Source organism: Notamacropus eugenii, chromosome 2, assembly GCF_028372415.1.
Source record: "Notamacropus eugenii isolate mMacEug1 chromosome 2, mMacEug1.pri_v2, whole genome shotgun sequence".
NCBI classification, from domain to species: domain Eukaryota; kingdom Metazoa; phylum Chordata; class Mammalia; order Diprotodontia; family Macropodidae; genus Notamacropus; species Notamacropus eugenii.
In genome coordinates, this window is record NC_092873.1 from 41,371,343 (window position 1) to 41,434,718 (window position 63,376).

The window sequence follows — 63,376 nt, forward strand, 5'->3', positions numbered from 1 at the left end:
CAGGAGTGGGCAAGATTGTCATGACAGCTGCAGCCAAGCACCTGACCCCAGTGACCCTGGAATTGGGAGGGAAGAGTCCTTGTTACATTGACAAAGACTGTGACCTTGACATTGCCTGCAGGTGAGACTGGATGTCAGAGAATCCCAGACCACTAGAGACTGTGGGAGCTGGAAGAGGCCCAAGGAGCTCCTTGAATCATCATATCACTGAATGAATGAATGAATGAATGAATGAAGAAGTAGTAGATAGTCAATGTCAAGCACCATGCTTTGTACTGGGGATACAATAACAAAAGTGAAGCCAATCCTTGTGCTCAATGAGCTTATGTTCTAATAGGAAGAGACAACACAAAAGGAAGGTGTAGCCAGGGAGGAGTATTTATCTAATGGTGGTGTGCAGAGTCATAGATTGAGACAACTGCAGTGTGGTAGAAAATGTTGAGTTTGAAGTCAAGAAGGACTGGCATTGCTCCTTATAATGTATGTGACCTTGGGCAAGTCACTTCATCCCCTCTGAACCTCGTTTTCTCTTTTGTGCAGTGATGGAACTGTCCCTTCTGGTCCTCAGTCCTAGAAGTCTGTGATATCCATACATGGCACCACATGGGACACTTTGTTTTTGATTCAGTTGCATGACCAGGGTGCAGATGACCCCAATTATCCTATATATGTGAGAGAGCAGTGGGCAGATTCCACAAGTTCTGCGTGTGTGTTAGCATCATTATTTAATTATTAAACCAACTGTTTATTATTACTATTATTAAACCAATGTTATTAACCCAACTGTCAAGTTCTACCATTTCTGTTGAGGCAAATGGTGCAACTAGTGCCATGATCATTGAATAACTGGCCTCCTGAATATTGCTCTTTTTTACCAGTTGTCTTGATGTGGGTGAGACACAAACTGCATATTCCATGCAAATTCAGTCCTCTCCCATGATCCTCTTGCTTTGGGTTCCAATCTTACCCCATCTGGAAGATGCCACTAGGACTTCTGTTCCAGTTGCCATCCTCATGAACTGGGGGAGGGAGAGGTGCTGTGTGCTATATCCTACAGGTGCTGATGGGGCAAAGGGCCCCTACCCTGGGAATAGAAAACCAAGCAGGACATGGAAGATTATTTTTCAGTAACCAGGGCTAGATTGTGTTCTCAAGAAGTGAGAGTTGTATTTCTTCCAACATTCCCAGCAAATGAAAGACACACAGCATCCCTGTTCATTATTCATGGTGGAAATGTTCTTGATTTTTTTGGAATTTATTTTCCTCCAGACGTATCACCTGGGGCAAGTTCTTGAACAGTGGCCAGACTTGTGTGGCTCCAGACTACATCCTCTGTGATCCTTCTCTGCAAGGCCAAGTGGTGGAGAAGATTAAAAAAGTCCTGAAGGTGAGTCGGGGGATCATGATGTCACTTGTGCCCGCCTCCCAGACCCTCAGAATGGTGGGAGTACAGAAAAGGCATGACTATGGGTGTGTGCTCTCAGAAGGGATGGATGTCCTCTATATCCCCTGCCTACCACCTCCTTGGTGCTAGGCCCTGTGCCAAATGTTGGGGAGAGGAAGAAAGGTAAAAAACCATCTGTTGTCCTTAACATTCTAACAGAGTAGAACATGGAAAGAAAGAAGTACATACAAGACACAAAATGAATGGGAGCTTTTAAAAAAAACATTCTTTTTAAAAATTTTGAGTTCTAAAGTCTTATCTCTCCCTCCAGTCCTTCCCCCACCCATTGAGAAGGCCAGCAATACGGTAGCCATTATACATGTAAAATTTGGCACAACATAGTGGAAGCATTTATTAAACAACTATTATGTGTCAGGCACCTTACAAATGATGTGAGGAAGGTGCTGTATTATCTCAATTTTACAGTTGAGGAAAGTTAAGTGACTTGCCCAAGGTCATTCAACTATTAGATGTCTAAGTATGGATTTCAGTCCAAAGTCAGGTCTTCGTGAATCTCGGCCCAGTACTCTTTCCAGCAAGCTGCCTCCAAAAAGAAGGTAACTTTAGTGGGGAAGGCATTAGCAGCCAGAGGGTGCCAGAAGGAGATGGTGTAGGAACTAGATCCAGAGGGAAGCCAGGAGTTCTGACCCCAGGAATTAGGGATATCCTTGTCAGGGAAGGAGGATCATCCATCTTCTCAAATCTCCTCCAAGAGAAAAGCCAAGTCTGGTCATTATAATTACATCTGTTACAACAGCTCTGAGATACAGATACTATTATGACCTTCATTTTACAGATGAGGAAGCTAAGGCAAACAGGGTTAAGTGACTTGCCCCAGGGTCACACTACACTGGTAATGTCTGAGTCCAGATTTGAGCTCATGTCTTCCTAACTCGAGGGTTGGTGCTCCATCTACTGTGCCACTTAGCTGCCCCTGTTCTTGTCTGTTGTACTGTCATAATCACTGTTTGTTATTTCCTGGTTTTCCTTAGCACTCACTCTGCATCAGTTCACATAAGTTTTTGTATGCTTCTCTGAATTCTTCACAGTTGTAATTTCTCATAATCAACCAAACAGCAGGCATTTATTAAGTACCTACTCTGTATCAGACACAGTGCTGGGTGTTGTGGCTACAAAGGCAATATGATGGGGGAGGGAAAGACGTCATCATTCCTCTCCCTCTCTCTTTCCCTATCCTCTCCTTTCCAAAGAAAAGTAAATTTTGATGGCAGAAGTCTGCCTAGTTCACTTGAAGTTCGCTAGTGAGATTCCTTTCTCAAAGATCAAACTTTGAAGTCAATTACCTCTGGAGTTCATAGATTGGACAATAGGTCCCTGCCTAAGCATCACTGAATGGCAATTTTTTTGGGCCCTCCTGGCTCAGAGTGAATGTAAATAGTAATTGTTTTTCTTTTGGCAGCAGCCCTGAAGGTCTTTGTCTCTCTGTTTGTTTTTTTTAATTAAGGGGGCCATCCCTGAATTCACTTCTTTAAGAATCCTGTGTGGGTCAGAGACCATCAACTCAAAAATCAGAGACTTCTCAAGGTATAAGCAAAGCAGTAAGATTTTCTTATGATCTCACAAGAAAGGACATCTCCTCTCTGATAAGTAATCAGGAGAGTGAGGCAATTACACAAGGCAAATATAGAGATTATATAGCCCTAACACAGATCCCACCCTGCTGGCCTTTTACTCCCATTGGCTAGGAGGCAGACTCACAATCTAAACTTGGCTGTCTACTCTGTAAATAGGGGGCAAAGTAGCAATGGAATAACCAATAGGCATTATGTTGATGTAGATGTTGACGTGGTAACCCAAGGAGGGGTTGTGTTATGGCAACCCAAGGAGGAGGGGGTTTAAGTTTCGTATTCCCAAAAGGCATATAATTTCTGGGAAATAGAAACTTAGGCCTAACCATCTACTAAAGGCCTTTTGTTAACCACTGAGAAGTCTTCACTAACTTCATTCCATTCAAGCCTGTAAAATTCTTTTCAGCTCTAAATCCTTCAAATCACTTATTCTTTTTAGCTGCAGACATCCTCTGAAATTGGGTCCATAGCCACGTAACTATTCCATGAATGAAAAAATGAATGAATGAGATAGAAAGTATTCACTAAGTGCCTACAATGTGCCAAATAGTGTGCTAAACACTGGGGAAACAAATAGAAAACCTCTGACAGTCAGTTCCTGCTTTCAAGGAACTCACATCCTGTGAATAGGGATGGTGCCTGGATCTGTGATTTCATTGGGTAGAAGAATACTCCAGGTGAGTGAACACTCTCTATCAATGCAAGTCAGGGCCCCCTCTACAACTTAGAGTTTTAGGAAATGGTTTTTGTGCCTGAAATATTTAAAAAATGATTTTCTGTGCCTTTTGTCATAAACTCTTTTAACAGTGTGTGTCTTTTCCAAAGGAATTCTATGGAGATGATGCCAAAAGTTCTCGTGACTATGGAAGAATGGTCAACAGCCGCCACTTCAAAAGAGTGATGAGCTTAATTGAGGGACAGAAGGTGGCATATGGAGGGAATGGAGATGAGGCCTCTTGCTATATAGGTGAGTTGCCACCGTCTGTCCCTTTCCCTTTAGTGTGAAGGAGGAGAGTTTGTGTTTATCAACTAGTAGCATTTAGGTAGGTATTTAACAAATGTCTTTTGACTGACTGTGTTGAGTGGAGCTGAGATGGGGCAGCCTGATCCTCCTCCCAGTGTGGTCCTTGGTGTTATTACCCCCAGGCCTGTCCTATTCTACCCCTCACCCAGTGAATGTGGCTTTGGGCAGGATGGGAGGGAGGGAGCTGAAAGAGTAAACATTTAGTTGAGTCCTTAGAGAATCAACAGGGTTTTGTTTTTGTTATTTTATTTTCCTTCAGTCTTGGAATCTCCTTTTTCTTAAGGCCAAGGCAGGTTTTCAGGAGGGGCCAGGACAAGTTGATACAAAGGATGACTTTGGCACCAAAGTTCAGTGCAAATGGATTAGATTAGATTTCTGTGCCCCTTCAGATGGCCTGGAAACTGGGTGTGGTGTTACTTAATTGTCTGATAAGGGACCTAAGTATTGCAAAGACATGGGCAGGGCTGATATAAGACATCCAGAAAAGTGCTCTCTCTCTCTCTCTCTCTCTCTCTCTCTCTCTCTCTCTCTCTCTCTGCCATCTATCTCAATGCTTGACTAACTCAATCAGTGTTCCCCTATTCCAACTCAACATTTCAATTCATCAGGCAATCATTTATTTACCTACTTCCAGCATCAAGGTGTTATGGAGGGAGAGTTGCCCTTGCAACCAGGAAGACCTGAATATTGTTGGTGCGCCCTGGGGCAACTCAATTAACCTCTTATTTTTCTCAGTGATTTTCTAAGACTATAATTACCCAGAGGGTAGGAGAGGGAATTTCCTCCCCTGGGAGGAATTCCCCAAACCAAGGAAATCACAAGTCTGTTCCTTGTTTCTGTGCCCATGTGGCAAGCATAGAAACCAATCTGATTTCTGCCTTCAAGAAGCTTACATTCTATGAGGAGACATGTCTCTTTGTTAGTTCTTTCTTATGAGGGCATTCTTTTTCTCTTTCTTTTTTTTTCTGAGGCAATGACATCATGCAGCCGAAGGTCATGCAGCTGGTAAGCATCCTAGGCCAAATTTGAACTCAGGTCCTCTTGACTCCAGGGCTAGTTCTCTATCCACTGTGCCACCTAGCTCCCCTGGGAGCATTTTTAATATTGAATTTTTTCCTTTTTGACTCTCATTTTGTGCATTGCTTCCCCCAAGGTGGGGTTTAGGGGTGAGAAGTAGACAGGAGGAAAAGGAAGGAAGGCTGGGTTGCATAAACACATGCCTTCAGGTCTCTCCAGTTTCCTCAAGAAGCAGTGCCTTCGTGCCCCCAACCCACCACCATGGCAGGAATGAGACAGAAGGAACAAAAACCTGTTTGGGAATCTGGAGGCTGATCACACTGAGGGCATGGACAGGGAGTGCAGAGCTATCCCTTGAACCTCCCTGCCCAGTAGAGCCAATTCCCTCTGGCTCAGGTCTCACCCCTCTTGGTCTTTTTCAAGAGGAGGAACCACATAGGATTAGTGATTCTGAATCCAGGGCTTGAAATTTCCAACATGCTTCCCTGTCTTCCCAGCCCTCTCAATTTACAGAGAAGGAAACTGAGGCCCAGAGAGAGGGAATGTATTGTCTAAGGTCACAGAGGGGACAGATTTTAGAGCCAGGCCACTCCACTTCCTTTGACTTGAAGTACTTTGTCCTTCTGCTTTGCACCCTGATGCCCTTTCCCCCTCTTCCTATCCCAGATGGACCCTTAGTATTGGCATGTGTACCCCCAGCGTGAGACCCTTAACCAGAGTTGTTGGCTGCCTATGCTTTGCACTTGATTTCTTTAATTCATTCAGGACTGGAGAGGAGGGTAGGTGGAGATGTTTCCCCTAGACTTTGCTTCTCTCTCTGTGGGCAAAAGGGTGGGCCCAAGGTGCCTCAGCTCTGATACTCAACTCAGGCCACAAGAAATCCATGGAACAACCTCTTTTATGGGTCACTTTTTTTGTTTGTTTTCAAAGTTGTCCCCATTGACTTGAGGTCTCCAGAGCATTCCCTGTGGGTTCCCCCAGTCAGATTTGTTTGATGCTGTTGCTGCCAGGGAGATGGAAAAAAATGAAGGATCCCCCAGTGCCCAGTTGGCCACCTGCCTTGTTATCAGGGTCATCTCAGAATCCACCAACAGATGGACAGATGTTGGGGAATGCTGGAAGGCTGTCTGGGACACCATCTGGGATTGTTCACAGCTCTCTCTGTGGCATCAGTTTGGAGAGGGCCTGGCACAGCATACCCTGGCAGGCTTCTTACACCTTCCTCTTTCTTTGTCCTCCTCCATTCAGGGCCACTCCCTTCCTTACAGTCATGATACCCACTTCTGACCTCTGAGCATTTTCCCTGGCTGCCTGGAATGCTCTTCCTCCTCTTCTCCACCTCTGGGATTCCTTGAAGTCTCAGCTAAAATCCCACCTTCTGCAAGAGCACTTCCCTAGTCTTCCTTCATCTTAGTACCTTCCCTCTGAGATTTCCTCCAATTTATTCTGTTTAGATATTGTTCCCATGAAGTTCAAATATAACACAATAACAATTTATAAAGCCCCTACTATGTGCCAGGCATCATACTAAGTGCACAAAACGGGGCAAAAGAGAGTTCCTGCCTTCCAGGAGGCATGGTCATTTGTCTGGGTCTCCCCCCTGGATTGTGAGCTCCTGTAGGGCATGACTTGGGTTTTTTCCCCTTTCTTTGTACCCCCAGTACAAAGCTCAGTGCCTGGCACATACTTAATAATAGCTAGTTGATTGAGTGACTAAGTCACTGAGAAGTTCAGTGACTTGCTCAGGGTCACCAAACCAGCAGCATGTGGCAGAGGGAGCAGTCTTTCTGATTAGACAATCTTTCTGATTGTCTATCCATTCTGCCACACTCTTCAATTGATTATTGGTTGAGAAGGTGCTTTCAAAGGCTAGCTGGCTGGGTGTGTATGGGTGGGCTGTGCATGAGTTAAGAATGAGCCACCCTCAGATTTCTTACTTTATCACCTACTTTGTTTCTTGGTCTTTGCAGCCCCAACCATTCTCACTGATGTTGACCCAAGGTCTCAGGTGATGCAGGAAGAAATCTTTGGGCCTGTTCTTCCTATCGTCTGTGTGAAGAGCCTGGATGAAGCTATCCAACTCATCAACGAACGACCAAAGCCCCTTGCTCTCTATGTGTTTTCTAATAATGACCAGGTAATCAGTACTAGGGAACCTGACCCTGACCTCTCTGTGCTGCTCATCTCCCCCCCAATACACTCACTCAGGCTGCCAAGGTTCCCTTTCCACAAACCAAAGTCAAATGCTCTGTCTAGAGCACCTGGGACCTAAGAGTTATCTAAAGAATTAAGTACTATTCCAGTCTTGTGGGGCATTGAAGACAGAGCTGTGTAATAAAGGGAATACTGGATTCTTATAAGCCTTGGACAGCTAGGTGGTGCAGTGGATAGGGCATGGGAGCTGGAGTAAGGAAGACCTGAGTTTGAATCAGACCTACCTGTGTGACCCTGGGTAAGTCATTTACCTCTGTCACCAAGTAGGGAAAATAATAGTACCACCCTCACAGGGTTGTTGTGAGTATTTAATGAGATAAAATCTGTAAATTGTTTAGCACAGTATTTGGCAGAGCTGGGATTCCAACTCATGCCCCTTCACTTGTAAATCCAGTAGCCTTTCCATTGGCTGATGGTAGACTTGGACCCCTTTCCTCTGACTCCAAACAATGTATTCCCCGTTACTTTACTTGGGCTCTTAGTCCTAGCTTTAACTTCTAATTCTTAGAATTAGAACCCCCCCAGAATCTGAACTCCTGGGTAGGTCACCAGCTTCCCTCACCTGGAATCACAGGATCTTAAGACTAGAGCTCAAAGAGGTCTTCCAATCCAATATCTCATTTTATGTTTTGGGAAACTGAGTGTCAGAGATAGTACCAAGGTACTAAGTAGAGGTCCCTAAATTTGAACTCAGGTCTTCTGTCTCCAAATTCAGCATACTTTCCAATCTGCCATGCTGTTTGTGAACCTGTCCTCCTTTTGGAGGGGCAGCCTCTGCCATCCAGGAGAGAGTGTGACTCTGGACAAAAGACAAACTGGCTTGGCTAACCCTTCTCTTCTTTCTGGTAGGGAATTGTTCTCTCTTGTCCTTAGAAGCTCTGAGTTAGTCTGTCCTCAAACATCCTAAGCCAGTGTGGGTTGTCTGGGAGCTCATCAGATATGGAAGGTCATAGCTACAAAGAATCTTACAAGGGTGAGTCAGAGAGGGGAGGGGACTTGTCCAAGGTCACAGAGCTAATTTGAAACAGTAAGAATTTGAAACCCAGGTTGTCAGACTCCAAATCTAGTGGTCTTCCCATTGGACCACACTCTCTCACTGTTCCAAACCTACAGCCATGGCCCCTTTGCTGGCCAGACTAGGTCCTAGAACTAGAAGTAGAAAGAGCCTTTGAGGCTCTCTGGTTAATTTTTTTGGTATTTATTTATTTATTTTTATATTTCAACATTCATTTCCATAAAATTTTGAGTTCCAATTTTTCTCCCCATCTCTCCCCTCCCCTACCCCATAATACCTTGCATTCTGATACCTTCCCTCAAAGTAGCCTCCCTTCTATCACACCCTACCCTTTCCTTGCCTTCATCTTCTCTCTTTGCTTGTAGGACAAGATAAATTTCTATACCCATTACCTGTGTTTCTTATTTCCCAGTTATATGCAATAATAATTCTCAACATTCCTTTCTAATATTTTGAATTCCAACTTTTCTCCCTCCCTCCCTCCCTCCCTCCCTATTCATTGCCACTGAGAATGCAAGCAATTCAATACAGACCATATATGTGTCATTTTGCAAAAGACTTCCATAATAATCATGTTATGTATTACTAGCTATATTGTCCTCTATCCTACCATCTCTTTTTTATTCCCTCATTTGACCTTATCCCTTCCCTTATTTCTAGTTACTCCCTTCTCTCCTTTGCCATCCTTTCTATCATCCCCCTCACCCCACTTGTCCCCTCCTTCCCTACTTTCCTATAGTGTAAGATGGATTTTCATACCAAATTTAGTGAGCATGTTATTCCCTCCTTAAGCCATATGTGAAGAGGGTAAGCTTCACTTTTCCCCTCTCACCTTTTCCCTTTTCTCCTCCAGTGAACAAGATTTTTCTTATCTCTTTTATGAGTTATAGCCTACCCCATTCCATTTCTCCCTTTCTCCTCCCAATATTTTCCTCCCTCACCCCTTAATTTTTCTTTTCTTTTTTTTAAGGATATCATCTCTTCTGATTCAACTCACCCCTTACTCTCCTTCTATATGTGTGTGTGTGTGTGTGTGTGTGTGTGTGTGTGTGTGTGTATAATCCTTCCATCTACCCAAACACTGAGAAAAGTCTCAAGAGTTGCAAATATTATCTTTCCAAGTAGGAATGTAAACAATCCAGCTTTAGAAAGTCTTTTATGATTTCTCTTTCCTGCTTACCTTTTCAAGCTTCTCTTGATTCTTATGTTTGAAAGTCAAATTTTCTATTCAGTTCTGGTCTTTTCATCATGATTGCTTGAAAGTCCTCTATATCACTGAATGACCATTTATTCCCTTGAAGTATAATACATAGTTTTGTGGGATAGGTGATTCTTGGTTTTAATCCCAGTTCCTTTGACTTCTGGAATATCCTATTCCATGCCCTTTGATCCCTTAATGTTGAAGCTTCAAGATCCTATGTTATCCTGTTTGTATTTCCATAATACTCAAATTGTTTTTTTCTAGCTGCTTGCATTATTTTCTCTTTGATCTGGGAACTCTGAAATTTAGCCACAATATTCCTAGTAGTTTGTCTTTTCGGGTCTCTTTCAGGAGGTGATCGGTGGATTCTTTCAATATTTATTTTGCCCTCTGGTTCTAGAATATCAGGATAGTTTTCCTTGATAATGTCATGGAAGATAATGTCTAGGCTCTTTTTTTGATCATGGCTTTCAGATAATCCCATAATTTTTAAATTGTCCCTTCTGGATCTATTTTCCAGGTCAGTTGTTTTTCCAGTGAGATGTTTCATATTTCCTTCTATTTTTTTAAACTTTTGGTTTTGTTTTCTAACTTCTTGGTTTATCTTGTAGTCTTTCGCTTCCCTGAACTTGATTCTTTCTTTTAAAGAGCTATTTTGTTTAGTGAGTTTTTAAACCTTCTTTTCCATTTGGCTAATTCTGCTTTTAAAAGCCTCTTTCTCCTCATTGGCTTTTTGGACCTCTTTTTCCAGTTGAGGTAGCCTCTTTTTAAAAGTGTTATTTTTCTCAGCATTCTTTTTTGGTTCTCCTTTAGCAGGCTGCGGATACATTTATCAAGCTCTTCTATGGCCTGAGCCCATTTAATATTCATTTTGGAGGTTCTGGAGGCAGAGGCCTTGCCTTCCTCTGACAGTATGCCTTGTTCTTCCTCATCTGAAAGGATGGAAGGAGACACCTGTTCACCAAGAAAGTAATCTTCTGTGGTCTTATTTTTTTCCCTTTTTTTGGGCATTTTCCCAGACAGTTAATTGACTTCTGAATCCTTTGTCAAGAGAAGGGTCCTAGTGCTCCTCCTCTCCTCAGTATTGTGCTCAAGGCTGAGATTCAGATCAGCTGCTCAACTCCTCCAGGGCCTTTGGTTGAAGGCGAGGATGCTACTGAGGGCTGAGGTGCAGATCAGGTGCTCTCTTCCCCCAGGCGCTTTGGGTGGGGGTGGGGCTGCCACTGAGGGCTGAGGTTCAGATCAGCTGCTCAATTCCCCCACAGGCTTTAAGCTGAGCTGCCTGGACAATGGACCCATGCTACTTCTGTGTACTAACCTGCCACCTGCTGCTGCCACTGCCTGGGGCCAGTGCTGGGGGAACCCCATTCCCCTCTCTCCCAGCTGGGAAAGCCCTCCCATAGTGACCTTTAGAGCTTTTTTTGTTGCTTTGTGGGTTGAGGGATCTGGGACCTTCCCTGCTGGGAAATCTGCCCCCAAGGCCTGTTCAAGTCCTGTTCTTCCCAGTGCCACTCTGCTCAGAGATAGACCTTTCCTGTGGGCCTTTTAGGTTACCTTTGGCTGGAAACCTCTTTCACTCTGTTGTTCTGTGGCTCCTGCTGCTCTAGAATTTGTTGAGAGTAATTTTTTACAGCTATTTTGTGGGCTGTGGAGGAAGTGCTAAAGTGTATGCATCTTTCTACTCTGCCTTCTTGGCTCTGCTCCTCTGGTCCATTTTATAAATGAATCTTGGTGCTGTCTTCTAGGTCATCAAGAAGATGATTGCAGAGACTTCCAGTGGAGGTGTGACTGCCAATGATGTGCTGGCCCACGTTGGTGTCCACACTCTACCCTTTGGTGGTGTAGGTGAGTCCCAGACCTCTCTAACTCCTGCCCATTCATTGTTCTTCTTCCTGACCCAAGGGAATATGACATATCTGGCCCAGACATAGGACCCGCAACAAAAATAGATAAGAAGCCACATTCCCATTTAGGGTGATGGCACCACCTCCCTGGCTTATGGCGCAAATCAAATCAAATGAGGTCACCTGTGTAAAAGCCATTACAGACCTCAAAGGGAGTTATAGAAGTGATTGTTATCATTATCATTATCATTATTTCACTTGGCCACTCCCCAATGAGGGGGCAGAAAAGGAATAGAGCCTCCACTGAGATATAGCAGGAAAAGGAGAAGACAGGGTAGATGTGGAAGAAGATGGGAAGATAATGGAGAAGAGAGGGAGGGGCAGAAAAGGAGATGTGTGCAATGCAGAGACAGAGTGAGCTGCCTGTCCAAGCCTTACAAACACACATGAATTTTCTGGCTCTCTTGTAGGTGACAGTGGCATGGGCTCTTATCATGGTAAGAAGAGTTTTGAGACCTTCTCCCACCGCCGGTCCTGCTTGATCAAGCGTCTGAAGAAGGAGGACTCTGACAAATTCCGGTTTCCACCTTTTCCTGTTGAGGTGAGAGAACCCTGGAATGTCAAAGCTGAGAGAGACCTTCTTAGTTGTCAGATCATGGATTTAGAAGTGGAAAGTTTGTGAGAGGCTATGTAGCTTAAACTCTTTATTTTCAGAGGAAGAAACTGAGGCACAGAGAAAATGAAATGATACATCCAAAGTCACACCTTCAGTTAGTTAGATTCTAGTGAAAGTTAGAACACACATCTTCTGAGTATCAGGGAGAGGAAAGGTGAGAAGGAGGGATTTCTTATCCTTGTGACATTTGCCAAACAGCCAGGAGAAACATGGAGTCTGGACACTGTTCTGGGGCTGGAGAGTAAATTTCAAAGAGGAAATTGTTAAAAATAGAAGAGAAATAAAACAAACAAACAAAAGACCACAGAATTGGCCAAGAGAACTAAATTCTGTTTCTCCTCCAAAGATTTTGGTTCCGTCTCTTAGGACCACATGTACATAGACCATGTACCAGGGCATTAAGAATTAATAAATCAATGTTAAAAAAAACCAAACAAACCAGAAATATGAAGTATCTCTTGGACAGTTCATAGTACAAAATACAGAGAACAAAAGAAAAATGACTTAATATTGTTGTTCTGAATAATGTGTATGTCAAGAATAAATCCAGGTAATACTTAATAATATTGTGAGAAAGAACAAGTTTTGAAAAAAATATGCTTAGGTTTTTTAGTATATTGATTAGTTTTGTTGAACTTTTTATTCTCTCTCTCTCTCTCTCTCTCTCTCTCTCTCTCTCTCTCTCTCTCTCTCTCTCTCTCTCCCTCTCCCTCTCTCTCTCACTCATATTATAAGGGATGATTCTCTGGGAAAGGGAGAGAGAGAGATACCCTGGGAAATGTTGGTGATACATAAGCAAAATATACCAATAAATTTTTGTATTTGGAAAAAGAAAATGATGATGATGACACAATATACCAAAAATTTCTGGGATGCAGCTAAAACAATCTTTTGAGGAAAAAATATCTCTCTACAAAGTTTCATGAACAAAATAGGCAAAGGAGCTAAATCTGGAATTTTAAAAATTAGGTGAACAAATAAATCCAAAATAAGTAAAACTGAACTGGCACAGTGGATAAAAAACAAGTCTATAGTCCAGAAGACCTAGTTCAAATTGGGCCTGAGATACTTACTAGCTGTGTGACCCTGGGCAAATCATTGAACCCTGTTTGCCTCAGTTTCCTCATCTGTCAAATGAGCTGGTGTGACTAGCACACTTCTTCAGTCTCTTTGCGAAGAAAACCTCAAACAGGGTCAGATGTGACTGATGACTGAACAACAACAAAGTAAAAAAGGAAACTCTGAAAATTAGAGGAGAAATAGATAAAACAGAAAATAAAGTCTATTTTAAAAAACCAGAAAAAATTTAACAAAATCAATGAATCTTTTGTTAATATTGATCAGAAAGATTTAGAAGGAAAGTGTGATCTCCAAAGGTGATGCTTCTCTCTGTGGAAGCCACAGAGAAGGACTGAAATCAAAGAAGAGTTGGAAGGGACCTTGGAGAGATTATCTAGTTAAATCATTTCATTTTAAGGAGCAGGAAATGGAGGCTTTGGCAGGCTAAGAGACTTGAATGGGATTACCATGACTTCATGGAAGAGCTGCCTCTGACAGGGACAGTACCATCATGGCATCTTACCCAGACCAAAGAAAAGATGGTCCTAGTCTGAGAGGAAGAGGAGGTCAGAAATTGGGTGGAACTCAGAGAGGATTAGGGTTTAGACTGGATGGCTTCTGTCTCTTCCAGCACTTACCCTATGAGCCTGTGACTTTCCTTGACAGAAGTGGGAAGCCATGGAGGGACTCAGATCCCCTCTCTATTCAACTCTATCCTTCTCCCTTCTTCACAGGCATCACTGAAGTGAGGAGGTGGCTGTGTTCCATTGCCCAGTGGAGCAAAGTGATGTCTGGAAGTCCATTATTTCACTCCTCGGTCTGAATCTTCCCCATTACTGTGCTCCCAATTTCTCTCCTCTCTTCTCCCTGCCTCAAGCAATCCTACCACTGCCTCAATTAGCAGCTTGAGTGTCCCCTTCTCTGGGAACCCTTCCCAGAGCACTCCAACCTATATATGGGATGCCTTGCTCCATGGGACTTGTGGATCATCTACTGTGTATACCAGACCCTTGTCCTTAGTATAGATTCCTTTGGGTTGTTATTTAGCTATTCTGGGCTCCTGGGTCTGTTATCTTCCTAAGTAGACTGGAAGCTCCTCCAGGGCAGGAATCAGCTTACTTATTTTGTATGTTCACTCCCCTTGTGCCTAGCACAGAGCTGAGCACAAAACATTTATTCAATAAAGATCTGTTGAATGAACAAATATATGAATATTGTCTTTTGTCAGTAAAGGCATGAATTCCTCTTCTCCACAAGAACCTGGGACCTGTCCATCACCTTCGAATACAGAGACACCAGGGAAGTGGGAGGTCACACAGGAGAGAACACTGGCTCAGAAGTTGGAGGACCTGGGTTCAAATCTGACTCTTAGTTTCTGTGTGACCTTGGGCAGACCACTTAGCCAGTCCCCCACTGCCATGGGCCTCAGTTTCCTCTTCTGTAAAATGAAGAGCTTCACTTAAATGGCTTCTGAGATTCCTTTCAGCTCTATGACTTTATGTCTTTGACTTTCAAAGCAACTTTTCTAATTCTTCTCTGGATGCCAAGGAGGCCTACGTGATTATGGGTAATGATTGTTTCTATGATTTGTCGTGTGACACACTCATTCTTTAGGATCTGATTATTTAGTTTTTAGCCTACCTTTCCATGGCCCTTTGCTACATGTAATTTTTATTGCATCATGATCTGAAAGGTTTGCATTTAATATTTCTGCCTTTCTGCATTTGACTGTGATAATATTTCCCAGTATATGTTGTCTGCCACTGCTCCTCACCCCCTGCCACCGCCACCCACCCTACCACTCAAACCTAGCCTTGGTACTGTGAATTATATGGACTATATCAGCATAGGGAGAAGGTGGAAACTTACAGAAACAACTGATGTCCTTCAGAAAAGGTCTGTTTTCCTGGTTGTTGAGGAGTCAGGACATAAGCCCTTTCTTCCTTTTTCTGCCAAATTAAATGGAACCTATTCTATATCTCATATCTTGTGTGTGAGGATTGGAAGTTCAATTCTGTGTGGATGGTCTCGGGCGGGTAAAAGTGGGACTTCTAAATCTTAGAGTCTTACGAGGCCCTCCATGAACAGCGGGGATTCGAGAAGGTCAGACTGAGCTAGCTCAGCTAGCTCGGGTATTTCCGCCTCTCCCCGGGAGATACGTGATGGGTGGAGTCTCCCTGCCCTCGAGGTCGTCCCGGATTGGGCACACCTGTTGTCTCCTAACAGGCTCAGTATTGACATGTAAACTACGAGGCGGAGGGCTTAAGTAGGTTCAGGAAAGCCGGAAAAGCCTCTTGGGCGAAGGACCACGTGTGAGCTTACTAGGCTCCTCACTTTCCTCTCTCTTTCTCCCCCCTCCCCCTCTCTCCCCACTTACACTTTTATTCCTAAGCCCTTATTGTAGATCTTTGCCTCTTTGGGAGATATCTCTCTCCTTCCCCCTATCCCCTGCACTTGTAACTGAATCCCTGAAATAAAGCTCAACCCTTGTTCGACTCTGGAACATCCTTTCTCTCATACGAGCATCCGGTTTGGCCAACCGAAGACCTCGGGAGGTGAGGTAAGAAGACTCGGGTAGCCCACAGGCCTCTAGGCCTGGCACTTGTGAGCCTGAATGCTTGCAGGGAATCCATTTTGAGAGAGTCATAACCAAAATTCTTGTGTTTCTAAGGGGAACTCTTGGATGTCAGCAAAAGTCCCATAGAATTAGTGAGAGATACTCCCAAAAAGAACCTGGTCTCCAGTGTCAGTGATTGGAGATCCAATCAGCACTTAAGCTCTAAAGAAGAAGGGACATTGAGGTCATGGAGAAGACTATTATCTGGGATCTGCAAGGCAGAAAAAGAGGACCCATCCTAACTTTGAAAGGCTCCCCAAACACAAATGCACCCTCATGGACTAGCCACATAGTGGCTGGGGACTATGATGCCTTGAGGAGAGGAAATGACATTTAAATATTATGTCCTTATGATTTGCATGTTCCTAACTTCATCTAACTGATCTGAAAAGTGAAGTCACTGCTCTGGCAAGTTGTACCTTGATAAACTGGAAATCCTCCTCACCAGGGTGAATCAATCAGAGGTTGGTCCCACCACATGAACAAAAAAGAGTTCCCTTTTGAAATCCAGAATCTTAGCTCTGCCCATCCCTTTAAAGATATCTGATCACATTTTAGAATAAAGCATATAAGATAACCCAAAAGATAATTCTTAAAACAAAGACTTGATAGAAGGTTTAGGTCTGTGGATTAAATTTTGCCCTCTCCTTTAAATATCAATTTTGCTCTATTAACCTTCCTGGATTTGGAGCTAAGTTGTGATGTGGAAGGAGGAAAGAAAAAACTTTAAATAGGAAGCGGTGAGATATAGTGGCTAATCATTGCAAGGAGTCTCAGTCCCTGAGAAAAGCTGTAGAAGGTAATTTTTAAATTCTATTTAGCTTCATTTTTCTACTTTTCCTGGTTTTGTACATTTATAAAAATAAAAAAAGATTTTTCTAATAGTTTCTATGCATACTAATTAATAATTCAAATAATTGAATTTGTCAAGAATGATTGAATTCATGAACATGTGTTGGAACCAATGTTTGAAACTGTGAGGAAAGAATGTCTTTAGAGCAAATATCCTATGATGCTTAGATGCACAGAGGTATCTTCTGTGCCCACTTCCCAGATCATTGTCCAACTTGTTGTCTCCCCAAGTGAGATCTCTCTGGACTTGAAGTTCCCTGGAGAATTGTTTTCCCAACTTGATTCCTCTTTGTTGATATCCTCAGTTGCTGCTTCCTTCATTAATATGGCCAGAGGGTAGACAGATATTATTTAAACTATGCTGACCAAACCCACAACCACCTTTGGGGCTATGAAACTCATTTGAGGTAAACATAGATTGGAGAAAATTTGTAGCCAAATTGGGAGCTTTCAGCCTACAAGATTGCTCAGGTCTCTCCTAACTGCTATTCTATGATTCCATTTGGTGTCATTCTGGAAGTTTGTTATACATTAACAGTATTTGTGAGAGGCACATCATTTCATTGGTCCTCTTTGAAAATAAGGAACAACTACAACTATGAGCTGTCCAAAAGTGGAATGGACCACCCCTGAGTCTCAGAGAAGTGAAGTGACCTGTCCAAGGTCACACAGCCAGAGAGCGTCAGAATGAGCAGCCATGTTCAGGATGCAGTGTCCCAAGAAGGTGCCCCCATCCCCAAAGTTGTCCCCACTCACCTGGATTCTGATGTGTGTTGGTGCTATTTGTTGAGGGAGGGATGCCTGTCTGTCCTTGTGCCTTAGTAGTTGGTATTTTGAGAAAGGCAAAGTCCTGGTGGAAAGTACCTCAGACAGAGAATAGAGAGACTAGCTCTGTCACAAACTTGTTGTGTGATCTGGGACAAATTGCTTTACCTCTCTGGGCTTCAGTCTTTTCTTCTAGAAACTAAGGGGATTAGTCCGGCATTTTCCAGGGGGGTATAATGGAATGTAGGCTGGATCTGGAGGTATAAAGTCTGAGTTCAGATCCTGACTTGTCTTCTTATTCTGAGATCCTCCTTAGAAAACAGAGAGAACACTGGACATGGGGTTAGAGAAGCCTGAGTTCATATCCTGCCTCTTGTACTTACTAGCTGTGTGACTATAGGCAAGTCTCAGAGAGTGAGTAGCAGATTCTAACTTTGAACTCAAGTTCCATAAGTCCATGCCCATTGGCCAACTTCACTGTTCCTCCCAAGATACTGTGATGTCCTAATGTGAAGTCTGTTTTTCCAGCTAATTTCACATGAATCTCCATCTCATACTCTATGCTTCATTCCAACTCCCCATACAAGCTATTCCCTACACATGCTATCCATTTCTTGCCTCCATGCATTTGCACATGCACTTCCCTACCTTTAGCATGCCTTCCTTCCTCACCTCCATGTCTTTGGGTAGCTCCCAGGAAATTACAATTCAGTGTTCACCTCCCACACCTAGTTTTTCCAGATCCTTCTCAGTTGTTAGTGTTCCTCACTCTGCCCCAAAATTCCTTTGTTTTTCTCATCTGTGTACATATTGTAGACTCTCAGTAGAATGTAAGTCTCTTCAGGTCAGGCGCCAGTGTTGGGTTTTGTCTTGACATCTTGATAGAGGACCTGGTGTATAACATCATCCTGAGAAGTGTTTTTTGGATTGAACTGAATAGAAAGGTTGATCATTTCACTTTCATTTTCTAAAAAGTCCTGTCTGTCTCTTGTGGCCCTTTCTTCTCAGAGACTATGAGTAAGCTTGGTCACACCATGAAACAGACTAGAGTTGGCTTCAACTCTGGCAAAACCTGGCCCTTGAAATTCTGGATCCAGCAACTGGAAAACCTCAAAAGGATGGTGAAGGAATGACTCTGGCAAAACCTGGCCCTTGAAATTCTGGATCCAGCAACTGGAAAACCTCAAAAGGATGGTGAAGGAGAGAGAAGGGGAAATTACTGGAGCCCTGTATTCTCATCTCCACAAATTAGTGATTCAATCCAAGAGCCCAACCTTAACCAGGAGCCCATCCTAGGGACTATGGGACATGCCAGAGGGATAGGGGCAAACCACATCTGCCCTCAAAGAGCTTAGGGTTGAACTGGGGAAAGAAGGTTTACAGTCAGAGAATGGCCCCTTCAAGCTGAAAATCCTATGACCCTCTAAATACAAAGCCATAGGGTAAACTGCAGTGGCACTAGTAGGGGCATAGACTTTAGGGCAAATTCAGAATGGAGGGAAGAATGCATGGGGAAGTCATTTGCAATGACTTTGAGGAGGATGGGGGAGGGTAGGACTCAAAAGAATGGAACAGGAGAGGAATGGGAAGGGGATTCCACACAGAAAGGAAATAGAGCAAAGATGTGGAGGCCAGAATAAGTGCAGATTGGGGCTTGGCCTGAGCAAAGGGCTGGGTCTGAGGGAGAGAGATGATTGTACTTTGTAGAGGGGAGGGCATTGAAATCCAGGCAGAGATTCACAGTAGTCAGAGCAAGAAGGGCACTCAGAAATCTTGGCCTCCTGGGCTCCTGAGTGGTCTTCCAGCCAACCAAGCCAAGCCAAGAGTAGACCTGGGAGAGATCTCAGAGTTGCCCTAGTCTGACCCCTCAGTTTCCAGAAGATGAAAGGAAATGACTTGTCCCAACAGTCACAATCATGCTTTCTTACCATTCAGTGATAGCCCACTACCTTCACAGGTCCTTTTACAACCTGATGTACATAGTTGATATCCATTCCTAAGACTTCGTGTTTAGGAGCCATGACCCAGTTAACAGAGAGCTGGCATTCAGGGGGCTTGTAAGCAGATAGGCAATTGTCCTAGAGGTTTTTGACTTGACTCTCTGCCTCTTATTTGGGGAGTGGAATCTGGTACCTTTTGGTAAAATGTAAAAACAAAGAGATTCTACAACCTGACAACTTGGGTTCAAGTCCTGCCATTGGTAATTGCTCCCTGTGTGATGATGGGTCAATCCCTTCACCTTCCTTGGTCTCCATTCTGTCATTGTATAAAATAAGAAGGTTGGGGAAGAGGTCTCTGAGGCCCAGAGACTCTGATTTTACCCTGAATGCCATTGCTGTCACAGAGCAAGCAATCCTCACTCTATCAAGAGTGCATTTACTTATTGGAAGAAGTTGACTATGTGATTGCCAGCCTTTCCCAGTGGATCCTGGATGAGCCAGTGGAGAAGAATGAAAATACAAACAATGAACAGCCCCCCATCCACTTAGAACCAATGGGTGTGGTTCTGATCATTGGGAGCAGGGATTGTGCCTTCTTTCTGTCTCTTTACCTAGTCAAAAAAAAGAGAAAAATGATCAGTCTGGGAATGAATGGCCATCAGGGGTTCAGGCCCAAACAGAAACTACTTAAATTTCCTCTCAGTCAGTCAGGGCCCAAACAATGACCAACTGAGGCTTCACCTGTAATCCATTGTTTTCCAATCAATGAATTTGCGTGTAAAGCCTGGTCCTTAAGAAAAAAAATTTCAGCTATCAAAATTTGTATTCCTTTGGGTAGAACACCTGCAGGAAAGAGGATGTTACCCTTTGTGGACAGAGATAAGACAAGACAAGTGAAGACAACACTAGACAAGACAACTGGACCAGATAAGACTAGATAAGACAAGACAAGACAGAATCAGAAAAGACTAGATTAGAAAGAAAGACAAGACAAGATTAGACAAGACAAGACTAGCCAAGACAAGAAAAGACTAGACAAGACTAGACAAGATGAGACTAGACGAGACAAAAGCTCTGTGGGCCAACTGGCCACTTTCTTTTGGGTGCCCAGTGGGGAGACTCCTCTTTCTGCTCACAGAGGTTGTGGTTTTTCCTTAATTCTCAAGGAGGACCATGGCATCAGCAGAGTGATGCCATGATATGCAAGTGAATTGGACCAAATCTACTTGTTAGCAACATGGCCTGGGCAAGTGGTTTAAGCCCTCTGGGTCTGTTTGTTCAGCTCTAAAAGGCAGATGGTCTGCCCCTCTTGATTCTTTCCTAGTCTCCCATTTTGCAGGTAGTAAGAAGGAGAGTCATGATTTAAACCTCTGACCAAAGGACCAGCATTCTTTGCACCCCACATTGTATCCTCCCGTTAGATTTGGATGATCACTCAGCTTCTGTCTTCTCTCAATTAGATTGTGACCCCTTTTCTTTGTGTCCAACCATCTAGGTGGTTCATTGGTTAAAGGGATGGACCTGGACTCAAGAGTTCAAATCTGGCCTCAGACACTTACTAGCTGTGTGACCCTGGGCAAGTCACAAGCCCTGTTTCCCTCAGCTTCCTCATCTATAATATGGATATAATAATAATAATACCTAACTGTCAGGGATGTTGTGACAATCAAAGGAGATAACACTTGTAAAGGGTTTAACACAATACTAATTCTGCTTTTTAAATCCTCCTTCTCCCCATTGGCTTTTTGGACCTCTTTTTCCAATTGAGTTAGCTTCTTTTTAAAGGTATTATTTTTCTCAGCATTTTTTTGGTTCTCCTTTAATAAGCTGCTAACTCGTTTTTCAAGCTCTTCTATTACTTGAGTCTTGACTTCCTCCAACAATATGCCTTGCTCTTCATCATCCAAAAGGATGGGGGAAGACACCTGTTCCCCAAGAAAGTAACCTTCTACGGTCTTATTTTTTTCCCCTTTTTTGGGTATTTTCCCAGCTAGTTACTTGACTTCTGAGTTTCCTCTCCACCACCACTTCACCTCCAGTTCCCACAAACCAGCACTGGGGGCTGAGATTCAGATGAGCTGCTCCAATCTCTCAGGGGCTTTAGGCAGGGGCAGGGCCCTTTTCAGTGTGAGATTAAGATCAGCTGCTCAGGTGGGGGCAGGGCTGTCACACAGGGCTCAGTTCCCTCAGGGGCTTTACCATGAGACCTTCAACAATGGATGCAGGTTGCTGCCTGCCTTGGGAGACTGTCTACTGCTGCCTCCATCACTGCCACCTGAGGAGGCCTGAGTTATGGGGACACACTGCTCCCTTCTTGGCCAGCCGCAAAAACCCTCTTACTGACCTTTAGTGCCTATGTATTGAGAGATCTGCGTTGCCCCTGGAGATTCTGTCCCTGAAGCCTGCTCTGTTCTGGTCCTCCCAGTGCCTTGTGGCCAAGGCTGGGCTGGGCTCTGCTCCACGTCTGGTGTGACAGACCTTTCCCGTTGGTCTTTCAGGTCACTCTGGGCTAGAAATCTCTTCCACTTCGTTGTTCTATGGCTTCTGCTGCTCTAGAATTTGTTGAGAGTTCTTCTTTACAGGTATTTTATGGGCTATGGGGTAAGAGCTAGTGTATGTGCATCTTTCTACTCCACCATCTTGGCTCCATTGTGAGGAAGTATTTTAAGGAGACAGAAAAATCATGTAACTTGATTTGACAATTAATAGCTCAATCAAATTGGAGATGACCCTATGTGTAAGGATACCAAGCTATCATTTGCTTGTTATTTAAGACTTTATGGGACTACAATTTACTTTTGTTTTAAGCTCTGATTACAGGAATAGTTGTCTAAGTCATTATAAAGTCAATTGACTGCAGACTGAGGGTTGCTAAATGCAGATATTTGGGGAGAGTTTTGAAGACCTTGGACATGACATAACTAGGATCGTCCTAACTCTGTTTCCCAATTTTGCTATGTGCTTTCTGAAAAGGGAAAATTTCCCATTTGATTACTCCTAAACCCTGCTTTCAGCACCCAGTGACCACAAGATTGGCTGTCAGATACTGATTCATTCCTGGAACTGAGCAGAGTTAAGGAGATTCTTTCCTTCTGTTAAGATATATAACATTGTTCCACTTTTACTTTTATAGCAAATTTTTATAATCAAAAAGTTATATTAAATGATTATCAGGTGATATAGTGTGTCCACGTGTTGGTGGGGAGATGAATTTCTGTGCAAGATGATGTGGAAATGCATTTACCTTACTGGATAATGGGTTGCTTCAAGTTTTAAATATATAATAAGGTATATTGCTGAAAATGTAATTTATCTAAATGTTGTTTTATTAGGAATTGTATTGTTAAAAAAAGATGAATGGGTTGTGAATTTCTGTGTTGTAGAATTCCTATGGAGAAAATGAGAATCCTTGAATATTTTATATATGTGTGTGTGTGTGTATGTGTGTGTGTGTGATTTTCAAGCCTGTTTCATCTAAGAATGTATGAAGTATGTTAAAAAGTTTATTTCTGCTATTAAGAAGGAAGTTTTAACTAAAATTGCTTTTGCTGTAAATCAAGGATTTACAAAATTATGTTAGTGAAAGGAAACTTGGTAATTATGCAAAGGCCTTGGTTTTAGATTTTTTTCTTATAATATTTGTCAGTTAGGCTTAAGAAGGTTTTGTGATAAATTATAAATTGTTTTTAAGAGGAAAATATTTGTTGTGTGAAGAAATGTTTTGTAAAATCTTTTGTATGATTTTTGGAAGGCCTACCAAATTTATATTTGTAAGTTAATTTGTTACAGGCAGAAGTTTCCCTTAGGGATAATCCTGTCCTCAGCCTGGAATGGGATCCTTCTGGCTCATTTTCTCCATGGTGTTCCTCTGAAAAGGAATATTATCCCACTTGACTATTTCTGAGTCTGGCTATAAGGTGGAGGTGATATCTAATTTGGTTCTTGTTTTTCATCTTTATGGCTTGTTTCTGTAAGTCAAAGCAGACAGTTTAAATTAGTACTCATATAGTCTCATGAAAGATAAAATCCCTGAAATACTACATTCTTTTCCAGGGGTGACCCCAGGTGGTCTCAGGGTCCCAGGGATGGTCTTGATGGGAGTGGCCAGTAGCTTGGAGATTTTAATTGATAGAATTAAGGGTTGGAAGTAGAATAACGATTTGGTTATAGGGAAAAGCTTATGGGCCTCAAGAGAGCCGGATCAAGTGGAGAAATCCAAGGAGCTTTCAAGGTGAGGTTTTCCAGGGCCCTTTAGATAAATGGGACAAAAACATGAGGTCCTTGTAGATTTCAAAGTGATGTAAAATCAGTTGGGTATTCATACAATAGACTGAATTAATTACTGAGACTAAATCAGAGACATCTTCAGTTTGGGGAAAAGAATTTCAGTCCAAGTTTCTTAGAGGCAGGTAACCTCTGATAATACTTTTGCAATGATGGAAAAGTTTAATGTTTCTCTTTTCATTTGAATTCATTTCACGAACATAAGTTGAAGTTAGTGTTAGAACTTATCATATGTGTAACTCATTCTTTTAGACTGAGCATGCTTAGAAAGGGATAGAGAAGCTTGGGGAAAAGATGTAAATCTATTAGAACAATAATTTGTGATTTTAGTGGTAAATTTGATTTTATGATGGTCATTTAATCAGGAACTAGAACAAGTATAGAAAGACATGCAAGCTACTTAAGACTTGCCTTAAAGCTGTTTCTCAGCCAATGTGAAATTATAGTCATATCTGAAAATGATTATTGAAGTTTCCTATTTTAATATTTTATGGGATTATTAACTGACTGTTCTTCTGAGTCTAACTCTACATGTTGATAGTAAGAAAGGCTGTCTGAGCCACTGATCAATGATGCTAGGGAAACTGCAAGATGCTGGTATGAACTGCAAAAGAGTGATCTCACAGGAAAGTTGGAAGAATGAATGTTCCACCTGAACTGAGGTAGGATTCTCCTGACTCAATTTCCCCACTGACATCTGGCAGACTTTAAGCCTGGCTAAATGCCAGTTGACAATCTACTCCTGCTTGGAATTAATGTGGTGAGGGAAACTGTTCCAGATTTGTCCCTACTCTTAATGGCAATGTCTTATAATCAGAAGTTTTGTAAGCATATTACCAGATCTAATAAAAATGGGTTGATAGGGGAACATCTGAGGTGAAGACGTAAGTCTAAGGTTAAAGTACTAGGCTTAGGATTTTGGACCAATAACAATTAGTTAGGATCTTTTAATTCTAATCAAGTCAAGGGATTGTGAAGTTAGCATATTTAGTTAATATTATTCTTGTTCCAATTGGTTAATATTTAAAAAAAAGAATGGTTTGTGGTCTATCTTGTCAATGCTTTAAAGGAAGCATCACATGACCAGAAGTTGGAATTATTTTATAACATGATATGTACTGTGTTAAAAATGATTATTTAGAGGAGCAGAGCCAAGATGGTGGAGTAGAAAGACTCACATACTTTAGCTCTTCCCCCACAACCCATAAAATACCTGTAAAAAATGATTCTCAACAAATTCTAGAGCAGCAAGAGTCCCAGAACGACAGAGTGAAAGAGATTTCCAGTCAAAGGTAACCTGGAATGCCGACAGGAAAGGTCTATTGCACAGGACATGGAGCAGAGTAGAGCCCAGCCGTGGCTGTGCAGCACTGGCACTGGGAGGAACAGAACCAGAACAGGCCTCTGGGGCAGAATTCCCAGTAGCAGCAGAGGGTCTCAGATCCCTCACCCACAAGTGCCAAATAAAACTTCAAAGGTCAGTGAGAGAGCTTTCCCAACTAGGCAAGAGGGGAGCAGGGTCCCCCCCAACACCAGCCCCAGGCAGCAGTGACAGTAGTGGTGGTGGCAGCAGTGGTGGCAGCAGCTGCAGAGTCCTTTTGTGAAGCACTTCACCTAAAGCCCCTGGGGGAATTGAGCAGCTGATCTGAATCCCAGCCCTGAGCATGGTCCTTGGGTGAGGAGGAGCACTAGGACCCTCCTTTTTACAAAAGATTCAGAGGCCAAGTAACTGACTGGGAAAATGCCCAAAAAAGGGAAAAAATAAGACTATAGAAGGTTACTATTTTCGTGAACAGGTATTTTCTTCCATCCTTTCTGATGAGGAAGAACAGCGCATACTGTCAGAAGAAGCCAGGACTTCTGCATCCAGTACCTCCAAAATAAATATGCAATGGTCTCAGACCATGGAAGAGTTTGAAAAGTGAGTCATCAGCTTGCTAAAGGAGACCCAAAAAATGCTGAAGAAAATAACACCTTTAAAAAGAGGCTAACTCAATAGGAAAAAGAGTTCCAAAAAGCCAATGAGGAGAAGAAGGCTTTAAAAAGCAGAATTAGCCAAATGGAAAAGGCGGTTCAAAAGCTCACTGAAGAAAATAGTTCTTTAAAAATGAGAGTGGAGCAGATGGAAGCTAATGACTTTATGAGAAACCCAGAAATTACAAAACCAAACTAAAAGAATGAAAAAATAGAAGATAATGTGAAATATCTCATTGGAAAAATGCCTGGAAAATAGATCCAGGAGAGACAATTTAAAAATTATGGGACTATCCGAAAGCCATGATCAAAAAAGGGGCATAGACATCATCTTTCATGAAATTGTCAAGGAAAACTGCCCTGGTATTCTAGAGCCAGAGGGCAAAATAAATATTGAAAGACTCCACCAATCACCTCCTGAAAGAGATCCGTGTTAAGGGCCAGGATGGAGTGTGGTTGACAAGTTCAGGATAGACTATCAGGGAAACTGTTCTTTGAGACTGTGCTCATTATCATCTGGAATGGCTCTCCATGCCCCCTGGATGTTGCTGTCTCTGTGAGATAAGCAAGAGAACTACAGAATACAAGGGATATGTAAAATAGATGCCCTCTAGACTAACAGTTTTTAAAACAATAAGAATGGCCATATCACTAGGACGGGAGATGAGTAGAATGTCACATAGACTTGCATTTTCCATCTATAAATACCCTGACCCTCAGATCAATAAACAAAGTTGCCCTATCTTCTCTTGCCTGCCCATGTGTCTTTCTTTTTTACTGCTGTCACCAAGCCACGTGGGGATACAGGACATCAACTACATCTGGCACCTGAACAGGGACCTGACCCAGCAACGGGACTCATCTTTCGGTGAATGGCCCCCTGGGAAGGAGCTCCGAGTTGTGACAAAGCAACTAAGGTAAGGGGAAGCCTCAAAGAACCCCTGCAGGGGCATTTCACTTTATCCAAGGTACATGCAGACACAGTAAAATCTCAGCAATTAGAGGCTTATGGGTAGAACTTATTGTGTTAACAGAATCAAAAAGCAGATTCTGTTCATAAGAAATAAAAACTGACAGGTAAATAGCAAAAGTAAGGTTAACAATGGGCCAGATACTTTTAAGGGTAGAAATACTCAGGTGGGGCAGATGCAGAGAAGGAGGAAGGGGGAGAAGAGCTGTATTTCTGGTCAGAGGAAGCCTCAGCACCCCTGGAACCTTTGGCTCCCACAGAAACGCTGCCATTCTATACTCCTCCAGAAACCCCAGATCCCAATAATCCAGGAGGAGTTGCAAGAGAATTCATCCCTCTGGATTTTAAATTTATGAAGGAATTAAAACAAGGGGCAATCAATTATGAACCAAGTAATCCTTACATTCAGTCTCTTCTAGATAGCATTTCTCAGACAGCCCTATGCCCCACTGCTTAGTGTAATTTAGATAAAACCACTCTTGAAGGAGATTATTTAATTTGGAAATTTGAATTTCATAAAGTATGTTTGGAACAAAGTAAAAGAAATCAAGCCAAAGGTCTAATCTGTGCAGAGGATTTCTGATAATCTTTTCTTAGTTTTTGATCTTTTCTCGGTTGTTGAATTCTTTTTTATTGTCCGTATATGTATTCTGTCTCTGTATGTTGTCTGTGAGTGTGTTTGTGTGTTAATCTCTTTCCCATGTTTTCTCTTTCCTTTCCCTTTGTCCCTTCTCTCTGATGACTGCAGCATCAGGGAGGAGAATGGGAGAAAGAAAGAGAGAAACTAATCTTATGTTGCTAAAGGCTATTTCAGATAAGGTATACAAGGAAATAACATATATGCAGTTTTAAGGAAAGCATAAAAGTTTTGGAAATTGTTGGAAAGTTGTTGGTAAAATTCTCTCTCTCTTTCTATCTTTTAACCCTGGCCAGGTTGTGAAGGTGGAGAGAAAGACAAGAAGAAATAAGGGAAACCTTTTCCCTCATATCAGAGAGGCAGATTGACTAGCATTTTAATTATGTCATGCCTCACCTAAAAGAGAAGTTTTTGTATAATGGGAAATAACCAAAAAGTGGTTATTCTGGTCATATTTTAAGTGAAACATGTCACTCCTAATTGGATGTTTAAGACAGGTCAGAATTAGTTATATTATTTGGCACTAAGGCAAATTGGAAAAATGCATAGATCTGAAAAAGAGACACCTCAGAGATAAATAAAGCTTTAGAACTCTTCAATAGAAAGGAGGGGACTTGGTGCCACTGGATAGTTGTCCAGAAGTCTCCCACACTTCAGCTGATAGATTCAAAAGCCCTCTCTTTCAAAGAAGTTCCTAAGGAGTGGACACAGAAGTAAAATTTACTTGAGTAAAGGTTAGAACCATTAAGACTTTTCTTTTGCCCTGAAGTCCCGACTCTGATTATCCAGCTAAGGCTGCAGTGAATAGTTAGGACTGCTAAAGATAACTCTTATCATCCCAGATTAGATCAAGGGAAGAGAATGCTAAAGAATAGTAGGGAATTTAATTTACCCTCCCTGAGAGTAGGGGTTGGGCCACAGCAGTATGAGATCACAAGCCAACCAGCCCCTACATTTAGGAAGCCCAGTCTTCCGTTAATATTTATATGTCATGGTTTGGAAATATTTGACACCTAAGGTTCACTATTTGTGTTACTGTTGTGCTTCTAAATTGTAATAGTCTTGTATTGTAAAAATTGATTAACCCCTGTAATCCAGAAACATTATTAGACAAACCAATTTCTAATCTGAATTTTGTTGAACCTAAAAGATGTTGGGAAAATTGTGTAAAACCCGCTATGTTATTTAGAATTTTTTCAGTCTTGCTAAGTTTGTCCTATAATATTTTGTTTTTTTGTAATTGCCATTTAGAAAACCAGGTATTTTCACCTTTGCCTGTTAAAGAAGTTTCAGTTAAAACCATTTGGCTCTCATTTTAAAAGTTGTAAGATTGTTAACTTAAGCTATTTGGAGTTACTGTTTTAATGCTAAACCTAAAATAGTTAAATGATTACTGTATGTGGAAAGAAAGGAATTGAATGAAAACTCTGTTTAGATTAGTTCTGCCCATTCAGAACAGTCCTCCTGTATGCTTGCGGGTAAGTGCAGGCATAAGTGAGGTACCAATCTCCTTTATTTTGTAAAATTGCTAAGGCCCCTGGAAACCATCCCTGTGGGGTAGAGTCATCAGCCCCCTGAGAAAGAAACGTTATTGGCTTATGCAAATTATAAAAAATGAATAGGACATGCTCAGAAGTTGTAATAAATGGCGAGGATTTTTGTCAAGAGTAGGGAATACTCTGGGAATATGTAAGATCTCAGTTCCTCCAAGGTGGCACAATCAAGCATGTACTGGTCTGGACGCAGAGAGAAATTTTTGTGCCTGGAATCTTAGCAGGGTTTCCTCTACACAGTCACCTGGCCTCCAGTTCCGCCAAGTCAGCAGTGGGGGCTGATTTTCAGATAAGCTGCATGGGCAGGGCCACCATTCAGTGTAAGAGAAAGACCAGCTCCCCGAGGGCCTCCACACAGGGCGGAGGCAAGAATCAGCTCCTCATTGCCCCCAGAGTTTTTACGATCCAACAATGCATTTAGCTGCTGCACCTGCGATGTGGCCTCTGAGGCAGCTGCCTGCTGTCAGAGGTATGGGAAGGCCCTTCTCCCTTCCTGGCCAGCTAAAAAAGCCCCTTCACTGACCTTTGGCGCCTGTGGGTTGAGGGATCTGGGAACCTTTGCTTCTGGGACTGGAGATTCCCGACTGGAGATTCTGTGACTGGAGATTCTGCCCCTGAGGGCTGTTCCCTTGGCCACGAGGCCAAGGCTGGGCTGGGCTCCACTCCACGTCCTGTGCAACAGATGTTTCCCATGGGCCTTTCAGGTCACCCTGGGCTGGAAATCTCCCCCACTCTGTTGTTCTCCACTTCTGCTGCTCCAGAATTTGTTGAGAGTCCCTCTCTACAGGTTTTTTATGGACTGTATGAGGAGAGCCTGCATATGTGTGCCTTTCTACTCTGCCATCTTGGCTCTGCCCCCTTATGAAGAGGATTTTTGGCAATTGACTTTTACATCAGGACAAGTTTTAAATTTGAAAAGGAAAAGATCTTAAATGGAATTCCCTTATCCATATGAGTCCTGGTAAATCTTTATTGCTTACTGCAACTCCATGAGAATAGAAATGACTATCTGACTGAGCTGATTAGTGAATTTTGCATACTGTTTAAGGCTAAAGACATTTGAGACTATAAATGTTTTTGTTCCGAGTTTGAATTAAAACAGTATCTGATTTGAAAGAAATGCCACAATCTACTCAAAGGGAGTATTTGCCACCTGACTATTCCTGAGTCTGGCTATGAAACAGATACTACATAATTGGAGAATTTTACTCTTATCTGAATTCAAACAGAGTCAAGGATGTTTTATTCTGTCGTATTTGCTCTGTCCCATGTCCCTGCTTTCTCTTTCTATATAGCAAATTTCTATGATCAATAGTAAGTGACCACCAAAGCATGTGAGCCCCTTTTGTGTAATCTTACCAGGAAATCTAATATTATTTTTATCTGAAATTAGAGCATGTTCACCAATTTAAGTAGACTACTTAAGACTCACCTAAGATGTTGCCCTTGTTTAAAAGGATTTTATGAGCAGCAGTGTTTTTCTGTAATCAGTCTCTTACTGTGGGGAGATTCTATTGCACCTTTGTGACTAAAGCATTTTGTGTTATCTAGGAATTCTGTGATAATTGAGAATTTGGTTCTAATACTTTGGGAATTCATATTACTTAAGGACACTTTTATACCAACTAAGTTTGAATGGATTTTAATTTTAAAGGTGTATTTTTGTTTCAAAGTGAGAAGACTCATTTTAAAGGTTTTCAGCTAATTTTCTTTATAAAATTTTATTTCAGAAGAAATATTTTAAAACAATCTTTCTTGTAAAGCCTACTAAATTTTCATTTTCAAGACAGTGTAATTGATAAATTGATATGTGATGATCTATAAAGCAGAGGAGATTTTGCTGTTTTGATCTGAATTTGTGGTCATTCCATGGCCTGGGCAGGGGTTGAAATTAGTGTTTGAACTTATTAACAAGTTTTTCTTCCAAAGGGAATGTAGTCAGAGAGGGAGAAGCTGGCCTGTAAAACAACGATGTACATGTATTCAGTTGTAAGGTTCAAGTTTGACATCTCTTTTGTTTAAGACAATACAATTATGCTAGTGAAGAATGATAACTTGTGAGCTATCTTGTCTATGGTAGGAATATAAAGGAAAGTGAAGCAGTCTGAATGATGGAGTTCAGACTCTGGCAACCTCCCTGAACTCCCCTTGAATCTCGTCACTTAACCTGGCTTTTCATACTCAAATTTGTAGCCAGGTCTTCCTGAATCTTCCCATTTAGTCTGGCCTTTCATATTCAAATCTGTTGCCCTTGGCCTAGTGTGGCCTTCCTTTGTCTGTTATGCCAGGGAAATTGTCTTTTATTTATACTCCTTTTGTGCCTGTTTGATCTTTGTCTGACCTCCATGCCAGATTTGTCTTTTCCAGAGTGCAAGCCATCAACTTCCAGATAACTACTCAGGCTATGTATCCCTTGAACAGGACCCATTGAGGCTCAGGGACAGCTCTACATCCAATCTCAGCAGGAAGCAATTCCAGAGACTGAGACCTTCATCCCTTACCCCAAAAGATCTTGGGTCCCATCTCATACACAACTGCCAGGGCCTATTTTAGAGGGAAATAGACACACAGACAGCTTGCTCACACTGACAGTTTTAGAAGCACAGCATTCCTACAACCAATTTCATCAGTCAGTTTCCATGCTTCTCAGGCAATTTCACATTACTAGAGAGCAGGCAAGAAGCACTGTAGTAAAGTCTTGTCCACATTGCATTCCGTTTTTGCCAGCTCCATCAAATACATCCATCAATCCTCGAGGATGCAATCCTCTTGAAATATGGCAAATGGATGTCACACACATCCCAGAATTTGGAAGGAATAAATACCTTCATGTGACTATGGACACATATTCAGGTTATACTATTGCCACTTCATTGACTGGGGAATCAACCAAACTTGTTATTGATCATCTGTTCAGTTGTTTTGCAACTCTAGGTATTCCACAAATTATAAAAACAGATAATGGTCCAGCTTAAACTAGTCAAGCCCTTACTAAGTTCCGTCTGTCATACAGAATACAGCATATAACTGGCATCTCATATAATCCTACTGGTCAGACCATTGTAGAACATCACAATCATGACATAAAAACTCCTCCAAAAGCCAAAGAAAGAAGGAGAAGAAGGCAAAAGAATAAGAAGGGTTGACATGGTGTTGTATACCTGACACCAGATAGAGAGAGGCTTATGCCTGCTCAAAAAGAGTTTCAAAAAGGCAAAACACACCTTACTGATTGGAAAAAAGTAAAGGTGAAATGGAACATCACAAAGACATGCCCTGTGTTAACATGGAGGTGAGGGTATGCTTGTATTTCCACAGGAAATAGTGAAGAAATGATCTGGATACCGGAAAGAAACATCTGACCTCTGCCATACATTGGAGAAGATAAACCACTATCACGAGGAACCTTGGACTGACTGCACAATGAAGCCACTCATTCTGCTTCTAGGCACCCTCCAGCTGACCACTGTAGCAGTAGGAACTGATCAAGAGGGAGATGGATGGATTTTTATACATAATCAGCCTTGGGTTAGGGTGGTGAAATGAGGAGGGAAGATACAGGAGGTAATTATGGTAGGATATGGGTCAAAGGTTTTTGAGAAACAAATTGATATAGACAGAAAAATTTTTTTTGCTTTTATGATTGGGAAATAACATGCTTTAATTGTACTGTCACTGAATACATTGTTTTTCATACAGTTAATACTAGCATTACATCTGTAATTATGTGTCCTAGGTTTGCTTTAATGCCTATCAAAAGTAAAGGCTGGTATATGTCTGTATCTGATCAAACTTTTGATCAGTTATTGTTGAAAGTAAGGCAGAAAATATGTATAAGTTGCATTATTTTATGCACTGTAAGCTTTGTGGCAGCATTGGCTTCCTCAGTATCAGTGGGTTTATCCATACATACCATTTAATAGATGCTTTAAGGAAAACTATTGTGGTGGTAGGAAACCAAGTGGATGTTCTTGAAACAAGATTTTCCGTGAGATGTGATTATAGATTCATTTCTATTTGTGTTACTGCTGTCTGTTATAATAGCTCTCTATATAATTGGACTATGATTAGAAATCATTTGAATGGGATATGGGGAATAGTAGTCTTGCTTTGCATATTGAATATCTTAATCAGATTGCTAATAGTATAGATCAAGCCTCCAAGGGAAATCTTGACCCCAATAAAGCTGCAAGTGTGATTTGGGATTATTTTGCAAATAATTTTTACAAATTCCTTTATATCCCTGTTCCATTGGCTCATGGCTATATTGCCCCTATCCCTTTGTTTTTCTGTATCAGTCACCTATTTATAGGTGCCTTCTCTCTCATGGTACCCAAGTACCTTATCCCTGGTTACAGCCAAAAAAAAAAGTGGGGGGGGGGAAAATTGTTGAGGGCCAGGATGGAGTGCTGTTGGCAAGTTCAAGATAGACCTTCAGGGAAACTGTTCTTTGAGACTGTGCTTATTATCATCTGTAATGGCTCTCCATGCCCCCTGGATGTTGCTGTCTCTGTGAGATACACAAGAGAACTACATAGTGCAAGGAATATGTAAAATAGATGCCCTCTAGACTAACAGTTTTTAAAACAATAAGACTGGCCAAATCACTAGGACAGGAGATGAGTAGAATGTCACATAAGCTTGCAGTTTCTGTCTATAAATACCCTGACCCTCAGATCAATAAATGGAGTTGCCCTATCTTCACTCACCTACCCGTGTCTTTCTTCTTCACCACATCACTGAGCCACATGGGGACATAGGCCATCCACTACAGATCTGAAAAGAGAAACTCCTAGGAATATTGTGACCAAATTTCAGAGTTCCCAGGTCAAGGAGAAAATATTGTAAGCAACTAGAAAGAAACAATTTGAGTACTGTGGAAATACAGTCAGGATAACACAGGATCTGGCAGCTTCTACATTAAAGGAATGAAAGGCTTGGATTAGGATATTCCAGAAGTCAAAAGAACTGGGATTAAAACCAAGAATCACCTATCCAGCAAAACTGAATATAATACTTCAGGGGAATAAATGATCATTCAACGATTTAGAGAACTTTCAAGCATTCATGTTTTTCAGCATGACAAGAACTGTATAGAAAATTTGACTTTCAAACACAAGAATCAAGAGAAGCTTGAAAAGGTAAATAGGAAAGACAAACCATAAAAGACTTTCTAAAGCTGAACTGTTTACATTCTTACATGGAAAGATAATATTTGTAACTCTTGAGACTCTTCTCAGTATTTGGTAGGTGGAGGAATTGCACACACACACACACACACAGAGCATAGGTTGAGTTGAATCAGAAGGGGTGATATCTATAAAAAATAAAATTAAGGGGTGAGAGAGAGGAATACACTGGGAGGAGAAAGGGAGAAATGGAATGGGGCAAATAATCACTCATAAAAGAGATAAGAAAAATCTTCAATGGAGGAGAAAAGGGAGGAGGTGAGAGGGGAAAATTGAAGCTTACTCTTCACGTATGGCCTAAGGAGGGAATAACATGCTCACTCAATTTGGTATGAAAATCTGTCTTATACTACAGGAAAGTAGGGGAGAAGGGGACAAGTGGGGTGAGGGGGTTGATAGAAGGGACGGCAAATGAGAGAAGGGAGTAATTAGAAGTAAACACTTTTGGGAAGGGACAAGGTCAAATGAGAGGATAGAATAAATGGAGGACAGGGTAGGATGGAGTGAAATATAACTAGTCTTACACAACATGATTATTATGGAAGTCTTTTGCAAGATGACACATACATAGCTTTTATTGAATTGCTTGCCTTCTCAGTGGGGAGGGGTGGGGAGGGAGGAAGGGAGAGAAGTTGGAATTCAAAGTTTTAGCAACAAATGTTGAGAATTGTTACTGCATATAGCTGGGAAACAAGAAATACAGGTAATGGGGTATAGAAATCTATCTTGCCCTGCAGGAAAGGAGAGAAGATGGGGATCAGAGAAGGGTGGGGTGCGATAGAAGGGAGGGCTGATTGGAGGAAGGGGTAATCAGAATGCAAGGTACTATGGGGTGGGGGGAGGGGAGAAAATTAGTAACTCAAAATTTTGTGGAAATGAATGTTGAAATCTAAAAATAAATAAATAAACAAAAATGATTATTTCTTGTATTTTTATTTTTTCTTTTAAAAATTAAATTTCAATTTATTTATATTTATATTTCAATTATCTTTTAAATTCAAATAAAAAAACTTCAATTACCAGAAATTTGTTTTTTTCCCCTCTCACCTTCTACTCATCTCCCCCCACTCCTGACAAATAAAAAGAAAACCAAAACCCTGGTAATAAATAGACACAAGTCAAATAAACAAATTTCCCCTATTGGAGGTGTCCAAAGATGTGTGTCATTCCAAGTCCATCATCTGAGATTGGTGGCATTCTCCACTGATGGTCCTTTGGAATAGGGATTGGTCATTGTGTTTATCAGAAGATGTCCAGTTGTCAAATGTTTATTTTTTGCAATGTTGTTCTTATACAAATTGGTTCCCTGGTTTTGTTTATTTCACTCTGCATTGCTTCATACAAGGCTTCCCTGGGTTCTCTGGAACCATCTCCTTCATCATCATTCACACTAAAAAGTGTTTAGCCATTCTGAAACGGGTGCACGCTGCTTTAGTTTCCAGTTCTTTGCCATTAAAAAAGGCAGACCTGTTTTCCTGCAGCCCCTCACCATTGGTCACTTTCTGGACAGACCAGAATTCTTAACACGTTAGCCTAGTTACTCCCCTGAACCGTGTAGATGGCGCCAGACACCAGCCTTTCCTGCTTATCGTCAGCTGCCAGAATTTGGCAAGATCTACTTCTCTAATCTCAGTTACCTCTTTTAGGTTCGCTTTTAACTCTGCCCTTCCTATTCTTTTTATTTTTTTAAATTTTTTTTATTTTTCATTTTTAACACAATTCATATCACATAACACAATTCCAACTTTTGGTCAGATGATACTTCTTTTAAAGCATTTACAATATACCACAATCGGATTTTTTTTTAAACAATAACTGAGACACAAATGACAATTATGTACGCTAACTTCATAAGCCCTTGACCTAATTGTCTCCACACTATTACTAAGAATTAAAGGACCCTAACTTATTGTTGTTGGTCTAAAGTCCTAAGCCTAACACCTTAATTTTAGACTTGACCTCAGATGTTCCCCTACCAACAATCTGTGATTTAATAGATCTGGTATTAAGCTCACAAACCTATTGACTATAGGAAATTGCCACTAAGAGCAGGGACATTGCAGGGAAACAATATCTCTCCAACTTCATGTCAGTTCCAGGCAGGAGTAGATTGTCAACTTGCATTTGGTGAGGCTTAGAATCTGCCAGGTGTCAGTGGAGAAATTGAGTCAGGAAGATCCTACCTCAGCCCAGGCTGAATAGCCTCTCTTCCACCCTTCCCATGAGATCACCTTTTTCAGCTCTCATACCAGCATCTCACAGGCTTACTGGCATCATGGATTGGAGGCTCAGACTGCTTTTGTTGTTATTCATACCTGGAATTAGACTCAGAAGGACAGTCACTTAACAGTCCCATAGCATCTTAAAATAGCAAGTTCCAATAACCAGGTTTCATATATAACTATGATTTCACATTGGCTAAGGAACATCTTTTGAGGTAAGTCTTAAGTGACTTACACGCCTTTCTATACCTATTCCGGTTCCTGCTTAAATAACAATCATAAAATCAAGTTTATCATTAAAACCTTAACTTTTCCATCAATGCCAAATTTTATCCAGTTACCTGCCTCTTAGAGACTTAGGTTAAAATTCATTTCCTCAAACTAAAGCTGTCTCTGATTTACTCTCAGTAATTAATTCAGTCAATTGTTTTAATACTAATTGCTTTCACATCACTGTGTAACATGTCCAATTTTTCTCCCCATCTCTCCCCTCCCCCCAACCCCTAATACCTTGCATTCTGATTACTGCTTCCCTCAATGAGCCCTCCCTTCTATCACTTGCCACCCTTTCCTTGTCTTCATCTTCTCTCTTTTCTTGTAGGGCAAAATAAATGTCTATACCCCATTGCCTGTGTTTCTTATTTCCTGGTTATATGCAATAATAATTCTCAACATTTGTTGCTAATACTTTGAATTCCACCTTCTTTCCTTCCCTCCCTTCCTACCCATTCCCACTGAGAAGGCAAGCAATTCAGGCTATATATGTGTTGTTTTGCAGAAGACTTCCATAATAATCATGCTGTATAATACTAAGTATATTGCCTTCTATCCTACTCTATTCCCCCCTTATTTTTTTATTTCCTCATTTGACCTTATCCCTTCCCAAAAGTGTTTATTTCTAGTTACTCCCTTCTCCCATTTGCCCTCCCTTCTATCATTCCCTTCACCCCACTTGTTACCTCCTCACCTACTTTCCTGTAGTATAAGATAGATTTTCATAGCAAATTGAGTGAGCGAGCATGTTATTCCCTCCTTAAGCCATATGTGGAGAGAGTAGTTTCACTTTTCCCCTCTCCCCTTCTCCCTTTTCTCCTCCATTGAACAAGATTTTTCTTTATCTCTTGTATGAGTTATAGCCTGCCCCATTCCATTTCTCCCTTTCTCCTCCTGGTATTTTCCTCCCTCACACTTTAATTTTTATTTTATATATATATTTTTTGTGGATATCATCTCTCCTTATTCAACACAGCCTGTACTCTCTTTCTGTGTGCGTGTGTGTGTGTGTGTGTGTGTGTGTGTGTGTGTACACAATTCCTCCACCTACCAAATACTGAGAAGAGTCTCAAGAGTTACAAATTTTATCTTTCCATGTAGGAATGTAAACAGTTCAGCTTTAGAAAGTCTTTTATGATTTGTCTTTCCTGTTTACCTTTTCAAGCTTCTCTTGATTCTTGTGTTTGAAAGTCAAATTTTCTATACAGTTCTTGTCTTTTGAACATGAATGCTTGAAAGTTCTCTAAATCATTGAATGACCATTTATTCCCCTGAAGTATTGTACTCAGTTTTGCTGGATAGGTGATTTTTGGTTTTAATCCCAGTTCCTTTGACTTCTGGAATATCCTATTCCAAGCCCTTCAATCCCTTAATGTAGAAGCTGCCAGATCCTATGTTATCCTGACTGTATTTCCACAATACTCAAATTGTTTCTTTCTAGCTGCTTGCACTATTTTCTCCTTGACCTGGGAACTCTGAAATTTGGTCACAATATTCCTAATAGTTTCTCTTTTTGGGTCTCTTTCAGGAGATGATTGATGGATTCTTTCAATATTTATTTTGCCCTCTAGTTCTAGAATATCAGGACAATTTTCCTTGATAATTTCATGGAAGATAATGTCTCGGCTCTTTTTTTGATCATGGCTTTCAGGTAGTCCCATAATTTTTAGATCATCTCTCCTGGATCTATTTTCCAGGTCAGATGTTTTTCCAATGAAATGCTTCACATTGTCTTCTAGTTTTTCAAACTTTTGGTTTTGTTTTTTAACTGCTTGGTTTATCTCATAGTCATTCATTTCCCTGAACTCAATTCCCTCTTTCAGAGAACTGTTTTGTTCAGTGAGCTTTTGAACTTTCTCCTTCATTTGGCTAATTCTATTTTTTAATGCCACCTTTTGCTCATTGGCTTTTTGGGCTTATTTTTTCAATTGAGTTAGCCTCTTTTGAAAGGTATTATTTTGCTCAGCATTTTTTTGGTTCTCCTTTAGCAAGCTGCTAACTTGCTTTTCAAGCTCTTCTATTGCCTGAACTCAAAGTTCACTTTGGAGGCCCTGGAGGCAGGGGTGTTAACTTTCTGTGACAGTAAACCTTGTTCTTCCTCATCTGAAAGGATGGGAGGAGACACCTGTTCACAGAGACACCTGTTCACCAAGAAAGTAACCTTACATGGTCTTATTTTTTCCCCCTTTTTTTGGCATTTTCCCAGCCAGTTACTTGACTTCTGAATCCTTTGTCAAGAGATTAGACTCAGCTGCTCGGTTCCCCTGGGCTTTGTGTGGGGTTTAGATTAGCTGCTCCCTATCACCAGAGGCTTTAAGCTGAGCTGACTGAACAATGGATCCAGGTTGCTTCCAGTAGCCTGTGTAGCTGCCTACATTCTGCTGCCACAGCCTTAGCTGTCACCTGGGGCAATTGCTGGAGAAACCCCGTTCCCTCTTGCCCAGCTGGAAAAGTCCTCCCCCAGTGACCTTTGGAGCTTTCTTTGTTGCTTGTGAGTTGAGGTATCTGGGACATTCCCTGCTAGGAACTCTGCTCAGAGGTCTGTTCAGGTCCTGTTTCTCTGAGTGCCACATGGCCAAGGCTGTGCTACTCTCCACTCAGCATCCCATGAGATAGACCTCTCTTTTTGACCTTCCAGTTTATCTTTGACTAGAAACCTCTTTCACTCTTTTGTTCTATGGCTTCTGCTGCTCTAGACTTTGTTGAGAGTTATTTTTACAGGTATTTTGTGGATTGTGGGAGAAGCGCTAGAGTATATGCATCTTTCTATTCCACCATCTTGACTCTGCCTGTCTATTGATTGTATTTATGTATATACTGGAGCCTGTTCTTAATTTCTTAGTGAAATCTTATCCTTCTGATGGGGAAAATAAATAGTAAATTAATGTAAAATGTAAAAACTGGGTTCTAATGTGAATTTCTTAGACATGACAATTGACCAAAGTTCCAATTTTTGTTTTGTAAGAATGATAAGGGTATAAGGCTTAGGAATGGTAATCTAAAATTATATCAAGGCCAGTTTTGTAGGAGAGTGGGCACCTGGATTTCTACAAGAAGATGAAGGGAAGAAGATGCTAAAATGTTGTGCTGAAGATGACTTGAAAGAGCATCCAGACCAGAAAACTGCATCAGATGATGTTTCTCCTCATACTACTATATGAGATGTATGTTCTAAAAGAACAGTTTATTGATTTACCTCTTTTCTTTTGAATCTCTGTATCTGTACTTATAACAAGGGACCTGCCCTCTTGTAATTTGTCAATGTATTGATCAACTTTGCTCCCTTCCCATATTTCTTTAACGGGGAGGTAGATGAAAGAAAGAATATATATAGAAAAGAAAGTGATGAGGTATTGATTGGATTTAGGTGTGGAAACAGAAGTTTTAATAAAGAAAAAGGGTGGGGAGGAATTTGTAGGAAACAAAGGAAAGAGTTCTGTTTCCACAGGGTAGAAACTTCCAGCTTTGAGTGATAATAGTTAATCAGAGCTGTGACTTAGCATGGTCAGGTAAAAAAGGTCGGAAATTTGCAAGAGAGAGCAGGGGTTAAGTGTCCACAAAAGTTATTAGTCCCTAAGGTTACTGAATAGAAACTGCAGGTGGCTTTGACCAATCAGAAAACAGTTTGGGTCTTTCAGAAAAACCCAAGAAGAAGAACTGGTCCACCTTAAACCACCTGGGGTCACTGACAGGACAAACTAAAAATCCAACTGTACTTGGTTAATGACACACAGTGAGCATGTCAAAATATTGTGACCTGAAAGAGAACAGATCAATTTGTCCTCTGATGGGAGAATCTGTCCTGAACTAACATTATAAAAATGCCCTTACTTCTCTCTCTCTCTGTGTCTCTCTCTCTCTGTCTCTCTCTCTCCTTCCCTCCCATCCTCCTTTTGAAGAGGGATTGAGTCCACTTTGGTCAAAGTGTTCCATTACTCTGAACACTACTTTAATAAATTTTCCTTGATACTTTTCAGTGTCAAGTGTGTTTCTCAGATATTTGACTGTGGTTATGAAGGTAATTAGCAGGGAATAAAGCTAGAAAGTCAGGTGGCACCAGATGGTGGAGGACACCTATTTGGTTACCTATCTGTGGAAGGGTATCCAGCAGTCAGTCTGTCAATAAACATTTATTACATGCCTATTATGTGCCTGTACTATATTAAGCACTGGAGATACAAATATGAAAAAGAAAGATAGTCCCTGCCCTCAAGGAGCTTACAGTCTAAGGAAGGAAGATAACGTGAATAAAGCTAAAAAGTCAGGACAGGCAGGCTGAGGGACAATGGGAAGCAGAAGGTAGCCAGCACTGGGGCATGATGGAGGAATCCAAAGAAGTCTAACTGATTGGGAAATGAAAAGATGACTGGCCTGGTACCCTCCTTAAACGATGGTTTTGGGAAGAGCTCATCACTCTGTCCTTTCATCAGAAGACATATGATGAAATGTCAGGACCAAGACTGATGCAGTCTTGCATGATGATGAGGCTCCTAAGGGGCAGGCTGGAGAAGTGGGAAAGAAAGCAGTGATAGTATGCCAGCCAAGGGACCTCAGGGGCATAGATTTGGGGCTGGCAGGGGTCTTGGTGGCCATTTGGGTCCTCTGGTGCCCACTCTAGAGCTTTCCCCATTGGACCACCTGAGTCTGAAAACAGAGAGTGTTTTCTGACTGATTTCCTCAATTCATTTTCATAGCAGGATTTGTTTCCAGTCATTAATGATGGTGTTCCTGAGACCAGGGAATTGCTCAGGATGAAATTTGACCACATCTTCTCTTCTGGGAGACCAGAAGTGGGCAAAATTGTCATGACAGCTGCAGCTAAGCACCTGACCCCAGTACCCTGTAATTGGGAGGGAAGAGTCCCTGTTACATTGACAAGGACTGTGATCTTGACATTACCTGCAGGTGAGACTGGATGTCAGATAATCACAGACTACTAGAGACTATAGGAGCTGGTAGAGGTCCAAGAAGCTTTTTGTATCATAGTATCACTGAATGAATGAATGAGTGAATGAATGAATGAAAGACCAGTAGATACTAAGTATCAAGCACCATGTTGTGTACTGTGTAGATGCTGTGTACTGGTGATACAATAACAAAAGTGAAAATAATCCTTTGGCTCAATGAGCTTATGTTCTAATAGGAAGAGACAACACAAAGGGGTGGCCAGGGAGGAGTATTTAGGTTTGGAAAATCCAATTATGGTGAGTAGAGATGTAGATTGAGGCAACTGTAAAGTTGTAGAAAATCTAATGGATTTGGAGTCAAGAAGGTCTGGCATTGCTACTTGTTGTCTGTGTGACCTTGGACTTCACCCCCTCTGAGCCACTTTTCCTCCTCTGTGCAATGATGCAGCTGGGATAGACAGCCTCTAATATCCCTTCTGGTCCTCAGTCCCATGAGCCTGTGCTATCCATACATGGCACTACATGGGACATTTTGTTTTTGATTCATGAGCATGGCCAGGGCACAGACAAATCTAACTGGCCCATGTATGTGACAGAGTAGTGGACAGACTCCACAGGTTCTGGGTGTGTTAACATACCATTAAATGAACTGTCAAGTTCTACCGTTTCTGTTGGGGGGAATTGGTGCAACTAGTGCCACGACCATTGAACAACTGGTATTGTTCAATGAATTGACATTCAATCAATTGAATCCTGAATGGATATTTTGCAATTTTTTTTTTATGTGGAAGAGGTATAGACAGAACCTTCCTTGTAAATTATCACTTCAGTCCTCTCCCATGATCCTCTTCCCTTGGGTTCTAATCCTGTCCCATTTGGAAGATGATACTGGGGTTTCTGTTCCAGCTGTCATCCTCATGAATTGAGGGAGGGAGAGGTGCCATGTCCTGCATCCTACATCTGCTATTGGGGCAAGGGCCCCTACCCTGAGAATGGTAAACCAAGCAGGGAATGGAAGATTATTTTTCAATAATCAGGGCTAGATTGTGTCCTCCAGAAGCCAGAGTTGTGACTTCCTCCAACATTCCCACCAAATGAAAAACATACAGCATCCCTATTCATTATTCATGGTGGGAATAGCCTCAATTTTCTTTGAATTTGTTTCTTCCAGATGTATCACATGGGGAAAGTTCATGAATTGTGGTCAGGTTTGTTTGGCTCCAGACTACATCCTTTGTGATCCTGTTCTGCAAGGCCAAGTAGTGGAGAAAATTAAAAAAGCCCTGAAGGTGAGTCAGAGGACTTTGAAATCAATTGTGCCTGCCTCCCAGACCCTCTTAGTGAGGGTGGGGCTATGGGTGTGTGCTCTCAGAAGGGATGGATGTCCTCTATAGCCTCCACCTGCCACTTCCTTAGTGCTGGGCTCTGTGATGTTTTTGTGTTCATCCTATGTTGCCAAAGAAGACCATGCCATCAGACTGATAGTGACATGACTTGCACTTGACTTTGTTTTGACTGAGGAAGGGCTGTGCAGGTCACCAGCCTCACTTCTCCTCCAGAGCCAGATGGCTCTGATGAATCCAGTGACCAGATATTCATCAAGATGACTGGAGATGAACCAAGATGCACTGGGAGACCTTGGCCCTTTTAGGTCAAGGCCTGTGCAGATACTCACTTAGAGTGAGGTAATGGCCATTCATTGAATAGGCTTGTTTAGGAGGTAGCCAGGCCATGGACCTTTTAATGAGGCAAAGAAAAGAAAGATATCAGACTGGGAGGGCAACAGCAACAGTTACTATTGAAGGGTCCAGAACAGCCCTTGGGCAGGGGGCAGGGGCCAAGGGCCCCATGGTGTCTGAGCTTCACAGTGCAGTAGGTTTAAGGTTAAGGGAAGGGAAGGGAAGGGAAAGGAAGTAAAGAGAAGGAAGGAAGGAAGGAAGGAAGGAAGGAAGGAAGGAAGGAAGGAAGGAAGGAAGGAAGGAAGGAAGGAAGGAAGAAAGGAAGGAAGGAAGAAAGGAAGGAAGGAAGGAAGGATGATGGCAGAGGAAGGAAGGAAGGGAGAGAGGATCTAAGTTTTGGGGAGAGGAAGAAAGGTGAAAGCATCATCTCTTGCCCTCAAGAATATATAAATAATATAAAGTGAATGGAAACTTTTTTCAAGATTCCTTTAAAACACTTTGAGTTCTGAATTCTGTCTTTTCCTCTAGCCTGTATCCTACCTTTTGAGAAGGTAAGATAGCCATTATACATGTGAAGTCAGGCAAAATATAGTGGAAGAATTTATTAAGTATCTATTATGTGTTATTATCTATTATCTATTATTATTACTTTACAGATATTATCTCATTTGATTTTCTCAATAACTCTGGGAGGCAGGTGTTATTATGATCTCTACTTTATAGTTGAGGAAACTCAGGCAGACAGAGGTTAAGTGACTCACCAAAGGTCATTCAACCAGGAAGTGTCTGAGGCTGCATTTGAATTCAGGTCTTCTTGACTCCAGGTCCAGCACTCTTTCAAACTAGCTACCTCCACATATGAGATAACTTTAGAGGGCAAGTCTTTAGCAGCCAGGGGGTGCCTTAAAGAGATGTGCAGGAACTAGGACTTGAGGGAAGCCAGGAATTCTGCCCCCTTGAATGGGAGACTTTCCTTTCTTTACAATGAAAGGAGGGAATCCATTTTCTTAAGTCTCCAAAAGAAAAGCCAAGTTTGGTCATTATAATTGCATAGATTACAGCAACCTTAAGAGGTAGGTGCTATTATTATCCTCATTTTATAGATGATGTCTCAGATAACCCTGAGACAAACAGGGTTAAGTGACTTGTCCCAGGGTCACATAGGTAGAAAGTGTCTGAGGCCAGATCTGAACTCAGGTTTTTCTGACTTTAGACCTAGTGCTCTATCCACTGTGCCACTTAGCTGCCCCTGTTTTTGCCTTTTGTATCGTCATAATCATTGTGGATGTTATTTCCTGGTTTTCCTTACCTCTCACTCTGAATCAGTTCATATAAGTTTTTGCATGCTTCTCTGAATTCTTCAGAGTTGCAATTTCTTATAATCAACTAAAGAGCATTTATCAAGTACCTACTGTGTATCAGGCACAGTGTTAGATGCTGTGGCTACCAAGACAATATAATGGGGGAGGGGAAAACACTATTACTTGGAGGAACCCAAGAAAGGCTGTCTGCAGAAAGTGGCACATTTAGCCATTTCCTGATCAATGGGCACCCACTTTGTTTCCATGTTCTTTGTTGCTACAAAAAGTGCTGCTATGAATATTCTGGCACCTGTGTAACCTTTTCTTGGTGTGTGACCTTCTTACATTCCATGCCCAGTAGTGGGATCTCTGGGTTAAAGGCATGTGTATTTTAGTTTCTTTATTACTTTTAAGTTAGAAGGAGGGAGAGAGAGAGACAGCAGAGAGAGAGAGAGAGAGAGAGAGAGAGAGAGAGAGAGAGAGAGAGAGAGAGAGAGAGAGAGAGAGAGAGAGAGAGAGAGAGAGAGAGAGAGAGAGACATAGACAGAGAAACAGAGAAAGACAGAGACAGAAAGAGAAGGACAGAGATATGGGATAGATTGAGAGATACATGGATAGCTAAAGAATTGACAGATGGAAAGACAGAAAGGTAGATTGATAGATGATAGATGGATAGATAGAAGGATAAATAGAATGAAAAATAGGTAGGTAGATGTGTGATTAGATCCATAGGTGGACAGATACATATAGAAGGATAAATAGATGGAATTACAGAGAGAGATTAAGTAACTCATCCAAAGCACCACAATTTAATGAAGGTTGAAAAACAAGGAATCAGCCTTGGCTTTTGCATTATAAACAAGTAGTAATGGAAAGAATGGATTCTCTTCCTGAGAGGCAGGGAACCCAGGGTAAAGGCCACTAGTTTTGTAGTTAAAGATATGGGTTCCTCTTTTTGCCTCAGAATCTTACTACCTATGTGATCTTGGTCATAACTCTAGACCTCAGTGTCCTTCTCTGTCAAATGAACGGGTTGGACTGGATGATAAATAAGGTTCTTTTCAGCTCTAAATTCTCCAAATCACTTATTCTTGGCAGCTGCAAACATTCCATGAAATTGGATCCACAGCCACATAACTATTCTATGAATGAATAAATGAATGAACGAGGTAACAAACATTTACCAAATGCTTACAATGTGCTGAGCACTGTGCTAAACACTGGGGATATAAATAGAAAAAGTTTGACAGCTGGTTTCTACTTTCAAGAAACTCACATCCTGTGAATAGGGATGGGGCCTAGACCTGTGATTTCATTGGACAGAAGGATATTCCAGGTGAGTGAACACTCTCTATCAATGCAGGTCAGGGCCCCCTCTACAACTTAGAATTTTAGGGTGTGCTTTCTGTATCTTAAATGTTTAAAAATGATGTTTTTTGCCTTCTGTCATAAACTCTTTTAGCGTCATGTCTCTTTGCCTAACGAATTCTATGGAGAAGATGCTGAAAGTTCTCATGACAATAGAAGAATAGTCAACAGCCACTACTTTCAAAGTGTGATGAGCTTAATTGAGGGACAGAAAGTGGCATAAGGTGGGAATGGAGATGAGGCTTCTTGCTATATACGTAGGTTGCCACTGTCTGTCCCTTTCCCTTTCCTGTGAAGAAGATGAGTTTATGTTTTTCAACCAGTAGCATTTAGGCAGGTGCTTAATAAATATTGACTGATTGATTTTGTTGAATGAAGCTAAGATGAGAACAGCTCTGTTCCCCTCCCAGTCTGGTCCTTAGTGTGATTGCCTCCAGGCCTGTCCTATTTTTACCCTCTTCCCCGGGACTATGGCTTTGGGCAGAATGAGAGGGAGGAGGTGAAGGATTAAACATTTAGTTGAGCCTTTAGAGAATCAACAGCATTTTGTTTCTGTTGTTTTATTTTCCTTTTATCTTGCAATCTCCTTTTTCTTAAGGCAGGTTTTCAGGAGGTACTAAGTACCAGGACAAGTTGATACAAAGAATGACTTTGGCATTTTGGTATCAATGTACAGTGCAAATGGTTTATGTTTCTCTTCCCCTTTAGATGACCTAGAAACTGGGTTAGCAAATCTGGGATGCAGCAAGTAACAACTGGTGTTGTTACTTAAGAAGGGACCTAAATATTGCAAAGACTTAGGCAGGGTGATGAAGGGCACCCAGAAATGTTTTCTTTCTGTTTCTCTCTCTTTCTCTGTCTTTGTCTCTCTCTCTGTATCTCTCACTCTCTCTCTCTCTCCCTCCCTCCATTACCATCTCTCTCCCTGCTTGACCAACCCAGTCAGTGTTCCCATATTCCAAATTAACATTTCAATTCATCAGTCACTCATTTATTAGCCTGCTTTGAGCATCTTGTTGTTGTTGATGGAGAGTTGCCCTGTGATAATCATTTAATATAAATTTTGGTCTTTAATGAGGGCCCAAGCCTGAACTAATCAATCAGATTGCTTTGCTTTGCTCTAAAAATGCCCTTTCCTGTGTCAACAATTTCAGACCTATTTATGACAGGATGCCTGCCAGCAGAATGGTAGGTTTTTCTCCTTACCATATGTCACAGAGACATCTGTTACAGAGAGGAAATTTACACATCCTGGAATCATAAAATCCAACTGACACTATTTTGTTAATTGTCTCACTAAATTTGCAACTTGTTCAACTAAGAAAGTTCCTTTCTCATGGTAAAATTCATTTAAGCCTGATTATCCTTGTACTGAGCAGTCAGATCCAATGACTGGCTCTGTGGATCCATGTATTGTTAACTTTACAGGAAATAATAAGAATAAAAATGTATGCATTTAGCCTGGTGCCTTTTCTTTAACCAAACTTTCAGGTCACCACAGGGAAGACCTGAATTCTTGTGGAGTGGTCTAGGACAACTCCCTTATCCTCTTATTGTTATCAGTGACTGTGTCATTATTGCTGTTTGTCCTTGGTTCTCAACAAGGACCATGACACCAGAAAGGAGATGTCATGACTTGCAAGTGAATTGGATTATAAATGAGGCAGGGCTGTACAAAGTCACTACTAGCCTCAGTCTCTCTTCTGGAGCCATCTGGGTTCAGTGGCAAGATAGAGATCAGCAGGACTGGAGATGGCCCCAAATGCAGTGGGAGACCTTGGTCTTTTTGAGCTAAAGTCTTTAACAGGTCTCAGTCTGACTGAAGCAACATCTGTGCAGTGATTCAGACTAGGTAAAAATCAGGCAAAGAATGTTCTTCTTTAGCTAGTTAAAAAAAATAAGTGATTAAATTATAAAATAAAATAAATGTGTGTGAGGGGAAGAGCCTCAGGGTTTCTCACCAAAAGATAAACAATTGCAATTTATTCACTCTGAGCCATCAGAATCCAAACAACGAGCAAGTGAGACTTGGGCTGGAACCTATTGTTGGCCAATCAATGAGAGCCAAAGTGACTTAAGTGTTTAAGGCATGGTATGTAAAAAAAGAAATCTAACCCATAAACTTTAAGATGTCTTTCTAGCTTTCAGCAATCAAATTTTATATTCCTTTGGGTAGAACACATCTAGGTAAGGGTATGATTCACTATGTGAATGGAAGGAAAGGAGGAAGAAAAGGGTGATGAAGGAGAGGAGGGAGGGAGGAAGAAAGGACAGAAGGAAGGAAGAGGGAAAGGAAAGAAGGAAGAACCTCTAGTGACAAGTGGAACTGTCCAGTTGGGTCCCCAGTGGGGCAGTTACTAATACTCACAGATTGCTGTTTATTCTATGTTCTCAAAGAGGATGTTGACACCTGGAAGATGATGTCATTGCTATGCAAAGTCAACAGCTTCACTCTCTACTCTTGAACTATCTGGGCCCATTGGCAAAAATGACCAAGTGAGGCTTGGGCTGGGACTGATGTATTCATGGTCAACCAATGAGCCAGAGTGATTTTGGTTGAAGGCATTTTATTTAAAAAAAAAAAAAATGAATGCCTTCTGGTAAAGCAGTGGCCAATTGATATTAGTATAAGCGTAATGTAAGAGATGACATTGGAAATGAGACTTCAAGGAAGCAAGATATTGTACAAAGTGGAAGTGAGGAAAGAGTGAATGTCAGGCATGTGGACCAGACCAGGTAAATGCTCTTCAAGAGAGCTTGTTTTACTTAAAGAGATAAAATACACAGATAAGTATTAATGCAAGGCAATTAAGTGATAGTTCAAAGGAATGATCCAGAGAAGCCATCTCCCAAAAGCAGAAGAGAACCTACTTTTTTCCAAGAAGGCTTTCTAGAAGCAAGCAGTGGTACCTGAGCAGAGGATCATGAAGGGTAAAGTGGGGGAAGCTGTATTGTACATTCCAGATGGAGACAATGCATGCAATGGAGGACAACAGTCCCGGTTGGTCACCTGCCTTGTTATGACAGTCATCTTAGAATCCACCAACAGCCAGATGTTGGGGAATGCTGGAAGGCTGTCTGGGACACCATCTGGGATTGTTCACAGACCTCTCTGTGGCACCAGTTTAGAGAATACCTGGGATAGCCTATCCTGCCAGGCTACTTACACCCTCCTCCTTCCTTGTATTCCTCCATTCAGAGACGCTCCCCTCCTTACAGTCATGATACCCACTTCTGACCTCTGAGCATTTTTCCTGGTTGCCTGGAATGCTCTTTGTCCTCTTCTCCACCTCTGGGATTCCTTGAAGTCTCAGCTAAAATCCCACCTTCTGCAAGAGCGCTTCCCTAGTCTTCCTTCATCTTGGTACCTTCCCTCTGAGATTCCCCCCAATTTATTCTGTCTAGATCTTGTTTCCATGAAGTTAAAATACAATACAATAAAAATTTATTAAGCCTCTACTATGTGCCAGGCACCATACTAAGCACACAAAAGAAGTCAAAAGAGAGTCCCTGTCTTTAAGGAGGCATGGTCATGTGTCTCCCCCACTGGATTGTGAGCTCCTATGGGTATGGCCTGGGTTTTTTTCTCATTGCCTGGCACACAGTAGATACTTAATAATAGCTAGTTGATTGACTGACTAAGCCACTGAGAAGTTCAGTGACTTTCCTAGGGTCACCAAGCCAGCAGCATGTGGCAGAGGGAGGAGTCCTTCTGATTCCAATGCCAATTCTCTATCCAGTCTTCCACCCTCTTCAATGTACTATTGGTTATCAGTTGAGAAGGTGCTTTCAAAGGCTAGCTGGCTGGGTGTGCTATGGATGGACTGTGCATGAGTGAAGAATGTGCCGCCCTCAAGTTTCTTACTCTGGCACCTGCTTTGTTTCTTGGTCTTTGTAGCCCCAACCATTCTCACTGATGTTGGCCCAAGGTCTCAGGAAGAAGTCTTTGGGCCTGTTTTCCCTATCATCTGTGTGAAGAACCTGGATGAAGCCATCCAGTTCCTCAATGAGCAGCCAAAGCCCCTGGCTCTTTGTGTATTTTCTAACATTGACCAGGTAATCAATACTAAGAACCCTCCCCTTGACTTCTCTGTGCTGCTCATCTCCCCCACAATACACTCACACAGTCTTCCTAGGCTTCTTTTCCTCAAACCAAAGTCAAATGCTCTATCTTGAGCACATAGGACCTAAGCAGTATCCCGAGAATTGAGTACCATTCCAGCTTTGCGGGATATTGAAGGCAGAGCTGTGTAGTAAAGGGACCACTGGGTTCCTATAAGTTTGAGACAGCTAGAAGATAGAGCATGAGAGCTGGAGTACAGCAGGCTCATGTTGTTGAGTTCAAATCTGGCATCTGACACTTACTTAACTGTGTGACCTTGGGTCAGTCATTTAACCACCACCTCCAAGTCAGGATAATAGCACCTGAGTATTTAATGAGATAATATCTATAATGTATTTAGTACAGAACCTTGCAGAGCTGGGATTCTAATTTAGGACTCTTGAAATCTAATTCCATGAACCTTTCCACTGGCTGATGGGAGACATGGACTCCATTTTTCTGACTCCAAATTTAATATATTCCTTGTTATTTTACATGGACTCTTAGCTCGAGTTTTAATTTCTAATTCCTAGCCCTAACCCCAACTAGAATCCAGAGCCCCTGGGGAGGTCACCAACTTCTCTTATGTAGAATCACAAGATTCTAAGTCTAGAGCTCAAAGAGGTCTTTCTGTCCAACCCCTAATTTTATAGTTGGGGGGAAGGAAACTGAGGCTCAGAGATATGCCCAAGGCATTAAGTAGAAGATCTGAGGTTTGAACCCTGGTCTTTTGACTCCAAATTCAGCACACTTTCCTCTATGCCATGCTGTTTGTGAACCTGTCTTCCCTTTGGAGGGGCAGCCTCTGCCATGCTGAAGAGAAAGCATGACTCTGGGCAAAGGGCAGACTGACCTGGCTAGCCCTTCTCTGCTTTCTGGTGTGAAATTTTTCTCTCTTGTCTTCAGAGGCTCTGGGTTAGTCTTTCACCAGGAATCCTAAGCCAGTGTGTGTTTTCTGGGAGCTCATCAGATATGGAAGGTCACATAGCTAACAAGGAAGAGAACCAGGATTTAAACCGGGGTCCTCAGACTCCCAATCTAGTTATCTTTCCATTAGAACACACTGCCTCTCACTTTTCTGACCCCACAACCGTGGTCCCTTTCCTGACAAAATTAGGCCATGGAACTAGAACTGCAAGGAGACCTTGAGGCTTTCTGATCCATTTTATAAATGAATTGTGGTGCTGTCTTCCAGATCATCAAGAAGATGATTGCAAAGGCTTCCAGTGGAGGTGTGGCTGCCAATGATGTGATATTCCATACAGGTGTCCACACCCTACCCTTTGGTAGCGTAGGTGAGTCCCAGTCCTCTCTGAGTCCTACTTATTCCTTGCCCTTGTTCTTGACCTGAGGGAAGATGGAACATGTTGCTCACACATGGGACTCCCAACAAAGATTGATAAGAAGCCATATTCCCATTTAGGATGGTGACACCACCTCCCTGGGTTATGGTGAAGATGAGGTCAAATGAGGTCACCTGTGTGAAAGCCATGATGGACCTGAAAGGGAGCTATAGAAGTGGTTATTATTAGTGTTTGTATTATTATTATCATTATTTCACTTGGTCACTCCCCAATGGGGGGGGCAGAAATGGAAAAGAGCTTGGAGTGAGATATAGGAGGAAGAGAAGAAGAGAGGGTAGAAAGGGAAGAAGATGGAGAAGAAAATGGGAAAGTGATGGAGAAGAGAGGGGGAGGGACAGCAAAGGAGATGTGTGCAATGCAGAGACAGGGGGAAGGGGAAGAACAAGTTTCCCCATGACCTGTGAGTTGTCTGTCCAAGGCCACCCACCTCTCACAAACACACATGGATTTTCTGACTTCCTTTCAGGTGAGAGAGGCATGAGCTCCTATCATGGTAAGAAGAGTCTTGAAATCTCCCACCTCCAGTCCTGCTTGATCAAACCTCTAAAGACAGAGGACTCTGACAATTCCAGTTTCCACCTTTTCATGTTGAGGTGAGAAAACCCTGGAATATCAAAGCTGAGAAGAATCTCATTGGTTATAGGACCATAGATTTAGAAGTGGAAGGTTTTTGAAAGACAATGTAGCCCAAACTCTTCATTTTTTGAGGAAACTAAGGCACAAAGAAAATACAGTGATGTGTCCAAAGTCACACCTTGAGGTAGTGGCTAGTGAAGATTAGAACTCAGATCTTCTGACTATCAAGGAGAAGAAAGGTGAGAAAGAAGGATTTTTTTATCCTTGAGACGTTCTTCAAAGAGCCAGGAGAAGAATGGAGACTGGACATCATTCTGGGGCTGGGGAGTAAATTTAAAAGAGGAAATTATTAAAGACAGAAGAGAAAGAAACAAAATGAAACAAAAGTAAAGACTACAGAATTGATCCAGAAAATTAAGTGCTGTTTTTTTTCAAAGATCTTGGTTCCCTTTCTCAGGACCACATATACATAGATCATGTACCAGGACATGGAGTAAGGATAAATAAATGTTTAAAAAAAACACCCAAACACCAGAAATACTAAGTATCTTTTGGCAGATCATAGCACAACAAAAAACAGGACAAAATGAAAAAGACTTAATATTGACATGCTGAACAATGGGTAGGTCAGGAATAAATTCAGATAATAGTTAATAGTGTTATCAGACAGAACAAGGTTTGAAAAAATAGGTTTTTCAGTATATCCATTAGTTTTGTTGAAATTTTTATTCTCTCTCATACACACTCTCTCTCAGTCTCTCTCTCTCTCTCTCTCTCTCTCTCTCTCTCTCTCTCTCTCTCTCTCTCCCTCTCTTATGAATTATAAGGGATGATTCTCTGGGAAGGGGAGAAGGAGAGATAACTTGGGGAATGTTGGTGATACATAAACAAAATATACCAATATTTGTTTTTTATTTAGAAAAAGAAAATGATAATTATGAAACTATATACCAAAATTTCTGGGATGTAGCTAAAACAATCCTTTGAGGAAAAATTCTCTCTCTACAAAGTTGCATGAACAAAATGGGCAAAGATGGCATGAAGGATCTAAATCTGGAATTTTAAAAATTAGAACACCTACATCCAAAGTATGTGAATGTGAGGTGGCACTGGGGGTAGAGCACTGGGCCTTGAGTAAGAAAGACGTAGTTCAAATTGGGCCTCAGACACTTACTAGCTGTGTGACCCTGGGCAAGTCACTGAACTTTGTTTGCCTCAGTTTCCTCATCTGTCAAATAAGCTGGAGAAGGAACTGGCAAACCTCTCCAGTATCTTTGCCAAGAAAACCCCAGATGGGGTCAGACATGACTGATAACTCTAGAACAACAAAGTAAAAAAGGAAATCTTGAAAATTAGAGCAATGATAAAACAGAAAGTAAATGTTATTTTAAAAAACCAGAGTAAGTTTAACAAAATCAATGAATCTTTAGCTAATATTGATCAAAAAGATTCAGGAATAAAGTCTGATCTCCAAAGGTGATGCTTTTCTTAGTGAAAGCCACAGAGAAAGATTGAAGTCACAGAAGAGTTGGAGGGGACTTTGGAAAGATTATCTACTTTAATCATTTCATTTTTAAGAGCAGGAAATGGAGTCTTTGGAAGGCTAAGAGCCTTGAATGGGATTACACCATGACTTCATAGAAGAACTGCCTCTGACAGGGACAGGGTCATCATGACATCTCATCCAGATCAAGGGAAAGATGGTCCTAGCCTGGGAGGAAGAGGAGGTCAGAAACTAGGTGGAGCTCAGGGGGGAATGGGGTTTAGATTGGATGTCCTCTGTTCCTTTCAGCTCTGATCCTATGAACCTGTAACTTTCCCTGACAGTAGTAGGGAGCCATGGAGGCACTCACATACCTCTCTAATCACATCTCCCTTTCCCACTTCTTCACAAACCTCACGGAAGTGAGGAGGTGGCTGTGGTTCTTTGCTCACTGGGCCAAACTGACATCTGGAAGCCCAGCATTTCACTCCTAGCTCTGAATCTTCACCACTGCTCTGCTCCCAACCTCTCCTCTCTCTTCTCCCTGCCTCAAGAAATCCTACCCCTCCCTCAATTAGCAGCTTGACTGTTCCCTCTTTTGGGAAGCCTTCCCAGACATTGCAACCTACAGCTGAGACTCCTTGTTCTTTGGGACTTGTGAAGCATCTACTGTCTTTACCTGACCCTTGGCCTTAGCATAGATTCTTTTGGGTTGTTACTTAGCTGATATGGGCTCCTGGCTCTTTATGTTTCTGAGTAGCTGGAAGATTCTCAAGGGCAGGAATCGGTTTTTTTTGTATTACCCCCTCCTTGGTGCCAAGCATAATGCTGAGCATAGATCATTTATTCAACAAATACTTGTTGAATCAACAATTGAATGAATTTTCTCCTTTGTCAGTAAAGACATGAATTCCTCTTCTCAGCAAGAACCTGGGACCTGTCCATCATCTTAGAATATAGAGGCACTGGGAAGGCAGCATGGTACACAGGAGAGAACACTGTCTCAGAACTCAGAGAGCTATATGACTATATGACCTTGGGCAAATCACTTAACCCCACCAACATCATGGGCCTCAGTTTTCTCATCTGTAAAATGAATAGCTTGAATTAGGTGGCCTCTGAGATTCCTTTCAGCTGTATGATTCTTGGACGTATTTGCCATTCAAGAGTATACCCTAATCTTGACAAAGAACCGAAAAGTCAAGTAACTGGTTGGGAAACTGCCCAAAAAATGGAGGAAAAAAGAAGACTACAGAAGGTTACTTTCTTGGTGAACAGGTATCTTCTCCCAAGCTTTCAGATGAAGAAGACTTTTATGTCTTTTCTTGGTGGTAAGCATCGTTCTTCATATTCCATGCCCTTCAGTCCCTTAATGTAGAAGATGCTAGATCTTGTGTTATCCTGATTGTACCTCCACAATACTCAAATTGTTTCTTTGTAGTTGCTTGCAATATTAACTCCTTCACCTGGTAACTCTGAAATTTGGCTACAATGTTCCTAGGAATTTCTATTTTTGGATCTCTTTCAGTAGGTGATTGGTGGATTCTTTCAATATTTATTTTGCCCTCTGGTTCTAGAATATCAGGGCAGTTTTCCTTGATAATTTCATGAAAGATGATGTCTAGGCTCTTTTTTTGATCATGGCTTTCAGGTAGTCCCATAATTTTTAAATTGTCTCTCCTGGATCTATTTTCCAGGTCAGTTGTTTTTCCAATGAGATATTTCACATTATCTTTCATTTTTTCATTCTTTTGCCTTTGTTTTCTGATTTCTTGGTTTCTCATAACGTCATTAGCTTCCATCTTTTCCATTCTAATTTTGAAAGAACTATTTTCTTCAGTGAACTTTGGAACCTCCTTTTCCATTTGGCTAATTCTGTTTTTTAAAGCATTCTTCTCCTCATTGGCTTTTTGGATCTCTTTTTCCTATTGAGTCAGCCTATTTTTAAAGGTGTTGTTTTCTTCAGCATTTTTGGGGGGACTCCTTTAGTAAGATTTTGATTCACTTTCCATGACTTTCTTGCACCTCTCCTATTTGTCTTCCCAACTCTTCCTCCACCTCTTTTGCTTCATTTTCAAAATCCTTTTTGAACTCTTCCATGGCGTGAGATCATTGCATATTTATTTTGGAGGCTTTGGATGCAGAAGGCTTGAATTTTAGGTCTTCCTCTGATGGTATGCATTGTTCTTCCTCATCCAAAATGATGGAAGAAAATACCTGTTCACCAAGAAAGTGGCCTTCTATGGTCTTATTTTTTCCCCTTTTGGGGGCATTTTCCTAGCCAGTTACTTGACTTTTGAGTCCTTTGTCAAGAGGAGGGGATACCCTGGGGACCTGTAAGTTCTCATTTCCTCCAAGGTGGTGCAATCAAGGGAGAGCAGTTTACTCCTCTTCAGGCCTGCACTCTGATCTGGGAGCTACCAAAGCTTTTCTGCTCAGGATCTTCAAGTAGAATTTCCTTTCTAGAGCATCCACCAACTCCACCATGCCAACACTCTTCTTTACCCCAGGACTAGCACTCAGGGCTGAAACCCAGATCAGTGGCTAAATTCCCCCAGGTTCTTTAGACCAAGGGCTCTGAAAAATTCTGCTGGCACCACCACCTGGGGCTGAGGCTAGGGGAGGACATTGATCCCTTCTCACCCAAGTGAAAAAGCTTTCTCACTGACCTTTGAAGCTGTCTCTGGTGTTTGTGGCTAGAGGGAACTGGGAACCCCAGCTACTACTGGTGGAGCCCTGAATTCTGGTCAGGTCCTTTCCCTGCTGGTGCCGCATCGCCAGGGCTAGGCTGTGCTTTGTTCCACACTCTGTGCAATAGACCTTTCCTGTCAGCCTTCCAGGCTGCCATGGGCTGGAAACCTGTTTCGCTCTGTCGTTTTGTGGCTTCTGTTGCTCTAGAATTTGTTTAGAGTTATTTTTATAGGTATTTTATGGGCTATGGAGGGGAGCTTCTACAGATTTGTCTTTCTACTCCACCATCTTTGCTCCGCCCCCCCCAATTGTTTGCTTTTAATGAAAGATAAATTCTGAGCAAAGTTATAGATTCAATACTCTCAAGAAACATTTTACTTCTAAGGTAATTGTTATCTCATTACCACCTGCAAATCACTTTGTTCTAAGGAAACTTGTTATCCCTCATAATTGTAGCTACTGAGAAATGCCACGGTATTCATGTATTATCCTTGAGAGAAACTGTCTTCCATCTTAGCCTCATCCTTGATAATTAAAGGTGGTCTTATCTCCTTGCCAGACTTCTCTATCTGCTATCCCTGATTTACTACCAATGGCTTTGGGATGCACCTGGGTCCCATAAATCTACAAACTTTCCTCTGAAACCAAGAGGGGTGGTCCCAATGCTATGTATGTGTGTGCACGTTTCCCTCAATGGAAACAATCATGATGTCTTATTGCTGTGATGTTGCCAACTCCATAAACCAATGGTGTGACTTCCCAGTCTACTCTGTTCTGTTCTTTGTCTTATTCTTACAAAGAAAGGAACTGCACCTCCAATTCTTTGAATTTTGAGTAATGGAGTTAGTCATTAGGCTCATTCTGTAGGTAGAATTGTGCCCTACTCATAAAATATTGCCTTGTTTGGAGAGAACTTGCTTTGATCTACCTTTTTTGAACTTTACCTGAGACACCAGATTTTAGAGAGTCCTGAATGCCAAGTTCAAATCTAGCCTCAGACATTTACTAGCTTTGTGACCTTGGGCAAGTCACTTAATCACTACCTGCCTCAGTTTCCCCATCTACAAAATGGGGATGATAGCAGCACCTATCTTCCAGGGCTGTTGTGAGGATCAAATGAAGAAACATTTGTAATGTGTTTTGCAAACTAAAAGTGTTATATAAATGCTAGTTGTTAATGTTTTCAGAAAATGAAGTATTAAGAAGCTTCTCGATGAGGATGAAAGAGGAGAGTATAAATGCTGAATTGAAGCTTAACATTAAAAAAAGGAAACCCCTCAGATCTCCTGGCAAATAGAGGAAAAGAAATAGAAGGACTGTCAAATTTTATATTCTTAAACTCAAAGATCAATGCAAATGGTGACTACAGCCATGACTTCAAAGGATGCTTGTTCCTTGGAAAGAAAGCTATGACAAATCTGGACAGCATACTAAAAAGCAGAGACATCACCTTGCTGATAAAGATCTGTAGAGTCAAAGCTAGGGTTTTTTCAGTAGCAAGATATGGAAGAGTTGGTACCAAATGGAGATGGAGGAGAGAGAAGAGAGGAAATGGGAGAGTAAAGGGATTTGAAGCCTTAATCAATAAGTCAATCCAGAAGTATTGATTAAGCACCAACTATGTGCCAGGCCCTGAGAATGCAGAGACAAAGAGAATCACATGCACCAAGGCATAGCTCAAAATTAGCCTTTCATTGGTACTATGAATTGTATGGACTGTATCAATCTAGGGGGAAGGTGGACTCTTGCAGAGAGAAGATCTGATGTCCTTCAGGAAAAAAATTTGTTTTCCTGATTGTCAAGGGGTCAGAGCATAAGCCCTGTCCTGACTTTTTCTGTCAAACTAAATAGAACCTATTCTATAACTCATATCTTATGAGCTTGAATGCTTGCAGGGGAATGAAGAATCCATTTTGAGAGGATAACAACCAAAATTCTGATGATTCTACCGAGAACATTTGGGTTTTGGCAAAAGTCACATAGAGTTAGTGAGAGATACCCCCAAGGTCTCTTGGGTCAGGAACTGGAAAGATCCAATCAGCACATTAGTTCTGAAGAAGGAAGGGATAATGAGGTCATGGAGAAGACCATTATCTGGGATCTTCAAGGCATAAAAACAGAGTCCATCCTAACTTTGAAAGGTTCCCCAAACACAAATGTACCCTCATGGGTTAGCCACATGATAGCTGGGGACTATGATGTTTTGAGCAGAGGGAATGTGATTTGAATTTCAAGTCATCATGGTTTGCATTTTTCAGATTTTATGTAACTGATTTGAAAAAAAGCAAAGTCGCTGCTCTGGCAAGTTGTACTTTGAAAAACTGGAAATCTTCCCCACCAGGTTGAATCAATTAGAGGTTGATTCCACACCATGGGCAAAGAAGAATTCCCTTTTCAAACTCAGCATCTTAGCCCTGCCCATGCCTTAAAAGACACATGACCACATTTCAGAATAAAGCAGATGAGACAACCCAACAACTAATCCTTAAAGCCAAGACTTGTTAAAAAGTGTAAGTTTCCGGATTAAGCTTCACCCTTTCATTTAAATATCAGTTTTGCTCTGTCAGGCAAACTTCCTGAGTTTGGAGCCAATTTGTGATGTGGAAGGAGGGAAGAAAAACCTTTATATAGGGAAGAGTGAGAGATAGTGGTTAACCATTGCAAGGAGTCCCAGTCTCTGAGAGACGCTGTAGAAGGTAATTTCTTTATTCACTTTGCCTTCATTTTTCTAGTTTTTCTAGCTCTGTAACTTTCTAAAAATTATTTTTCTAACAGTTTCTATAATACATTAATGAATGATTCAAGTAATTGAGTTTATCAAGAATGACTGAATTCATGAACATGTATTGGAGCCCATGTTTGAGACTATGGGAAAATAATTTCTTTAGGGCAAATATGTCATGATGCTTAGATATATAGAAGTATTTTCTGTGCCAACCTCTCAGACCATGGTGCAACTTCTTGTCTCCCCAAGCGAGATCTCTCTAGACTTGGAGTTCCTGGGAGTTTTGTTTTCCAAACTGAATTCCTCTCTATTCATAATCCCCAGTTGATACTTTCCTAATTAATTTGGTTAGGTGGGGATTGGTTTACGGCCCAAACCCATAACCACCTTTGGCCTATGAAGTTCCGTGGAAATAGAAGTAGGTTGGAGAAGCTTTGTAGCAAAATTGAGAGCTTCAAGCCTAGATAAGTGCTCAGGTCTCCCCTGTTCTTTATTCTGTGTTTCTGTGTGGTGTCATTCTCGTAGATAGCTGTACATTAGCAGCATTTGGTCCAAAAACAACATGACAAGAGTTGTCCAAAAGTGGAATGGGCCACCCCTGGATGTAATGGGTTTCCTCTCTCAGGAGCTTACTAAGTAAAAGTGAGAGGATCATGTGTCCGATGTGTTACAGTGGGGTTCTTGTTTCAAGGATAGGTTGGGCTAGATGGAGTCTTTTCCTCTCTGAGCTTCTATGATTTTGTGTTAATTTAATGGTTTATGTTTTAAGAGGGGAAAATGTCACTAGAATTGAAAGAGTGAATTTCCTTTTTGACTTATGTGCAGCATCTGTGTCCTCCAGTTTTGTCATCTGTAAAATGACAGGCTTAGGCTAAGTGGATCCTTATAATTCTGAATCTAAGATCCCATGCTCTGAAGTTGCTTAACCTCCCTGGACTTCAGTTTCCTCCTCTGTAAAATGAGGAAGTTGGACGAGGTGGCTTGAAGGTCTCTTTTAGCTAGAGGTCTTTCAGCTACCCTATGATTTGTGGAACACAATTTATTCTGGGAGCTAGTAGGTCCTTGGTGGTCTGTGGGCAGCAGATGGATTTATTTCTCTTTTTCTTATGTACCTTATTGGTATGTTCTGGAAAGTAGAACCACAGGGGGAAATTTTGGTCTAGGAGAAGGATTTAGAGGTATGGCAAATGAGGCACCCAGGGTACCCTAATGTTGGTATCCCTTGCTGATCTCACCTGCTCAGGTAGTGTCCTAGCAGTCTGACCAACTTGGGTGGAATCATGCTAATGAAGAAAAGCAGTCCACAGGGCTGCTGGTGTCTTCTAACCAAAACAAATAAACAACCAAAAAAACATTGCACTCATTTTGTATATTCTTATATAGTCTATATTCTGTCTCCCAATAGAATGTAAGTCCCTTGAAGGTAAGGGCTGTTTTATGGTTCTGTATCACAGGTGCCTGGCCCATAGTGTTGTTCAGTCATTTCAGTTGTGTCCGACCCTTCGTGACCCCATTTGAGGTTTCCTTGCAAAGGTACTGGAATGGTTTGACATTTCCTTCTCCAGCTCATTCTTACAGATGAAGAGTTGAGGCAAATAGGTCACCCAGCTAGTAAGCGTCTGAGGTTAGACTTGAACTCATGAAGATGAGTCTTCCTGATTGCAAGCCTAGTCCTCTACCCCCTTTACCACCTGGTACATAGTAGGTGCTTTACAATACAAGTGGATTGATGGTTAGAGCTGGGATGGGTGACTTCTTCTTCTTCCCCCAGTGAGTGGGACGAGTAGGGGAAGGGTGTGTTTCCCCACTATGATCTTGTGCTGGCTCTGTGCCCCTTGGTAAGGTTTCGATGGGAAATTAGCAAACCCCACCCCCACTGCCCAGGATGTCACCATTTTGGCAGCTGTCAAGATCCTCAGGCACAGCCATGAGAAACATGTCAGGGTTGGAGCTCTAATAGAAAGAAGCCCAGGGGTAGGGATTCCTGGATGCTCTTCCCAATCCTGCCACTGCCTGGAGGTGTGACTTTGAGGAGACTTCTTTCCCTTTCTCTGCCTCAGATTCCTCATTTGTGAAATGAGAAGGCTAGAATATCTGGCTTCTAGCATCCTTCTTATCGTTGATGGGTCTCAGTGGTCCAGGTGGAAAGCATGGATGGGAGGCTGGTTTGGAAGCTGGTATATTTCCTCTTTGGAATCATGATTGAGAAGAAGACAATGAAGAGGGCAAAAGTTTCCTCTTGTTGGTTTGCTGTTGTGGTGCTTATAGTTGTTCTCATACTTTTAAGTAGAATGCAACCTAGTCCCTAGAAAGAAATGTTTTAGTCAAAAAAAGCCCTGGAGTTCAGGGTTCTAGTCCCAGCTCCATCACTGGGTCAACTTTCCCTCTCTGGGCCTTGGTTTCCTCCAGTAAAAAGTGAATGATGAGGTTGGATTAAGTGATCTCCTAGTACTCTTTGAGCTTTGATTCCATAATGCCATTATCCTACCTGTCACTTAGATTCACTTTTCCACAAGTGTAAAATGGGAACGATGATCTCTGACTTGCCTATGTCTTAGAGTTTCATGTATATCAAATGAGATAAAAAATATAAAGTTGCTTTTAAAAGCAAAAAGTCCCATGAAAATAACGTAATAGGGCCCCTTCAAGTCACAGCACTAACCCTGGGCCACCCCCATACTTCCTGGATTGATGTGACTGTTTTGACTCAAAGCCACCATCCAATATGTTTTCTCCCATACCAAAGTAATTGGTTGCATACATGAAACCATCAGTAAGAGGCATTTAACTAAAACAGTAATAAGATAAGCCAAAGACAAAAAATTAAAGTGCCACACATTTGCCCTGCCCTGCCTTCCCCACGTTTCTTATTTCTCATATTCCAAATCAGCCATGGCAGGGTATTAGCATGGGAAGTGGTAGTGTGGTAGGGAGCATTGTGGTTTCCATCAGCCTGGGAATGCAGACCTAGCCATTTCTTTTGGAATGGCATCTAGGTCCCACTGTAGAGAGACCATTGGAAACCAGAAAAAATCATTTCAGCGAAGAACAGAGCTATTGTTTTTATTCTTGTCTCTTGTTCTAACCTCCCCTCCCAGCCCAGTATCTCATTTTCTCATGAGATTTTTGAAACTCAGTGCCTCTAAAATTGCGCAGGCTTCTGGGGGATGTAGTTTTGGAGAGAGTATTAGATTCATTACAACTATATTTAAACCTGAGGGGCAGCTAGGTGGTGCAGTGGGTAGAGCACCAGTGCAGGAGTCAGAAGGACCTGAGTTTAAATCTCATCTCACACTCTTGACACTCACTAGCTGTGTGACCTTGGGCAAGTCACTTAACCCCAATTGCCTCATCCTGGGTCATCTCCAGTCATCTTAATGAATATCTGGTCACTGGATTCAGATGGCTATGGAGGAGAAGTGAGGCCGGGGACCTGCACAGCCCTCCCTCACTCAAAACAAAGTCAAGTGCAAGTCATGTCATTATTTCTCTGATGGCATGGTCTTCTTTGGCAAGGAAGGACAAACACACATCTTTAAACCTGAACACCACCAAGATGAGAATGGGTGTAAACCATCCCTTCCATCTTAAGGTTGAGGAAATCCATTTGTTTTTTGGTAGGTATGTGGGAGACCTATTTAAGAGTAAAAGAGGACTTCTCAGATGATTCCAGATGTGGGCAGATGCAACTTCTCTACCAACTTGATTCCTCTTGTCCAGGAGATCTCTCCACTAACTTTGCTTAAATTCTCTATCAGGGTGGTGGTAGCAAGTATAGGGGACATTGGACAATGATAAAATGGAAGTGACAGAGGTAGAAAAATTTTGTCAACCCATCATAAGGCACATGGGTTTGGTGGTTGAAGAATGAAGACTTGAAGGCTTGGAAGACTGAGTGACATCCAACACGAGAAGAAGGGAGTTGGGACTCAGCCCCTGGGGAGAATTAGTCCCTGAATGAGGCTCAGATTTCTTCTGTTGGAGGAAATCCATTGCCTGTGGCCCCTCCTAGAACTTCTCATTTATCAAAATGAGAGTCTTTGAAGGTCAAAGGAAATCCTTCTTAGAGGGAGATGCCCAGAGGGATCAGGTTCCTTAAATTTGGGGAAAAGCTAAGATCTCTTGGGGCAAAACCTTCTTCCTTCCATTATTGAGTGACTCTAGCCATTAGTGAGTGACTCTAGCCATTAGTGAGTGACTCTAGCCAAGAGGTGGTTGGCAGCAAAGCATTTCTGGAAGGAAAGTGTAAACAAGTTTCAGGGTTGGAAGACTGCTTAAAAAAAACCAAAACAAATCAAAACCACAGTAACACATATTACTTAAGGGATAAGAGAAACTCTGTGCATGTATGTGTTGAGGGAGGGATATGGGTCTCTTCTTATGCTTTAGTAGTTGGTTTGAGAGGCAATGTTCTGGTAGAAAGTGCCTCAGGTAGAGAGCAGAGATCACACTTGATGTGTGATTTGGGACAAATTGCTTTTCCTCTCTGGGTTTCAGTCTTTTCTTCTAAAATCAAGGAGATTGGCTTGGCTCTTTCCAATGTAGTATAACAGAATGTAACCTGGATTGGGAGTTACAAGATCTGGGTTCAGATCCTGCCTTGTCTTCCTGTTCTGAGATAACTCCTTGGAATATCAGAGAGAGCTTTGGATTTGGGGTCAGGAAACCATCTCATATTCTATGTTTCAATCCAACTCTCCTACAAGCTATTCTCTATACATGCTAACTCATTTCTCACCTCTATGCATTTGCACATGCTCTTCCTTACACTTAGTATGCCTTCCTTCCTCTCCTCCATGTCTTTGGGTAGCTCCCATGAAA

At 41.7% G+C, this 63,376-nt stretch overlaps 1 protein-coding gene and 1 pseudogene across 1 annotated transcript in view; both read left to right on the plus strand.

Moving 5' to 3' along the window:
* Positions 1–14,253, plus strand: part of LOC140523462 (aldehyde dehydrogenase, dimeric NADP-preferring-like) — a 20,074-nt gene extending 5,821 nt beyond the window's left edge. The window contains exons 4-10 of the mRNA XM_072638325.1: positions 1–121; positions 1,270–1,387; positions 3,859–4,000; positions 7,045–7,211; positions 11,250–11,349; positions 11,819–11,949; positions 13,818–14,253. The exon at positions 1–121 is cut by the window's left edge and continues 88 nt beyond it. Coding sequence (XP_072494426.1) covers positions 1–121; positions 1,270–1,387; positions 3,859–4,000; positions 7,045–7,211; positions 11,250–11,349; positions 11,819–11,949; positions 13,818–13,832 — 794 coding nt within the window. The 3' untranslated portion in view covers positions 13,833–14,253. The remainder of the gene's footprint in view (positions 122–1,269; positions 1,388–3,858; positions 4,001–7,044; positions 7,212–11,249; positions 11,350–11,818; positions 11,950–13,817) is intronic.
* Positions 14,254–18,319: 4,066 nt separating this feature from the next.
* Positions 18,320–55,655, plus strand: LOC140522614 (aldehyde dehydrogenase, dimeric NADP-preferring-like; annotated as a pseudogene).
* The last annotated feature ends 7,721 nt before the right edge of the window (positions 55,656–63,376 follow it).